Genomic DNA, 72,089 nt, shown 5'->3' on the forward strand with positions numbered 1-72,089 from the left:
TTTCTTCGGTGCTCATTATTACTATGAGACTTGTGCAATAGATTTTTTGTACTCATGAGTTCCGTTGTGTGCCGACCATGATTGAAAATAATAAGAGCGCTAGCTTTCGGCTTCACCCAGTCTGAGGTCAGAGCTCGGAGGACCCGGTCGTGACAATCGCAGAGGTGCTCCCTTTACTCCCTAGCCGAAGAATCGGGAACGTAGGGGTAAGCACAGGAGCCAGGCAACCCAGCTTGCAAATCGCTTAACTCAATATGGTGCATATTGTGGCGTAATACACGAACAAGGAACGAAGCCGTACAAGTATAATCATATGCAAGAGGAAAAGCTTCATAAAGGAAGCCCCCAAATAAACGGGGTATTTGAATTTGTGCGTCACAAACAAAGTTTGGACAAGGAAATTTTTTACAAGCAACTTTTTTCCAAAAAAGTATAATGCTTGGTCGAACCGAACACAAGTTAAAAATTTAAAACTTTGAACATGAAGGCAACTTAGCTGGTTAATGTGTTCGGTATTGATGACGCGGTCTGAGCTTGATGGGGGACAAGGTTCCATCCTCCAAGCCGGTCCCAAGGTGGCGGAGCAAAGGGCTCGGCACTCCGAAGTGGTGATATAGCACAATCAATGCAAGCTGGCAGAGTGATGCCGAAGTCCCCGGCATGGGGTAATGAAGTGTTGTCGAAGCCCCCCGTCCAGCCGAGGTGACGTGGTATGTCAGTACGTCGAGTTGACGATACTGCCCAACCCGGATCATTTTCCTGTGCACAAGAAATAGTGCAAACCGGAGATAATAGTAATGATAAAAAAATGTTGCATAATAAATAATTTATGTAAAGTGAGTAATAAAAGAAATATGGCCTGGCGCCGAAGTCAATGTCGATGCAGGGCGTCGACGTGATGCGGTAAAGGTGTGGCAAAGCCTGAATTCACAGGTCGGTCCGAGTTCCGGATGCGGCGTTCGCCGGACTATGTACAGAAATTGACCGAACCACCACGCGACCGTCGTTAGTGCGGACATCATTCGATAGACCTGTGTACAGGAACAAACCAGAGTAATAATTTCTTGGGAAACATAAACTCCAACGAGCAAAAATTACTAGGATTAATAGCACCTGATTTATTTGTTGTAGCAATCCGAAGAAAGGTGACTCCCAAAATTGGGACTCGATCCACACCCATTGCCCGATGGGCGATAAAGCGACGGCATGGTGATGCTCGCAAAGGTTGGCTTGCGGAGGCAAAGCCCTCGGTCCAGCTAACATGACGAAGCTGATCGGCTAGTGATGCTGAAGTCTCCGGAGTAGGTTGATGAAGAGATGGCGAAGCCCCCGGTCCAGCCGAGATGTCGAAGCCTCGATGTCAGACGATGAGTCGAAGTAGGTCGTCATGATGGACATCGGCTTGAAGAAGCAATAGTGCGGCCCTGCCGATGCCGGTCGTGACGTGGTCGATGCCGGCTTGATGAAGTGACCGTGCGGCGATGCCGGTGTACCCGCTCCGTGTAATCTGTGGGGCGGCGATGTTGGTGATGATTTATCCATCGCGATGCCGGACTCTTGTTCGGCTTGCCGAGATCATGATCCGAAGAAGTTGAGCTCGGCTCAACAAAGTGACGACGTGTCTAGCGCAGGTCGGCAGCCTTGGAGCAATATTGTCGGACTGGTTTGACACCAGCATGATGATAAAGATGACCTTAGAGGAGGTTTAACAATTTATGGGCACGTGTTTAAAAACAACGCGCAATACCCTAGAAGATAATTCCTCTAAAAAGGTTGTCCAATATCACGTTCATAAAGAAACATGAATTTGGGTCGCATCCGTATTCGCGCAGAAAACAGATCCGAAAATTGGTCCACTCATCGGAAGGTTTCCAGAGTTTGAACCGTCGGATCGAGCTGAAATTTGGAGGGGTGGTAGATATGGGAATGCCGTAGTAGATGAACGGTTCGATCTTCCAAAGGACCTCCGAGCTGGGATCTGGAGACCACGCCCTAAACTCGTCCAGATTCCCGTCCAGGTTTGACAGGACTCCGGTATATCGTAGATTGTCGGAGATTCCTCCATCGGAACTCGACGAAATTTTGCATGGCTGTTGTAGATGTAATTCCACACTATTACACTGAAGCAATCGTCAAATTGACGCTCGAGGAGGTGGTGATGGCGGATACGAGTTCGCTGTCCATAAAAACAGCACGGCTACCCCAGGGCAATGTTGACGTTGAGCCCTCGAGCTCCATGGATGATTCCTCTATGATCATGATAGAGATCCGAGTTGATGTTGAAGAAGGCACCCATCTGAACATGACGATCGGAGATGGAGCACGGTCCTCGGTCGAGCCAAGCTGACCTGTCGAGCCGGCGACAAAGATGCCGGTGTCGCAGTTGACCTGCGGGCGAGCCATTGATCCTTTTGCCGATCACACAGCGGAACTCTCAATGAAAGCACCAATGTCGGTGTCAAAACCGGCGGATCTCGGGTAGGGGGTCCCGAACTGTGCGTCTAGTATCGATGGTAACAGGAGACGGGGGACACAATGTTTACCCAGGTTCGGGCCCTCTCGATGGAGGTAATACCCTACGTCCTGCTTGATTGTTCTTGATGATATGAGTATTACAAGAGTTGATCTACCACGAGATCGTAGAGGCTAAACCCTAGAAGCTAGCCTATGGTATGATTGTTGTATCTATCTATCAACTAGCCTGACCCTGGTTTATATAATGCACCAAAGGCCTAGGATAACAAGAGTCCTAGCCGAATACGCCGGTGGGGGAGCAGTCCTTGTCTTGATCACCAAGTCTTGTGGAATCTTCCTTATATGCGGCAGCTGTCCGGACTGGCCCATGAGTATACGGCCATGGGGTCCTCGGCCCAATCCAACTGATCGAGAGACGACGTGATGAGTACCCCCTAGTCCAGGACACCGTCGGGTAGTATCTGTGGATTGAACTGCAGAATGCCTGAAGAGAAGGGGGAAAGCCTAGCCTATCAAAGACTATCATCTTCAAGCAGCTTCAACAATCTTGCAACATCCGAAGAGATAAGAGTAGCATAAAGTAAAGTAGTAGCAGTGTTATCAACCTCGTCCAGAGATCGTTTCTCAACTCCCTACGAGAAAGCAATCCCACAGCCATATTATCCAGTTATCACCTCAAGTATCTAGTTCTAGTTGTATCGATCGGGATATAACTCCAATTGTCCGTTACCGTAGGGCAGGCTATCGATAGATGTTTTCTTCCCTACAGGGGTGCACCAACTTACCCACCATGCTCGATTAACTCCGGTAGACACACTTTCCTGGGTCATACCCGGCCTCGGCCAAACAATACGCCGCAACCCGACCTAGGCTTAATAGAGAGGTCAGCACGCCAGACTAAAGTTATGCCCCTAGGGGTCCTGGCCATCGCCCCAGGAACTCCTGCATGTTGCATACGCGGCCGGTGAGCAAACCTAGCTACCTCCTTCAAAAAGGCAGGTGCTTACCAGTCCAACCCGGTGCGCGTCGCTCAGTCGCTAATGTCTATTTAGCGTTGGCTGATGCATACGACGGAGAATGCCCATACTATGCCCACGTGATGGTTAGTGCTATCAGGCCAGAGGCCCCTCGGATCAAATATCCAAATCATAGTGGATTAGGAACGCGTGGTAACAAGCAGAGATTCACGAAAAATGTGACCCCGCCACCCCGTCTCGAGGACCTGCTGCAAGGGCTAAGAATGCCCAGCCACGCCTCGTAAGTATCTCGCGGGCACCTTCCAGGTCAACCTGACTCCACATCACTCGCAAATAAGCTCGTGCGGGTACCCCTCAGGGTCGACCCGTCTTTAGTAACATGGTTCAGTGTAAAGTCATAGTAACCATAGTAACTGTGTGTCTAACATCAAGGGGAACCCTGAGGAACCACCCTCGGTAGATTCCACTTGATGTAATTATCAAGGTGAACATAAGAGGAACCACCCTCGAGGTTCACACTTGAGGGGTTGCACGACAGAGTCGTATCGGAAGTGGTTAAGGAGGAAATCACCCTCGATGACCACGACTGAATAGCTACACTACAGAGATCTCATCAGGAGTGATGTATGAGGTGTCACCCTCGGCATTCGATAGTAACTCTACAGAGTCATACAACCAGGGGGTGATGTGATGTGAGGTGTCAGGCTCTGGTCGTCGATCACGTTGATCGAGTCGTTGATGATGAAGCAAGGGCAAAAAGGACAAGGTGGGGGTCACTGATGGATCACTAACCAACCTATACTAAGCAGTTTAGGATAAGCAGGTAAGGTAACAATAAGCAGGTTACAAAAGCAGGCTATGCATCAGAATAGGAGCAAACAATAATGGTACCAAAAACTAATGCAAGCATGAGAGAATGGAATGGGCGACATCGGGATGATCAAAGGGGGGGCTTGCCTGGAAGCTCTGCTGAAAAGGGAGAAGTGTCGTCGGTGACGTAGTCGATCACAGGGGCATCATCGGTCTCGGGGTCTACCGGAGAGAAGAGGGAGAAGAAACAGTAAATACAGAGCAAACAAAGGTACCACTAAGAATGACATGACGAAAAGTAGAACTAGGGTCGACCTAACGTAGTACTACATGATATAGGTGAAGGGGGGATTCAACGGAGAATGTATTCCCGGTTCCGGACGTGTGTCAAACAGATGACAGAGGAGGAATGTTCCATGTTCGAATAGTTAGCAGCGTCTGACAGGTAAACGGACCGGGATTCTTATCGTCGTTCTAAGCAACTTTCATGTAGAAAACATTTTCATCCGAGTTACGGATTAATTTCTATGATTTTTCAATGTTTTAAACATATTCTGAAATGATTAAAATAACAGAAAAAGAGTTACTGCGTCAGTATGACGTCAGCAATGCGTCAGCATTCGGCTGACCTGCTAACTCGTCAAACTGACAGGTGGGGCCCACCTGTTAGCCTCTTTGGGTTAAACAGTGGGTTAAACTAATCTAACAGACTAATTAGAGGGGTGGGCCCCAAGTGTCAGTGACTAACTAACTACTAATTAAATAACATATTTTAACTAGTAGTTTTATTTATTTATAAAAATGTTTAAGCTAGTGGGGCCTGCATGTCAGTGGGTCAGAGTGCCCAGTCAGCAGTTGACCCAGTCACAGGGTCAACTGGGGCCCATGGGGCCCAACGGCAGTCTCGTAGGGAGCCAACTTGTGAGGCCATGTCGGCGACGACCGGAGACGCGACACCGGCGACCAAAATAGTGGCGGGGCTTGCCGGATTTCGCTGGAAATCGTGCACAGGGGGTCTTTTGGCGCGGGACTTGGCGTGTTCGAACAAGCGCATGAAGGCGGGTTGACTGGGGGCAGTGGCGTCGCCGGAGCGGTGCCGACGAGCGGCGAGGGCGGCGGTCGTGCTCGGGCGACGATGAGGGTGGTGCTACGGGGCACGGCACGGGATGCGGTCCAGGGCGCTGGGCTGCGAGGAGCGAGCAGAGCACGATGCCGTGTTCGGCTGAGCTCACCGGCGGGTTTGGCCACGGCGACGAGCTACGGCGACGGCGAAGGCGATGAGCTTTCTAGGGGGAAACACGCGGTGCGAGTAGAAGAATGGAGTGAGGGAGGAGCTCAACGAGCGTCTATGAAAAGCCTGCGACAGCTTAGGAGAGCAGAGGTGGCTTGAGACGACAGCGGTCACCGGCGACAGAGAAGATGGGGACGAGCTCGATCCCGACCGTGCGGTCGTCTCCAAGCTCGATGGCGAGGCGTAGTCGAGGTAGAGGTCGATGGCGCGTCTCGTGGACGTTCTGGCGAGGCGCGGGGTGGGCGGTGGCCGCGGCTACGGCACAGCCATGGCGACGGCGGCGCTCGGTTGAGGTGGGGAGCAAGAGGAAGAGCGAGGAGGGCGAGTAGGGGAGTGGGTGGAGGTAGGTGGGGGGAGGACTCGAGGATCCGGAGGGGGTGCTCTTATCCACCCGCGACATTGTCGGCGAGGTGCTCGGGCGATGACGAGCCCCTTTAGCGGCGTGCATCGGGGGAACAGGAGGGAGGGGAGAGCGACTCGGGAGGGGGCATGGGCTGGCCTGCTGGGCTAGCTGGCTCGGGTGGGCCGAAGCCCAAGTGGGGCAGGGGCTTTCTCTCCCCTCTGCTTTTCCTTTTCTCTTTTTTTGTTTTTGTTTTTCTAGCAGCTTTTGCTTTTTAGCCACAAATGACTTTGCAAAAAAATATGCCACTGGCCAGAACAATTTCAAAGAATTATTGTGCACTGCCACAAAAAGATTGTGAGGCTTTTGAAAAAGGTTGCAATTTTTATAAATTAAAAAGCCATTTAATCTATTGTTTTAGCCACTGCTTTATTTGGTTTAGGCCATTTAAACACCTTGCAAAAATGTTGGTTCACCACCAATACTAACAAATGAATATTTGCCACAAGATGAACATTTTAGTTTTCATGTCTGACAAATATGAATTTTTGACTTCAGATTGGATTTGAATTTGAATTTGAATTGTGATTTGGATCAAGTGAAAGATTAGCAACAGTAAATGTGGTGACATGGCACCATTAACAAGGGATTACTGTAGCAATGACACTGGGGGTGTTACATCCCATTCATCAAATGACAACACATGTCTATGGTCAGGAAACTTAACCATCTTTGATTAACGAGCTAGTCTAGTAGAGGCTTAGTAGGGACACGGTGTTTTGTCTATGTATACACACATGTATCAAGTTTCCGGTTAATACAATTCTAACATGAATAATAAACATTTATCATGATATAAGGAAATATAAAATAACAACTTTATTATTGCCTCTAGGGCATATTTCCTTCAAAATGGTTCGCTGCTTCGCGTGAACTGAGATAGGTGCTAGCCAAGCAACTCATTCTCCTGACGAATTTGAGCGAATCCTAATAGCAACGCCAGTGAGCATCAATGAAGAAACTGATCAAAGTTCACTAAAGACTTGTTAATCTTGAAGATTTTACATCTTCCAGACAGTTAGGTGTTTTTTCAGAGCCTTTGGCCTATGGGCTGGTTAAAGGGCAAGTCGGTGATGGTTTGAAGATCACCAGAATATCTACCCTGAGTAGTTGGGCGGCTTCTAAGTGAACCTAGCTCGAAGAGAATAGGGTAATACTTTTGTGTCTTCTGAGCTTTGGCTAAGCCCTCCAACCATACATAGAGTTGTGCCAGTAACTTGAACTGGGTCAACAAAATCATGTGTTTTTACCGAGCTGATGGGTTCTAATTTCTTCATGTCAATTTACTTCATGTGCTTTGCATGTTCCAAAGAAATCGCCCATTTCCCTTATCTGAAAACTATATTGAATACTTCTCTGTTCTGCTACTTAGCTCAACGCTTTGTTCTATATTTATTTTTGATGTACTGAAGTGTGTGTCTTTTTGTTAGACTCGTCTATCTATCTGGTATCTCTACTCCTAAAGGGGGAGTTGGTATCCTCCCCTCTACAGTTTTTTTGTCTGATTTTTTCGTCTCACCTCCCACCGTCCCTTCCCACCGGATTTTCTCCCTCTCATTAAAAAACCAAATCCCATAAAAGGGGGACATCTTGTTTCGTTCTTGCTTTAGCAGGTGCGGCTTTAATTCAATCACATAAATGATAGGTAATTAAGAATTCATAAATCACATCATACGTGTGATATCACCTTTCTAAAAGACACACATGAGATTTTTCTCGATAACCTTCCAAAATAAAATAAGATATTCCTTAATAACAAATTGCCAATCCCGCGCGTTGCTCTAGATCTCTCCCCTCATATCAGACCTCAGTCGTCGGTGGGCGATAGCGGCGAGTTGTGGTTGTGGCTCCATGGGAACTGACAGGAGATACTGCACCGGCCAAATAAGACATGGGTAATTGGTTAATGCGCAACTAATGATTTCTTGACAATTGCTTTGATGCTTTTTCCCTGTCGTGTGTACGTGTGTTTGTACTCAAATTCACCCAAGTACATGTGTTTGTACTCAATTTGATTTCCATGTATGATTAACCATTACTGATATGTATAGATAAAGTGATAGTACAAAGCAATAGCAGTAAGTCATGCGATTGTATAGATAAAATGATAGTATTTGGATGTACTATTGAACAATGACATAACCATGTGTCTACTGTAGCATATTGCTCATTAGGTGTGAGGGTCGATAGTAGTAAGGTCTTTTGTTGCCTCACGTCCTCCCTTTCCTCTAGCCTCATATCACCTCCCTTGAGTCCATTGGTTGGAGTCCACATACCAGCTTTCCCCTTCATGTGGTATGGATCCGCCGAGAACTCGCAGTGACCGAGATTATGTTATTCGAAAGAAATTCATTATATGAATGGTTGTATGGCATCTATAGTTAATTAATATTGTCCACCTTTAATTTACACACTTTCATTTGATAATGGCTATAATTGTAGGGAATAGCAAAGCATGAGCTCAAGTGAGCTGGTTAACTGAGTTTCCTCATAGACATATACGAATGTGGAGCAACAATTAGTGGGATGATGATCATTTTTTTATTTTGTGCTGATGTATGTCATGGAAGGACGGAACCACCATATTTTCAGGATTACTTTCTGTTTTGCCCTTATATTATTCCCTCCCCAACAACATATTCTATCGTATTGTGTTGTAGGAAGCTCATCACCCTGCACAACAATTCAGCTTCTCTTTTGATTAATAGATATATCATATCCAAGGAATTTATGTTTATTTTACATCCTGTTTTTATCCATTATAAGTAGTACCTATTCCCTCATTGCATTTGATTACTTGTGCTCCTCCACTGATGACGGTTGTTGTTCAGAAGACTGATTGTCTAGACTAGGTGATGCTACATTTCCACTGCTTTTAGCCTAATTTAAGGTGTTGTTATGCTACTATACAGTAGTAATGAGATTATGTTGTCGGTTACTTAAAATTAATTGTTGGCATTTTATTTTCATATGTTAGAATTTTGCAATGGGATATTCTTCATCGCAGGGTGATATTGATGAAGGAAAAAAGACAAGAGAAGCGCTTAGTTAAACCATTCAGGCTTGAAATTGGTTTTGCATCTACGGAAGTCATGGTAAAGTTAAGTTAAATCTTTCACTTTCTTACCATGTTCTTTTGGTCTGTATTACTTTCCTAACATAACAAAATGACTATTGTCAAGTTTTAGTTATCCTGTTGAGTTGATCTCAATCAATACCTCTAGATACATCACTCAGTTTAGCATTCTCATAATAGGATCATCTCTGAAGTGAGAGAGCTCTCTTTTAGTATCAGAAAATGTATGAAGGCTTAAAATGTATTTCCTTCCTGTGTGCTCTTATTTGCATTGTTGGAACACACTAACAAAGCTATCCGGTCCATTTGTTTCAGGCATAGCTTTTGGCTAATAATTTTTTCCAGTTCCAAATGCTTGTTTTTACCTATGTGTACATATTTACATATTAATGATGGCAATATCATGTTGATGGGAAAGAAAATAAATATGTGTTATGTTGTATCTTTGTTGCACTGGTTGACCCCTGGATGTAAAAGGACATATAAATAATTCCATCGCATTGGTAGGATTGCACACTTGTTTAAAATGTTATGCCAATGAAAATAACATGCACACATATGTTGCTCCTCGTCTTTTCTTCCGAGTTGATGGATAATAGTGCCAAATGAAGACACTGCCACTCCATCTTCGTCGTCAGTGGCGGAGACAGGACCCAGGCCGGGGGGGCCTGGGCCCGGGGCATGAGGATTTGTTTCTTTGGTGGACTGTAGCGATTTTGCACTGTTGAGCACTGTTGAACACTGTAGCTCTGAAGCAGGCCCGAGGCGTTGGGTTAGCCTGGCTCCGCCCCTGTTCGTCGTGGTTGCTAAATATTGGAGAATGCTATAGCTTGTTACATGGCCCTTCTTCTTCATTATCAATTCACCATCTTGGTGGGAGCCATGGACGTAAATGGAAAGGACTTGTGGACGGTGTACAAGGAGACGCGAATGGAAAAGAGATGAGTGGAGTGTGTGTTTGGAGATGTCAACGAAAAGGAAATGGAGGGTGTATAGTGGTCAAGATGGAGCCAACCCTATGTCACAAGACATGTTGAACATTTGGTTGATGTCACAAGAAAAGAAATATATTTGCTTGGTGCATTCGATTATCTCTACTACTAATGTCTGAGTTGGTAGGATTGCGCCCATGGTTTATTTTCGTCTGGTTATATTTCGTCTGGTTTATTTTCGTCCGGTTTATTTTCGTCTCACATCCCATCAGCATCTCTCCTCACGTTGATTTTTTTACCCTCAGAATAAAAACTTTCCTAATCTTTCCAAAGTTTCCTAACTAGACACGTTATAAACGGGCAGGAACTGATAGCGCGTTACCAATCAATAAAATTTAGTTTCATCACAATCAATTCCAAATCCTAATTTTTAAACTTTCCTAACTAGGCACGTCACAAACAAGCATGTAATAATATCACGTTACCAAACAATAAAACCTTATTTTCATAAAAATCAAATCAAAATCCTAACTTTCCTAACGCACCGATTGTTACCTTTCCTAATCTCTACTCTTAGTATGTCGTTCGTTCCTGCCCAACGTACCATCGATCGAAGGCATCCCCGCTATCGATTCTTTTACCGCTTCTTTGACGGTCGTCGGTTCGTCCGTGCCCGCACACCCATACATGGGCCAAGCGCTGCAAGAGAATGAGATCCAACCCACGTCTCTGTGTCAACAAAAGCACGGCACGCTAGGGTTAGCAGCTGCCAGCCACACCCGCCGCTCGATTGGCTCCTCCGCATGCGCCATCGTGCTCTCGCGCACGACGCTGGCCGCTGTCCTCAATGTCCCCTCGCACCCGCCAACACACCACCGGCCCACGTCGCTTTTGCTGCCTCTCCTTATCGATACCTCCTCGCCGATCTTCCTCTCATCCTCCGTCCTTCGTCGTCGTGCAGCACATCATTGCGATGGACTCGAACTTCTGATGCTACGGGGAAGCTGGATCCAATCCCACCCTAAGGGTTTGACCTTCTCAACCTGAGGCTGCGGTGAGTTGCAGAACTCCTCGGCGACAAGCCCAACAGCGATGTACTTCGCCCGCACAAGCACCATTGGGTCAACATCATTGCCAGCGGCTGCAGCCATGCTTTTGGAAATTCCATGGCATGATGCATATAAATTGGATCTGTAGGTGGATTAGGATAATAGGGTTCAGACGATGATTTTCTTTCTATGCTTCCCCTATGGTGGGTTCGGTTTTGCATTACTGAATTTTGCTAATCTGTTGTTTCTGCAATGTACCTTACATTTTTTAGTATACTAATTTCAAATAATTAAATCATTTTCTATTGATCAGATTCATTAAGCTCCAACCGAGCAAGAAGTTTCAGTCCACCTATACTCATGGCCTCCCCTTCTGGTTTGGTAACTCACGTGCCCATTTTGTCCTGAAGATAGCACAAACTAATCTTTTATGAGGCCACAAATGCCATGTCCTAGCACTGGCCAAAATCCTTTTTTCATGTGTGAACCATATACACAAAACTGCATGATACATGCTGAAATCTGGAGCTCACTTTTATAATAGCTGATTTTTTCACCCAGCAAGTGAACTTAGGAAAGCTGTTTTTTTTCTTTTGTAATGAATTTTTTCCAGTCCTTTGGGTTAACAACTGGATTTTTCTTTCCCCTTTAGGTTGCAGAAGTGCAACTGCAACTGTATGCGTTCACTAGCGACAACACTCATAGATAACAATACACGTCTATTACATGTTGATGCTGCCCGCTCTTGTTATACATTTATTTTGCAGCGGTCGCTCTGTTCAATCATGGTCCATGCTATGTTTAATGCACATGTCGGATCAAAATCAATATGAGGTTATTGCAGATTGTCTAACCACATTCGGACTCCAAATTTCAAGTTTTTGTCTTGCTGTCAAGTGCAACCAGGCCTTGGCAATCTGAACAAGCTTTATGCGACTGGCACTCTTGTTGATCCCTTATCACTCTTTCAAGCCGTTTTGAGCGCAAGGTCGAGATAGTTGGGGCATGTAACTGTGTTTTGGTGAGCTTCTTCCTTTCTTTGAGGGTTTCCCAATCCCTCCTCAATCCTAAGTTCTGGCTCAGGCTGTGATTATAATGCTTATTTGCCTAGATCTGATGGTGATAGTTAGGAATAATTCAACTTTTTTTCAGAGTATATTGAACTGCACACATAAGTAATATATATTAACCTATGTTAACACTAATATTTGTAATTTGTTGCACCATGATGTTTAATATCGCCAGGAGAAAGACATGCTGATAGCACATCCGGTTCCAATTATCATCACACTGTGTACTAATATATGCTCTCAATGATAATATGCCAACTTGCGTTGATGACACACATAGCATGTTCTTCTTTAGCATAATTATACACTATAAAATTATTGTATGCTTACCTTTTCTGGAATTTCAGAGTTGAAAGGACATGAAGTTCCGATGCGAGGGGAGTTAATTTTTGTTGTCCTTTGTTTCATAAAAAATGTTGGTAGCATTTAGAACTATGTTTAGTTGGTGTAACAAGAAGTAATCACTGGTTAAAATATACGAAGAGTCTCTCTATTGGAAGGGAAAAAATGTTACACACCATTTATTTTTCTGCTCGCTTATGCATGAAATGTATCATTTGGCCTTGATTTAATGTACTGCACTTTTCTTCGTTGCTCTATGTTCTTCAGTAAGTTAGAATCATATAGAACCTGATATTTCTTGGTGATGTCTTCAGAACCCATGAATGTCATTTTGCACTGAAGGCTTGTAACCACTGGGAACTATTTGCCCTGATGTATCAAGTTGCCATGGGGGTGAGGAGGTGAAAGCTAGCAAGCCATCTCCTGATATTTGTCATTTTGCACTGAAGGCTTGTAACCACTGGGAAGTGTTTGCCCTGATGTATCAAGTTGCCATGGGGGTGAGGAGGTGAAATCTAGCAAGCCATCTCCTGATATTTTTCTTACTGCTATAAGGAGGTTTGAGGTATTAGAATTATTGTTTTAGAGGTCCTTTTCTTACTAGCAAGCTTAAAGCGGAACACTTATATTTCAGTACTTGTTTTTTTAACCATGTTATTTATCTGCGGGTCTCTTCTTTGTCCAAAGTATGTGGTACTTATATTTCATTAATTGATACACCATTTGATACATCTGTTTACAAAAATAAATATGAACATCTTTGTAGTAGTTACATTAAATAGCTACCTACTTACCTTTAATTTCTTTGTGAATTACTGTAATTTTATTCCAACAAAGTTTGAGAAAAAATATAGTAGCAGTAAGTACATCTTGATCATTGCTGATAATGAATACTCCCTCTGTCCCAAAATAAATGTCTCAATTTTATACTAGCTTTAGTACAAAGTTGTACTAAGGTTGAGACACTTATTTTGGGACGGAGTGAGTATGTATGACCATGTTTTAAAGAATCTCTACTATATTCAAACGTGCCAAGTTATTTCTGGGTTATATTGAAGCTTACCTATTCTCCAATTGATATAGACATCAAATATTCTAAGCTTTCCTTTTGTTAGCAAACAACTTCTCAAACAAGTCAGCATTATCATTCACTCAGTAGGTTATTGCAAATGGAGCTGGGAGGAACCTCCTCCTACCGCTCAGAAAAACTCACCTCTCTACGACCCAAAATGGTGACAGATTCTCTATACTAAATTATTTCTTGCGAAGAACAAGTGAATACAGCGGTCAAGGCCTTTTCTAGGTTGTTAAAGATTCTCTTCATAGTTTTTTTACAATTGGTCAAGGGGTAGTTTTCTTTTCTTTGTTACCACAACAAAAAATTCGGTTATATGTAGCTTCAATGTAAATTATAACAAGATGTACCTTTCCATTAGCTTTATTTATTGAGAACTATGTATATTTCATATTCATCTCAATATAGTTCTATGAATCTACTAAAATATATTGAAATTTGATTGTTAGCTGGATGTGCCATTGAGTATGGTTGCAAGAATGTATTAGATAGGCGGAGATGGTGGGTAGAGGAAGAAGAAAAAGGGTGATGAGTTGGTAAATAAGTTGACAATACTAAAATACATGGTTGACACAATTGTTTATGCCCTATTTGCAACACACGGGCAATGACCTATTTTATTAGAATGCCTCTCCATCTCATGTTGCATCCTGTAAAGTTTTTCTTCCTATTTCTTTGTCCATATTGCGATTATGGCCAATTGGTTCTCCCTTCTTTTACTATGGGGAAAAAGTTGACACTTTAATCCCATATGCTCGAACAATTTTCATACTGTGATGATTTTAGATGAACAACAATTGTACTATACTCGGCATTTTTTTGCCATTTACTCTAACTGAGTTCAGTCCATTTATGCTTGTTATTGCAGAGAACTGTACTTGACCATGAATAGAAAATGCACGTTAGGATGAAAATCCACCTTCAATCTATAAAATTTTATTCTTACACATACTCTAGGAAAAAAACTGGAAAGAAAATGTCTCAGTAAATGTATGCGCATTACAAAGGTTAAACTATTTACTCACTCCCTTGGAGGTTATATTCCTTGTAGTTTACACAGCCGGTCCCTTTTATTAAGTTGTTGGTATTCTTATCACAGTGCCTCGCTCCACTTGAAAAGCTCACACCTCCATGCTCGAAGAACAAAAATGCTGGTACATTGTTTGATTTTTTTTTGTGTTCCACTGTTGTGTTAGAGCCCGGGATGAATGGTGGGTCCAATTTAGAACTAGGAGGTACTAGAACTAAGATAGAAAGGTGGTTGTTGTCCTTGTCCCTTGTTGTCCTACTGCGGCGTCATCGATCACTGGCTCACTAAGAACATGAGTTAGTGGATTTTTTTATAAGAGTGAGGGTTTAGAGTGAGCGGGGCGGGGGTTGGGATTGGTCTATTCAGTTATGAGCGGAATAATTTCCCTACTTTAAAAAATATGGCAAATTGCATTTCATTAGAGATGGCTTTGAAGCAAATTGCATGAGCAAGCAATTCATATATTGTTTTTGATCAAGTCATACAATTTTCTGGTTAGGATCGAAAGGTAAATGCATTGGTTTATTACTTCAAGAGTTAATAATGGACATGGTAGCATATCAGTTGCAAGCCCAATAATGGACATCATATTTTGTTTCGTGATAACGCACGACATTCAACTGTATGTTACAATGCGGCAATTTCTCAGAAGACATTGGATCTGCCTTCTTGGCTTGTGGGCGGGGGCGGCACACGCCTCGTCCTCCTTGATGATGGTGGCGGATCGACATGAACACGGGGGGAGGGGATCAGGGCAGAGAGCGGGGTGGTTGGTGGGGAGGGGGCTCTATGGTGTGAAGGAAAGAAGTGCCATGACGAAGGTGGCGTGGGCGTCATACGGTTTTAAAGGATAGGGCTCTAGCGGGAAATCGAGTGGGAAGGGAAGGGTTCGACAGGAAAAGGGAAAGTGCGTCGTGGGGTTGTGTTTTTGTTGTGGGGACCAGGTGTTTGAGATAACATGGTGAATTGTTCGGTTAACCAGTGTTGTGGGGACCAGGTGTTTGAGATAACATGGTGAATTGTTCGGTTAACCAGAACCCTCTATATGGGTTTGAATTGGGGGTACAGGCGGTTGGATTTTTGGGAGCCTACTGGACACTTATTTGGTGTTCGAACATGCTTGGACGTATGAGGAAAAAATGAGCTTCGACCTTAAAGATGACCTTAATCATTTGTTTATTTTATTTACATGCATTGTAGCCCGTAACAACACACCGACATTCTGCTAGTATATTTTATATCATGCTGGAACAATATTGTTTAGGTGCACGTTGATCATAATGAGGGCCGAATTTGTTTTTTTGAGCAGGTTCCCCCTGTACTTTCATTTTTTTAGGGGTCCCTGTACTTTCATGAGGCAATAGAATATTATCCATAACTAGGTCAAGCCCAACCCTGAATCTAACACTATTGTTGAGGAAATCGTTAACTGGTAACTGTTCGGTTGGCTGGCGAGTAGGAATTAATAGGCTAATCGGCAAGTTAATTGGTTATTTAATCAATTAATCGGACGATTTATCAGTTTATCGGCTACTCGGTGACCCTATGAGTAGGAATTAATCAACAAGTTAACTGGTTAATCGGATGAATTCTTGAACAGGGCCCAACACACACCCACACGGGCCAGCATAATATTATCCATAATTAGCTCAAGTCCATCTCCAAACCGAACACACACCCTAACCACCCACGGGCCGTATTGAACTCTAAATCGGTCGACTCTCCCGTAACCCAACCCCAGCCCACGCGCGAAGATCTCTCTTCGTCTTGCACGGCCTCGAAGGGAAACCTAGATCTATTTTTGCCCCTATATATGCTGGTCAGACCGAGAGCAAACCTCAAATCCCAGCCCTGAAACCCTAGCCGCAATCTGCCTCGACTTCTTTCCAACCTTCATCCATGGTACTTCCCTTTATCCATCTTCGTGTTTTCTTGGTGTATGATTGGGGATTGCTTGTGATGATTCAGGTCCGAGAGGATCTTAGCGGATTTCGGTGAGGCGGATTCGTCCGCCGTTGATCGATTCATGTTGTTACACACGCTGAAGCTTTCCCTCCAATTCGATTGCCGATCCCTTGTCTTCTCTGGTGATTTCTTTTCGTTTATCGAAGTAGGTTGGGTCGTGATGGTTCATCTCAAAATGTCGGTGTGGCGGATTCATCCGCCGCTGGTCGAATCATGCTCTTACACACGATGGAGGCCTTTTTATTCCGATGTTTCCGTTCTCACTTTCTCTTTTCTTCTTGGTTTTCCTGAGATGCGACGCGATGATGATTCATATAGGTTTTTCGGCAGTGGTGGCATATGTCGCCGTGAGCTTTCAAACCAAAAACGACTTCTCTTTCCACTGAGCATCGCCCTTTTAACATGGTTCTTGCCTTGTATGTTTTCGTTCGTTTCTTGAATTCATCTCGTCTCGGTGAAGAGCTCTCGACCATAGGAAGTGCCGTATGACACTGTAAACAGCAGCTGCTTCTCCGCCGATGCAAGTGTCCGTCCTCTTTATCATAACCTCTGTGGTTTGGTCTGGGATGGAAATACCCATTTGCACCAGCTTGATTCAGCTGTGTGCGTGATTTTAAACGGGTCTCTGAGGGACTTATGCAGCGCCTTCTATTCTTTCTCTTAACCTAGATCGTTTTGGTGTTTTTGATTGGGCCCGATGCCACGTCTCCGGTAGCTACAGCCTTGACCGGAGATGCTACATTGTGCCGAGAGGGAGTTCTTGGACGTTTCACATTTGATAGGAACCTGTGGCTGTGAATCAGTTGGTACACAGAGCCGTTTTTTGTGATTACACATTTTGATTGCATAACCATAATATAGTACTAGTTGCTGTAGGTGATTTGAAATTTGGGTAAATCATTGGCGATGATGATAAAATTTAGGCTTGTTTCTGAAAACATTCGCAGTTGCCGTCTAAGAGCTTTCGCCCTGCCAGGCTTGAGAGCTAATGCTGCTAATTCCTTCCTTGGATGTCTGAGCCATGTTGATTTCCCCAATTTAATATTCTTTTTTGGTGTCTGCTTTATGCTTCTGTGTAGAATATACGAATAAGGTAGCTGTGCAGAGAGCAGCTGGAGATATGAATGAATGTTAGCAAAACCATGAATTTCAGCTGTACAAACTACCATTAGATGCACAATTTGCTCATTAATTTTGCAGTTTATAACCTGGTTTTAGATACAATGAATGAAATTGTTTGATTTTTGTTGAGGACGGTGAAGATTGATATTTGGTCTCGTTCGTCGTAACTGGCATTCGTTTGCCTTGCCGACCATACTGCTATATCACCACCCATATTCTGAGTCCTCCAAATAAATGTTTCACATTTTTGGTATCTTCATTTTGTCTGATGTTTGGTGGCTGTTGTCTCATTTTTTTGAGTAGTATTTTATGTTGTTTTAAAAAATTGTTCTTCATACCTATGATGAGTTGCGAACTGTATTGCCTACATTGTTTGATACTATGAGAAGCTTATGCAACTTCTGAGGATGAACCAATACAGAAGAATAAATGGATTTTAAAAATATAACATCTTTTTTGTTTTGCAAGTATTTTAATTTTGTTTTTCAGCCAGAGGAGATTCATAGTTCAGATGGTCTAACTGTGATCAGTTGAACAAATAGTCTTCTGCTGCTATCTGATGGCTATTACAACAACTACTTTTGCTCTGCTGTATGTCTAGTGCAGTTGGAACTGAATTAGAGGGTGTTTGTTTCCAGGGACTTATTGGTTTAGGGACTTAAAAAAGTCCCAAGTCCCATCTAAACCAAACAGAGGGACTTATAGGGACTTAAATTGGGCACCTGGGACTTATGAAATAAGAATCTGAGGGACTTGTAGGGACTTATAGTTGTAATATGGTTTTTTTAGTCCATCTTAAGTCTCAGGAACCAAACAGGTAGGGATTTTTTAGGGACTTAGTTGGGACTAAAAAAACCCTAGGACTTGTGAACCAAACAGGGCCTCAATTTATTCCGGAATCTGGATTCTGCCGCAGCTTCTGCTAGACCTTCATATGTTGATGAAGTTGGTGGACTGCTGCACGCCCTAAAGCTGTCTGATCTCCATGTCCTCGACCGAGCAGTGCTTGGTTACATAATTGCTGAATTGATTTTGGCTGCTGGTCGAACTTGGTCATGCATGGCATATCAAGGGAAAGAGCTGTAATTTGTTTGTAAGTTGTGACTTTTTGGGTTTGTTATTCAGAGGTCTGTACTCATGAGAGCTTGTGACATATCAATGCACCGAAGGAGCTTCAATACAGCGCTGATTCATCCCAGCGAAGCTCTATTGCAATGCAGCACGGGCAGTGCAACCAGCAGCTTAGGCAACATCGTTTGAGTTGCAGCACCGCCCGGAGGCTGTGAGGGCCTCCAGCGATGCTCCATTGCAACCGGCAGAGCCCCCCTGGTTAGCATGTGCTGCTTGCCAGAGGCAAACACACCCCTTGCCGTTCGACTCCAGAACCGGCTCCTCTACCGTGCCTCTGGGCACGGCAGAGTGCCGTGCTTATTACGCACCACCAGCGTGCACATTGATATGGGCCAGAAAGAGAAGTGCAGCGCTGCACGCAGCGCATCCACGGCTGGTACTGCGTCGCGATTTGGACCAGCTGTGAGTGCTACTTGGCGTATAAGAGCGGCGAAAGCGAGCGCTGTGCTGCGTATTTGCTGTATTCGGTGTACCGTGCACTGACAGGGCGACTGACGCACACCTGCAGAGCACTGTGCGGGCGCAGGATGAAGGACGCAATATTACCGTTGTGATGAACACTGTAACGGAAAAACTTTACCAGCTGCATGTATGTAAGGCCCATGCACCAGCTGTGGACAGTACCAATCGTTTTGCCCGTTCTCCTTCTAACACGCACACAAGCACCTCGAGTTGCCGCGTTCCGTCGACGCCGCCGTGCCGCGATGTCCTAGAGCTCATCTTCCGCTCGTCGTCTTCGGACACCCCCGTCCCTGCTGCCATTGATCCTGTGCCCGAGGTGTGCCGGGACAAGGACTAGATGGTTTGTCTCCGGGACAGACCGGAACCCTGGCGTCCGTTTTTACAAGTGCCTGAACCAGGGAGTAAGTCTGTTTTTTGAACACCCATCCATCAGATGTTGCCGTTTTCTGCTGTTGCGTTGTGTTTTCTTGTTCATCATTCAGTTTTGGAACTGACGCAGGACGGAGGCCCGTGCGACTTTTGGTTGTGGGATGCATAATGCCGGGGCACGCGTGCTTCTGCAACCAAACACGGGTTCATAATTACAAAAACGATTTCTAGGACCTTTTTCCGCCAGGATTGATTCAGACTATATTCTCCCCCATATCACACATTCAGACTGATGCAAAAAAAGTGACCAAACTTCTACAAACGGATGTTCAGCGGCGAGAATGAAAATTTTGGACAAAGTAACTTAACCATACAAGTCAACTGGTTCCCAGTACTAGCAGTTTAATCCTTCTCTGTCAACGGAACTTAAACCATTATTTTTACTGCAGTGGCAATGATAATTTTCAGCAAACGAACGACCGGGTATGGCTTAAGGAAAACTAAGAACTTTTCAGCTAGTGATGTTTGAGCGCCAGTCTTTATCCCCAATTTGACCAAACTAATGAAACTTCTCTCATCAGCTCGTATGAATGCGATCAAGAAAATACACATTTGCCCCAGGCGACAGAAAAATTAGTATGTACCTGCGCTTCCAGCCAACGCGGATGGTGGTGTTAGCCGAAGCCGGGCCGCTGTGACGTAGGGACTGCACGGCGCAGCTCGAGACGGCGGCCGGCGTCTCGTCGCCGACTCGTGCCGACGGCAGGACCACGACCCCAGAACTGAATGTCGTGCACGAATCCGCCGCGCCACTGCGGCCGCTGGACTGGACGGAGTTGTGCGAGATGACGGCAGGGGTCGCGCACCCGGACGCCACATCTCCGCCTCCAGAGCTGAAGGTCTTGCAGGACGCCTCGGAAAACTCGCCATCGGCCAAGCCACGCCTTGATCCAACTGACCCACGCCCGGCGAGACCGGTCAGACGGCCGAATCCGACGAGCCTGCGGCCGAATCGGGCGCAGCGTCGCCGCCCCCGCCCAAAACGCACGGCGCCTCGTGCACCACTGGATCCCTAGCAGCCAAGATTGATCTGCAGCACCGGCGACCGGGGCGAGCTCGTTAGATCTAGATTTTGACCAAGAGGAAGGGATTCACTAACCCAGAGTCCAACGCCTCCGGCGTAGTCGCTCCAGGGATCGGCATGAGCAGATCCAGGCGGAACAGGAAGCAACCCGGCTGCTATTGTGGCTCAGCTTGTTCTTCGCCCAGCAAGAACGGGAAAGGGGCTCGTGCGAGACGAAGCACATGCGCTCAATCTGTGTCGCCACCAGTCCAGTCCGTACATAGCTTTAGGCCAAATCGCCGGCCCCGCGGAACAGTAAACCAATGCCCCCACATTGTACGTCTTGCACAGCACACCCACTTTTTGTGTCGGATAAGTACCACGGCCGGACCCCACGAGGTCGACGTGCTGCAGGGTATTTGCATGTATCACGCGTTGTATCTCTATTTTACTCCTTTTGCTAATCAAACTGCACGCATCACCACACCGCGCGCGACCGGCCGGATAACTGCGTGCAGCTCTTTTTTTTTTGAGACAAACTGTGTGCAGCTGCCGCTGCGTGCAGTTCGTCCACTCTCGGGCCAGAAAGGCTTACCTCCTGACCGAAAGTCTATCTTAACTAGCCCAGACGTTCAGCTGCATCACGCTTTCCTTTAAAAAAAAACTAATGCATCAAGCGGCTGGACAGGTAAAAAGAAAAATTAACTATTTTCCTAACTATTTCCCAACCCCTCAATAAACTATTGCCCCTATAAAATACTAATTTATTATTATTGTCTCAAAAGACTAATTACCTATTAATTATTTTTTGGCAGGACCTATTAATTAATTAATATACACGAGCAACATTTAAAAATGAAAAAGAACTCATATTGGCTAACATGTTTCCCCATACATGTATTAATTTGTACAACTATTTTTTCATAAAAAATGGTTTCTTAATTTATTTTAATTTTATCAGTTTTATTGGTATATTTTTATTTTGGTGGATTTGTTTTTTTTTCACGCTACTTGTGTAACTACAGCATGTCCCGCTATCGCACGCTCACAATCACAAGGTCGTCGGTCGTGCACAACTATATGTTCACCTATCTTTCATCTTTCATAGATGCCAATAAGAGCAGTGGAATTATTTTACCCGTGGGTTGAGTGCTGCTAAAACATGTTAGGGAGGGTCAGAAGATTATTTTAAAACATGTCCAACAAACATGACTGCCGCTGAGGGTCTCTCCTTGCTCCTCCCTCGCCGTCGCCAGGGGGTGCGGCCAGGCGAAGCCTGGTTGTCGCCTGCTGCTATGAGCCCTTTGTTGCTTCCTCGCGTGGGCGCTGTGGCGCGGGACGGGGTGCCCTTGCCGGGATGTGGCGCGGACGGCGGGCGCCGCGGCATTGGTGATACCCCGATCTAGACCTAGGGTGTTGGGCTCGTCACGCTTGTCCCGGAGACCTCATGGTGGCGCGTGTGACTCGGCATTGTATGGGAGCTGCCCCTCCGTCTTGTATCATTCGGCCATGTACTTTATTCGGGTGTTGCTTTATATATAAAGTGGGACGAAAGACTATTTCGAGACAAACATATTGGCTAAAAGAAATTTTTGAATAAAACCTTGAGACAAAACAATACAAATAAAACCATTTTGATAATATTAGTTCATTTTCATTTTATGCATGTTGCTCATGTATATTAACTAATAGGTAATTAGTCTTTTGAGACAATAATAGTAAATTAGTATTTTATAGGGGAAATGGTATTTTTTTAGGGGTTGAAAAATAGTTAATTAGTTTTTTAGCAAGGGAAATCATCAATTGGTTTTTTTAGTTGATGGAAATCATTTTTTATAGTCAAGGAAATCGTTAAAATATTGAACACAAGGAAATCGTTAATTAGTTGACTTTTGCAGCCACCACATCCAACAGATGAGCTAGCGAGGACGTCAAATACAAGGACCAAGAGAAGAAGCTGCCAGAAATCTACAACCACCGGACGACCGACGCTGACCGGACGTCCGACATCCTCCAGCGCCCGAATGACCGGCCATGTCCGGAAATCCGACGATGGCTTTCCCGAGCCAAAACGCCGGACGTCCGACAAGTACCGGACGAACGGACCCTTGCGAGCCACCGGACGTCCGACGTCTGTCTGTGCACAGTGTATCGGGTCGACCCCATGTATCCCTTCGCCCTCACTTACCCCTTCATGACCCTAGACTATATATACTCCTCCACCTCCACCATTTGAGGGTTAAGGATTAGCTCATATTTCGTGTGAGAGCTTTGCTCATCCACTTGTTTACCTTCTCCTCGGAGATCCGAGCCTCCTACTTAGAAGATCCCCTAAGCGGATTCAAGACCCCTTTTTAGGGAAGAACATCAAGACGTCCTCACGAAGAAGACCGTTTACCATGTATCGTTCGTTGTTGACTTTGGATCGTGTATCTTTCCCTTTGTACTTGAGGACCTAGCACATGTGTAACTTGTTTTTGTTAGTTTGAGTGTTCCTCTTGTGTTTCCCTTGTGTTTTTCCTCGTTCCCCTTGTCGTGTTCTTCGTGTTCGTCGCGGGATCCGCTCCTTTCATGAAAGATCGGCCGATTAGGGTTCTACCCTACATCATCTTGGTATCATGAGCCACGTTGATCACGATTTCGGAGCCTCCCCTTGTCGTTTTCTAGCCTAATTTTGTTGTGTTCTTCCCCAATTTCAAAAATCCCCACCAAAAATAGCCTCAATTTTTTGTGATTTGTTGGTTTGATGAAGTTTTGTTGGATTTGATCCATAGATTTGCTTGGTTTCAAGTGGATCTAGCATCTCCCCAAGTTTCCCCATCTTTCATCCATGAAATCTCATCAATTTTGACCCTAAAATCTCCATTTTCCACCCAAAATCGCATCTCGAAACTTGCATCTCGCGTTGACCCCGACCCATCGGACGACCGGCCTTTCACGGACGTTCGGAGCCCCTGAAACGACCGGACGTCCGACCTTTTCCGGACATCCGGAACCCCTAACCCGAGCCAAATTTATGGATTTTCGAGCCCGCCCGGACGTCCGACCATCTTCGGACGTCCGATACCTGTACATTCCCATTTCGGCTAATTTTTGTTTTGGCCATAACTAATTCATCCGGAGTTCGATTTTCGTGTTCTTTAGCTCGTTGAAAATCTCCTGACATCCCCCTTCCCACAAAAATACCACCAACATCTTTTGACTCCATCAAATTTTGACAATTTTGGCATCTTTGCCTAGGGCTTCCACCACATCATCCGCTACTCCACCACCGACTTCCGCAACCTAACCAATATTGATCCCCATTGCATTAGTGGTTGCTTGAGGAGTGATTTGAGTCTCCTAAGGTGTCTAGGCTACTTAGGGACGGTTGCTTCTTCATCAACCACCACCACCATAACTTCCGCATAGGCTTGCCCACCATACACTTCCGCCACCCCAACTTAACCCAATTTTGTTTGTGTTGTGAGTTGTGTCTCCTAAGGTGTTTCGGCTACTTAGGGACCGTGCTTTCAACTCCGACACTCGTGTATAGTCCACCACCATACCCTCCATTTCCGCAATCCCATTGAGCTTCCGCTACCACCATTTTGACATTTGAGATTTTGAGTTCGCGGTTTTTCTGTTTCCTAAGGTGTTTCGGCTACTTAGGGACGAGTCTCCATCATCTTGGTATCTTCATCAAGATCACCGCCACTCATCATCGACACGGACGGTAACCTCCATATCATCTTGGTATTGTGGTATCTCTCCATTGTATATTCCCTTGCCATTGCATTGATAACCCCTAGCCCATTTTGCGTCACTTGCCTATCGAGACTTGTCTTTGAGTATTGCCGGCAACATTACTTGTGCACATTAGTGATCCGCCCATACATTGCATATATACCGTATCATATTGGTATCATCATATCATCTCTTGTGCCTCAAGTTTGTTCCCGCATATATACAATTGCTATCTTGGTTTGTGCATTGTGCCAAAGTGGCCATACAAAAAAAACAAGAATAAGCTTTTGAGCAAAAGAGTGAACAAAGAGCTCGTAAGCAATAGCCATAGCATCATACCACATTGCATATAAGATCATCTTGGATCACCTTGTGAGAAACACCGGAACCATACATACATAGCATACTTGGGATAGAAAGTTATCCATTTTGCATCTTATAGGTTGTGCACAAGTGTCGTATCCGCCTATTGAGCAATCGTGCTAGCGTCTCTCTTGAGTTGTGCAACATGAGCGTTTTCTGTGGATTCCATATTTTGTGCTCATCCTTGGTTGCACGACCCCATTTATCTATCCGTGTGTGTATTTCCGTGTGCCACATATTGCTATTGGTCTACTTGTTTCACTTGCGAATTTGTGAATCTTTTTCAACATTATTGACTCTTGCTAACATTTTGCATCAAAAATTTTGTGCCACTATCCTCACCGAGCTCCACCATAAGCCTTACTTGTGTAGGTGTGAGAAACCGACAAGAATTGGTACCAATTGTGCTATTTCCTTGTCCACATTGGAGTGATCATTGATCCACTTTCAACTTCGGTCAAGGTACATTTGCTATTCGTTCTTCTCTTTCTACCACTCACATTTTTCTCTTGGAGTGATGGATAGGCAAGACATTTCATCTCCGGTCTTCCACAACAACGACGTCGTGAACAACTACATCACCAAAGCGTCAATCTTCGATCTACAACGACAAATGCAAGGCGCACAATCAAGATTGCGGGAGCGCATCGAGAACCTCTCCATCGACATTCGTCACTCCGAAGCAAGGAAAAGGGACTACATCGACAACAAGCTTTCCCCACAAAAGGAGGAGCAAGATGCAAGGATGGAGGAGATTCGGACCTTGTTGATCAACCGTTCTTCCCCTTCATCATCCTCAAGGCGGCGACGTTCAAGTCACAAGTCTTCGGAGCGCAAAAATGATGCAAGCGCAAGTCGTCCACGTCCACATCTCCATGGCGACCACCATCACGTTCGTGATCCACCTCGTCATGAAGGACAAGTCACCTCCAAGCAACATGTGCACGGCGACGACGAACGACATCTACTACGAGCTCAAGTGCGACAACGGCACCATCATCATTAAGATGCTCACCAAGCGCAAATGCACAAGTCCCAACAAGCTCTACTTCACGCCAAGCCCAAGCCTCAGGAGCACAAGAGAAGACCGCGAGACAAGCACCACCAAGAGCACGCTACGGATACTACCATCACCACTTCGGCATATTCGCCAAGTGTTCTCAAGGAATCTTCGCCTTCGGAAGCACGTCATCTTCGCCTACTTCCCATGAGTTCGCCTGCATCGACATCTTCAAGTACAAGGCGACCACCTACGAGCGAGGGCGACACTTCCATCTTCGGAAGCCCCTCAAGGAAGATGGCCGAGCATGGGAAATTCCCTTCGGTCATGGAGACGAGCTACGAGGTGCCACATCATATGGGCCTCCTACAACAAGACGGCGACAAGAAGGTCGAGCAAGGGCCATCCCCTTCGACCACGACGACGCGCACAAACCTCTTCAACAACATGAAGACAGCGCCCATATTGGACTCATACTCCGAGTCAAGTTACGAGACCGCACATAAGACCTTACCTTTGGTGATGTAGGGTAGAACCCTAATCGCCCGATCTTTCACGAAAGGAGCGGATCCCGCAATGAACATGAAGAACACGAGGAGGGAAACGAGGGAAAAATCACGAGGGGAACACAAGAGAACACTCAAACCAACAAGAATGATCAGACATGCGCTAGATTCATGAACACAAAGGAAGATACAAGATCCAAAGTCAACACAACGGACGATACAAGAGGTAACCAGTCTTCTCCGTGAGGAGGTCTTGAAGTTCTTCTCTGCAAGGAGGTCTTGAATCCAAAGGGATCTTCTCCGTAGAGGCCGCGGTCTCTCTCGTGGAGTAGATCCGATGTGGATGAGCAATGCTCTATCTCTAAACATGAGCTAAACCAATGCTAACCCTTAAATGGAGGAGGTGCATGAGTATATATAGTCTAGAGCCACGAAGGGGTAAGTGGGAGAGGGATACAAGGCCAAAGGCCTGGCTGCGCACAGGCAGGTACCGGTCGTCCGGTGGCTCAGGAGGGACCGTCCGTCCGCTAGTCGCCGGACGTCCCCTCGATCCGGTTCGGTTGAGGAGGCACCGGATTTTCGGAGGTGGCCGGTCGTCCGGTGGCGTCGGACATCTGCTGGTTTGGCTCGGGTGCGGTGTCACCGGTCGTCCGGTCCTGGCCAGACATCCGCTCGCTGTGAGAGGCTGGTCGTCCGGTGTCGTCCGGATGTCCGCTCGCTGGAGCTTCTTCGGTAGTTCTTATACTTGGTGTCCTTGCCGTCTGGTCCATGGCCTTCCTCTTTGTTCCTGGTCATTCATAGCACATATATATGAGGTAGTAGCCATGTCTCACATGTGGAAAGTGATGGTTCGAAGAGGAGTGAGTTCACCTTGCGTCCAATGGTGTATGTACGAGGTCTCGTCATATGTCCTCTTGGGGCTTGGAGAGTAGTCGGAGTGTACATGGGGATGAACGTGGGATGCTCCGCATCATCTCCCCCCTTGGGAAATATCCTACCTCGGATCGTGATCCTCTTCACTATGGAAACGGTAGTCGTGGACGGACTTGTAGTTGGACGGAGTGGAAAACATTGCGCAATCCAAGTACTCCAAGGTGTCGCCGAAGTGGTATACATGCAAAAAGAGCAAACACAAACGACACTCGGAAATACAATGGTTAGAGCACACAAAGTGTCCATCATGTAAGAATGAGTCCGTTCGGCAATATTGTTTGTGACAAAGCGCATGAAGCTTATCAAGATGATATGGAATGAGATGTAAAGCATTCATGGGAGCAAAAGCATTCATTGTGCACACAAATGTATTGTGATTATGATCAAGGCAACCACGGTGCAAAATGATGTCATAGTGAGACGGCTTATCAATAGCATGAATGTGGCAATGGATGCTCAAAATGAGCATGTGATCATGCAATTGATGATGGGCAATATGATCATGATGTATGAATATGCCATCAAGGTATATCACAACAAATTTGCTAAGGAAATGCACAAGCTCATATATCATGGATGACATGGGAATACGGGATGCAACAAGGAAATCATAATGTGAGTCAATCCATGCATAGGATGCAAATTTGTCATGTGTGTGAGATGTCTAATGAGCATGACATGTGTGAGCACAATCAACAAATATGGAGGTGTTGGTGTACCAATGCTCGATGTCGTGGCATGAGTTGATATTCGAAAGTGCATCCAATAAGTCCGAGCGCTCCTCAATGCAAAGGTCCATAGAGCCAATCTTCAATGTTGGTCCTCCATCCAATAGGTGCAACATGTAGACAAGAAGAAGGAAACAACAATGAAAGAATGACCCATCCAATATGCGTATTTGAGGATGGCTCAAAGGGAAGGAGTTCACCTTTAGGAGATTGTCGCCAAAGTTGGTGTTGCACATCGTGTATGCCTTCGCATGACCAAGTTGTGTCATGAAGGTATCGCCTTGTGAATCCTTCAACATGAAAGAACATGACAAACACTCGGAAAAACAAATGAGGTTAGCGGAGATGCAAAACCTATCATTCGTGTGGTAAAATACCCAACAAGTGTATGCATCATGCTCATCATAAGAAAGGATAAGGGAGCATTTCATAGTATGGAGGCATATGATGCGGGAACAACCAAATACAATACACTCAAGTAACAAGCATGCATCACAAGTAATATGGCCAAGTCTCCATGATCAATAAGCATAGATGCAACAATTGGAGGTAAGCGACAATGAACAAGATGTATCATGTGGGAGGCATGAACATATACGCCATCAACCCAAGAAAGCAAGTAAGAATGGAACATGGGTGATGCGACAAAGCAAGCAATCATGTGAATCAAGGCAAGCAAGCTAGTAGTGCGAATATTCAACGTACTAGAAGGAATCATGGCAATCATGTCGTGTGTGCAAATGGTGGGCATGAATAATGCACAAGACATATCACAAGCATGAAAGGAGGATATGAGCAAAATAACATCAATAGCATGAGGCACATGATAAACATGGCAATAGCAACAAGGATCTCTACCAAGCATGCAAATACACATAGGAGCATAATGATGAATCATGGGTAGATGCAAGCAAGGGTCACAATTGCATGGCAAAGGCATAGAAGCAAGCATATCATGCAAAGTGAACACGATAAAATGAGCATGAAGCGACAAGCAGTATATAGCCCATAGCCGTGTGAGAGCCAAGTGAGGGAGATGCACGTAGTCGGTACGCGAAGAGAGCGGTGGGAAGGATAGTTCACGGGATCCTAAGTCATCTTTGCTCTCAAGAGCTCGTTTCGTCAACTCTTGGGATTGAGAGGTTAACGAGTATACGTGAGTACCTACACAAAACAAAGACAAAGGAAAAATTGTGTGTGCATGGTATATGTACACATCATCCATCATGATGCGCATGTGTTTGTGTCGGTTAGCACAAAATATCCAATGCTCAAATAAATGAGATGCGTGATATAGAAACATGTCATCCATCATGATAGGTTTGTTGTTATGTATAGCACAATGGAGACTCAAATTGTGTAATGAATCATGGGATATATGTAGAGCATTGCTATTCATGGAATGCATATGGTGCAAGCAATTATGGGAATCATGCAAAGTATGGAATGCATCAAAATCTCCTAATATGTATGGGGAAACTATGGGGGTCTCCTCATGAGAATTAATGGAAACATCACATGGAGAATATTGACAACATCCAAAACAAAGCATATTTGGTTCTATGTGATCATGGCATGGCATAGTAGATGAATTGCGCAAATCATGTAAAGGAAGCATGGCAATATCATCACATGAAAAACAAAAGCCAATGACCATCATCTCGTCATCTATGCCATAAGTGCAAATGGGATTTATTTTAATGGGGCATGCATAGTCACTATGTTGAGATTGAAATGATGCAATGTGGGAGATCTCATTCATAGCATATGAAAAGTTCAAAGGATTATCAAACATGATGTGACCAATAGAATTTTCACATGATATCTTATGGAGCATAGCATCACAATAGGCAAATCAATATGCTCATAATCATATTCATCATAAATTGGCAAGTCATGACATGAAGAATTTGCACTAGCGTGAAGCATGGTAATAGGTGTGTCAACATCATGCAGGCAATCATTCGCAAAATAGTCCACTAGTGGGACAAGAGAAGCACCATCACCTATGTTACCTTTGGAGCATCGCTCATGTGTTGTAGGTGAGGTGTCGAAGACCGAGTCGTGGTCATCTTCATCTTGATGGAACCATGTGGGGGGTGCATCATCGTCCACCATGGCCATCGTTGTCTCCATTGGAGGCATGGACTCGTCGAGGATAGGCGTGTCGTCATGTAGGAGACCTAGCACCAAAGAAGAAAACACACTAGGAGTAGAGGTTAAGTCGTTAGAAATCAAAGTGGCCTCACATGCCGTGTCAACTAACTCACTTACTAAGTGTTTTGGCTCACTCACTCCCTCTTGGATGCTCTCACTCATATGGTTGGTGGAGTCACTCAAATGGCTCTCAACCTCACATAGAATGTGTGGCATGCTCTCAAGTGTGGGGCTAGTGGTGGTCACACTCATCCTCTCATAGGAAATGCTCTCCATGTCACGTATGGTGGAGTCACTCATCTCACTCATTGGGTGATGGCGCTCCTTACATGGCAATTGGGGCATCTCATGATATATGGGTGTCGTAGAGATGTAGGTGCAAATGTCTCCATGCTCAATCATGTCGTGGTCGTAGCCATAGATGAAGGCCGAAGATGGCACATCATCACTATCCTCCAAGATCAAAGATAAGGTCTCATGTGCGGTCTCGTAGCTTGACTCGGAGTATGAGTCCAATATGGGCGCTATCTTCATGTTGTTGAAGAGGTCCGCGCTCGTCTCCGTGGTCGAAGGGGATGGCCCTTGCTCGACCTTCTTGTCGCCGTCTTGTTGTAGGAGGCCCATATGATGTGGCACCTCGTAGCTCGTCTCCATGACCGAAGGGAATTTCCCGTGCTCGGCCATCTTCCTTGAGGGGCTTCCGAAGATGGAAGTGTCGCCCTCGCTTGTAGGTGGTCGCCTTGTACTTGAAGATGTCGATGTAGGCGAACTCATGTGAAGTAGGCGAAGATGCCGTACGTCCGAAGGTGAAGATGCCTTGAGAACACTTGGTGAAGATGCCGAAGTGGTGGTGGTAGTAGCCGTAGCGTGCTCTTGGTGGTGCTTGTCTCGCGGTCTTCTCGTGTGGTCATGAAGTTTGGACTTGGCGTGAAGTAGGGCTTGTTGGGACTTGTTGGTAGGCGCTTGGTGAGCATTGTCATGATGATGTTGGCGTTGTCGCACTTGAGCTCGTAGTAGATGTCGTTTGTCGTCGTCGTGCACATGTTGCTTGGAGATGACTTGCCCTTCATGACGAGGTGGATCACGTAGGTGATGGTGGTCGCCATGGAGATGTGGACGTGGACGACTTGTGCTTGTGTCGCTTGGGCGCTCCGAAGATGATCGATTTGCTCGCCGCCTCCTTGAAGATGACGAAGGGGAAGTAGACTTGATCAAGGACCGAATCTCCTCCATCCTTGCATCTTGATCCTCCTTTTGTGCGGAAAGCTTGTTGTCGATGTAGTCCCTTTTCCTCTCTTCGGAGTGGCGAATGTCAATGGAGAGGTTCTCGACGCGCTCTCTCAATCTTGATTGTGCGCCTTGCATTTGTCGTTGTAGGTCGAAGATTGACGCTTTGGTGATGTAGTTGTCCACGCCGTCATTGTTGTGGAAGACTGGAGATGAAATGCCTTGCCTATTCATCACTCCAAGAGAAAATTTTGAGTGGTAGAAGGAGAAGAACGAATACCAAATGTACCTTGACCGAAGTTGAAAGTGGATCAATGATCACTCCAATGTGGACAAGAAAATAGCACAATTAGTACCAATTCTTGTTGGGTTCTCACACCTACACAAGTAAGGCTTATGGTTGAGCTCGGTGAGGATAGTGGCACAAAAATTTGATGCAAAATGTTAGCAAGAGTCAATAATGTTGAAAGAGATTCACAAATTCACAAGTGAAACAAGTAGACCAATAGCAATATGTGGCACACGGAAACACACACAGAGATAGATAAATGGGGTCGTGCAACCAAGGAATGAGCACAAAATGTGGAATCCACGAAAAACGCTTGATAACCCACAAGTATAGGGGATTGCAACAGCTTTCGAGGGTAGAGTATTCAATCCAAATTTATTGATTCGACACAAGGGGAGCCAAAGAATATTCTCAAGTATTAGCAGCTGAGTTGTCAATTCAACCACACCTGGAAACTTAGTATCTGCAGCAAAGTGTTTAGTAGCAAAATAATATGATAGTGGTGGTAGCGGCAACAAAAGTAAAGACAACAAAAGTAATGTTTTTGGTATTTTCTAGTGATTGTAACAGTAGCAGCGGGAAAGTAAATAAGCGTAAACCAGTATATAGAAAACTCATAGGCACCGGATCAGTGATGGATAATTATGCCGGATGCGGTTCATCATGTAACAGTCATAACATAGGGTGACACAGAACTAGCTCCAATTCATCAATGTAATGTAGGCATGTATTCCGTATATAGTCATACGTGCTTATGGAAAAGAACTTGCATGGCATCTTTTGTCCTACCCTCTCGTGGCAGCGGGGTCCTATTGGAAACTAAGGGATATTAAGGCCTCCTTTTAATAGAGAACCAGAACAAAGCATTAGCACATAGTGAATACATGAACTCCTCAAACTATGGTCATCACCGGGAGTGGTCCCGATTATTGTCACTTTGGGGTTGCCGGATCATAACACATAGTAGGTGACTATAGACTTGCAAGATAGGATCAAGAACTCACATATATTCATGAAAACATAATAGGTTTAGATCTGAAATCATGGCACTCGGGCCCTAGTGACAAGCATTAAGCATAGCAAAGTCATAGCAACATCAATCTCAGAACATAATGGATACTAGGGATCAAACCCTAACAAAACTAACTCGATTACATGATAAATCTCATCCAACCCATCACCGTCCAGCAAGCCTATGATGGAATTACTCACGCACGGTGGTGAGCATCATGAAATTGGTGATGGAGGATGGTTGATGATGATGATGGCGACGAATCCCCCTCTTCGGAGCCCCGAACGGACTCCAGATCAGCCCTCCCGAGAGGTTTTAGGGCTTGGCAGCGGCTCCGTATCGTAAAATGCGATGATTTCTTCTCTCTGATTTTTCTCTCTCCGAAAGCAACTATATAGAGTTGGAGTTGGCGTCGGAGGGCATCCAGGGGGCTCACGAGGTAGGGGGGCGCGCCCTAGGGGGGGGGCGCCCCCACCCTCGTGAGAAGGGTGTGGGCCCCCTGGTCTTCATCTTTGGCGAGGATTTTTTATTATTTTTTCTAAGATGTTCCGTGGAGTTTGAGGTCATTCCGAGAATATTTGTTTTCTGCACATAAAACAACATCATGGCAATTCTGCTGAAAACAGCGTCAGTCCGGGTTAGTTCCATTCAAATGATACAAGTTCGAGTCCAAAACAAGGGCAAAAGTGTTTGGAAAAGTAGATACGACCGAGACATATCAACTCCCCCAAGCTTAAACCCCTGCTTGTCCTCAAGCAATTCAGTTGACAAACTGAAAGAAAGAAAGAAAAAAACTTTTACAAACTCTGTTTGCTCTTGTTGTTGTAACTATGTCAAGCCAGCATTCAAGTTTTCAGCATAGATCATAACTAATCACATTTGCAATAATTCTCAGGTCTCATAATTACTCATATCAATAGCATAATCAACTAGCAAGTCATAATAATAAATCTCGGATGACAACACTTTCTCAAAACAATCATAATATGATATAACAAGATGGTATCTCGCTAGCCCTTTCCAAGACCGCAAAACATAAATGCAGAGCACCTTTAAAGATCAAGGACTGACTAGACATTGTAATTCATGGTAAAGGAGATCCAATCATAGTCATACCCAATATAAATTAACAGTGATGAATGCAAATGACAGCTGTGCTCTCCAGCTAGTGCTTTTTAATAAGAGGGTGATGACTCAACATAAAAGTAAATGGATAGGCCCTTCGCAGAGGGAAGCAGGGATTTGTAGAGGTGCCAGAGCTCAGTTTTGAAATAGAGATAAATTGTATTTTGAGCGGTATACTTTCGTTGTCAACGTAACAACTAAGAGATGGCGATATCTTTCATGATAAACACATTATAGGTGGTTCCCAAACAGAATGGTAAAGTTTATACTCCCCCTCCACCGACAAGCATCAATCCATGGATTGCTCGAAACAACAAGTGCCTCCAACATACATCAGGTCCCAGGGGGAGTTTTGTTTGCAATTAATTTTGATTTAGTTTGCATAAAGCATGGGACTAGGCATCCCGGTGACCATCCATTTTCCCGTGAGTGAGGAGCGGAGTCCACTCCTCTTGAGAATAACCCGCCTAACACAGAAGATAAGGACAGCCTTGGTTGATACATGAGCTATTCGAGCATACAAAACAGAATGTTTATCTGAAGGTTTAGAGTTTGGCACATACAAATTTACTTGGAACGGCAGGTAGATACCTCATATAGGTAGGTATAGTGGACTCATCTGGAATAACTTTGGGGTTTAAGGGATTGGATGCACAAGCAGTATTCCCGCTTAGTACAAGTGAAGGCTAGCAAAAGACTGGGAAGCGACCAACTAGAGAGCGACAACAGCCATGTACATGCATTAAAATTAATAAACATTGGATGCAAGCATGAGTAGGATATAATCCACCATGAACATAAATATCGTGAAGGCTATGTTGATTTTGTTTCAATTACATGCGTGAACATGTGCCAAGTCAAGTCACTTAAATCATTCAAAGGAGGATACCACCCCATCATACCACATCATAATCATCTCAATAGCATGTTGGCACACAAGGTAAATCATTATAACTCATAGCTAATCAAGCATGTCACAAGCAACTACGATCTCTAATTGTCATTGCAAACATGTTTATTCATAATAAGCCGAATCAAGAACGAGGGACTCATCATATTTACAAAAACAAAAGAGGTCAAGTTCATACCAGCTTTTCTCATCTCAGTCAGTCCATCATATATCATCATAATTGCCTTTCACTTGCACGACCGAACGGTGTGAATAATAATAAGAGTGTACGTGCATTGGACTAAGCTAGAATCTGCGAGCATTCAATAAACAGGAGAAGACAAGGCAATATGGGCTCTGGGTTAAATCAACAATAATGCATATAAGAGCCACTTCAATAATTTAATTATGGTCTTCTCCTACTGACCCCCAAAGAAAAGAAAAGAAATAAAACTATTTACACAGGAAAGCTCCCAACAAGCAAAAGAAAAACGGGAAATATTTTTGGGTTTTCTTTTTAATTATTACTACTACAGCAGAAAAATAAACTACTACTAATTTTTTTTGGTTTTTCTTAAGGTTTAACAAACACACAAGACGAAAGCAGGAAAAAGAAAATAAACTAGCATGGATATTACAGTGAAAAAGTATGAGCACCGACATTTAGCAATGAGTGTGTGTGAACATAAATATAATGTTGGTGAGAAATACGTACTCCCCCAAGCTTAGGCTTTTGGCCTAAGTTGGTCTATGGCCACGGCTGGCCTGGCGGATATCCATAATAATAGTTGTTGGGGTCGTACTGTGATGAGGAAGAATTGTTGGGATCATACTGATGTGCAGCGGTTATCGCCTGCTGAGCTGCAGCATGGAGTCGAGCTGCCTCCGCTCTCCTCTTGTACTCTTCCGCCTCCTCTCTGGTAATAACATATCTTCTTTTTGTCTGTGAATCAAAGAAGGCAGGAGCAGGGAGAGTAATATGGAAAACACATCGTTTATCAAAAATTAAACGATATAAGAGAGGTGATTCAGGCCTCTCGACAAACTAGTGCGAAGCCATAGAGTCATAATCTAAATATGCAGGAGGCAACTCGGTATCACCCTCATGAATGTCTATCTCAATAAAATGAGCTAAGCGGGTTGCATAAATTCCTCCAAAGAAATCTCCATTATGTCTATTATGATGCAACCTACGAGCTACAATGACTCCCATATGATAAGATTGGTCTCCTGACACAGCACTTCTAAGAATGCTAAGATCAGGGACACACATGTGACATGCTTCATCCTTAGCATTTATACATCTATCGATGAAGAGAGCAAAATAATGTATAGCAGGAAAGTGAATGCTCCCTATGGTAGCCTGCGTTATATCTCTAGATTCCCCCACAGTTATACTAGCAAGAAAGTTTCTAAATTCAGATTTAGGGGGATCCCTAACACTACCCCATGATGGAAGTTTGCAAGCAGAAGTGAAATCCTCTAAGTCCATGGTATAAGATTTGTCATAGAGATCAAACATGACTGAAGGAGAATTACGCAAAGATGAATACTCAAACCTCCTCACAAAGGAACTTGTGAGATCATGATACTGCGGGAATTTGTTAGCCTCAAAATCCTCAAGACCGACATTGCGCAAATATGCTTTGAATTCTTCTTTAATTCTCGCACGTTCCATAAAATTTTCCGACGGCCATTCGCAAGGCCGTACTGGAGCGTCTCTTGATGGATCCTCGTCAGCATCGCGCATAGCAATCCTGAGTCCTTGCTTCTTAGAGGAATCACCTTGGAACATCTTCCTAAGCATATTGTTTTTCTCTGAAAAATTCTGAAATTTTTAGTAACTTCAAACAAAAGTGAACCAACTTCAATAAAACTGATAGCAACTACTCCTACAAGTGCCTAGAGCCTATATCAAGCATTAGAACTACTTGGAACCATATAAATTTGACATGCAAGCTCAAGAACATGGTCACCTATGCAACACAAATTTGCAAAGAATAAAGCACTAGAACAAAAACTAATTGGACCAATGGAGGAGTCACATACCAAGGAACAATCTCCCCAAGAAGTTTTGCGAGAGGTGCTTTGAGCAAGGAGATCGAAAATCACAGCAAAAGTGGCTGAAACTCGTGCTTGAGTTGGTTTTTCGGGTTTGTGTGAGACAGAGGAAGAAGATGGGTGCTGGGATAAGTGGAGGAGGGCCACCATGGGCCCACGAGGCAGGGGGCGCGCCCTAAGGGGGGGCGCCCACCACCCTCGTGGACAGGTGGCAGCTCCTCCCGCGGTAATTTTTGCACAGTAAATCCTCAAATATTCCCGAAAAATCATATTAAATTGGCATGTCATTCCGAGGACTTTTATTTTCGGGATATTTTTATATTGCACGGATAAGTCAGGAAACAGACAGAAAAAAAACTATTTTTACTTTATTTCTACTAATTAACAGAAAGTATAGAGAGGGTACAGAAGTTTGTGCTTCTAGTTTCATCCATCTCATGCTCATTAAAAACAATCCACTAACAAGGTTGATCAAGTCTTGTTAACAAACTCATCCCGATAATCATGAAACCGGAGAAATTTCGAATAACACTAAGTTACCTCAACGGGGATATGCACATCCCCTATAATAAGTATATCATATTTCTTTTTGACAGTAGGAAGAGGAATTTCAAAACCTCCAAATATAATCGATGGAATTTTTCCAATGGAGTTGATACTGTGAGCTTGAGGTTGTTTCCTCGGAAAGTGTACCGTATGCTCATTACCATTAACATGAAAAGTGACATTGCCTTTGTTGCAATCAATAACAGCCCCTGCAGTATTAAGAAAAGGTCTTCCAAGAATAATAGACATACTATCATCCTCGGGAATATCAAGTATAACAAAGTCCGTTAAAATAGTAACGTTTGCAACCACAACAGGCACATCCTCACAAATACCGACTGGTATAGCAGTTGATTTATCAGCCATTTGCAAAGATATTTCGGTAGGTGTCAGCTTATTCAAGTCAAGTCTACGATATAAAGAGAGAGGCATAACACTAACACCGGCTCCAAGATCACATAAAGCAGTTTTAATATAATTTCTTTTAATGGAGCAAGGTATAGTAGGCACTCCGGGATCTCCAAGTTTCTTTGGTATTCCACCCTTAAAAGTATAATTAGCAAGCATGGTGGAAATTTTAGCTTCCGGTACCTTTATTTTATTAGTAATGATATCCTTCATATATTTAGCATAAGGATTTGTTTTGAGCACATCAGTTAATCTCATACGCAAAAAGATAGGCCTAATCATTTCAGCAAAGCGCTCAAAATCCTCATCATCCTTTTTCTTGGATGGTTTCGGAGGAAAAGGCATGGGTTTCTGAACCCAAGGTTCCCTTTCTTTACCATGTTTCCTAGCAACAAAGTCTCTTTTATCATAACGTTGATTCTTTGATTGTGGGTTATCAAGATCAACAACAGGTTCAACTTCTACATCATTATCATTACTAGGTTGAGCATCATTATGAACATCATCATTAATATTTTCATTAGGTTCATGTTCATTACCAGATTGTGTTTCAGCATCAGACATAGACATATCATTTGGATTAACAGGTGGTTCAGCAATAGGTTCACTACAAGTATGCACAGTTCTATCATTTTTCTTCTTCTTCTTTTTAGAAGAACTAGGAACATCAATATTATTTCTTTGAGAATCTTGCTCGATTCTCTTAGGGTGGCCTTCAGGATACAAAGGTTCCTAAGTCATTCTACCAGTTCTAGTAGCCACTCTAACAACATAATCATTTTTCTTACTATTCATTTCATCAAGCACTTCTTTTTGAGCCTTAAGTACTTGTTCTACTTGAGTGGTAACCATAGAAGCATGTTTGCTAACAAGTTTAAGTTCACCTTTAATATTAGCCATATAATCACCCAAGCGTCTAATCATATAAGCATTTTCTTTTAATTGTCTACCAAAATAAGCATTGAAGTCATCTTGCTTAAACATAAAGTTATCAAACTCATCCAAGCACCGACTAGCAATTTTAGTAGGAGGGACTTCAGCTTTATCATATCTATAGAGAGAATTTACCTTTACTACCTGTGTCGGGATATCGGGATCAAGAGGTTCTTCAATAAATAAAGAATTGAGACCATATGTTTCTTCAACAGCGGTATATTAAGACCATGTATTTCTTCAATAGGAGGTAAATTCTTAACGTCTTCAGCTTTAATACCTTTCCTTTCATAGATTCTTTGCCTCTTGCATATCTTCGGGACTGAGAAATAGAACACCTCTCTTCTTCGGAGTTGGTTTAGGAATAGGTTTAGTAATTGGAGCAGGAGTTGGCTCAGGAGCTGGCTCAGGAGGTGCCCAATTATTTTCATTTGTCAACATATTATTCAATAGAATTTCAGCTTCATCTAGTGTTCTTTCCCTGAAAAGAGAACCAGCACAACTATCCAGGTAATCTCTGGAAGCATCGGTTAGTCCATTATAAAAGATATCCAGTATTTCAGGTTTCTTAAGAGGATGATCAGGCAAGGCATTAAGTAACTTGAGAAGCCTCCCCAAAGCTTGTTGGAGACTCTCTTCTTTAATTTGCACGAAGTTGTATATTTCCCTCAAAGTAGCTTGTTTCTTATGAGCAGGGAAATATTTAGCAGAGAAATAATAAATCCTATCCTGGGGACTACACACACAACCAGGATCAAGAGAATTAAACCATATCTTAGCATCACCCTTTAATGAGAATGGAAATATTTTGAGTATATAGAAGTAACGCGATCTCTCATCATTAGTGAACAGGGCAGCTATATCATTTAACTTAGTAAGATGTGCCACAACAGTTTTAGATTCATTGCCGTAAAATGGATCAGATTCAACCAAAGTAATTATATCAGGATCAACAGAGAATTCATAATCCTTATCAGGAACACAAATAGGTGAAGTAGCAAAAGCAGGGTCGGTTTTCATTTTATCTCTAAGTGATTCTTTGTTCCATTTAACTAATAACCTCTTAAGCTCATATCTATCTTTGCAAGCTAAAATAGCGGCAGAAGATTCCATATCAAAAAGATAACCCTCAGGAATAACAGGCGTATTTTCATCATCACTATCATCATCGTATTCAGATTCAATAATTTCTTTTTCTCTAGCCCTAGCAATTTGTTCATCAAGAAATTCACCAAGGGGCACAGTACTATCAGGCATCGAAGCAGTTTCATCATAAGTATCATGCATAGCAGAAGTGGCATCATCAATAACATGCGACATATCAGAACGAATAGCAGAAGCAGGTGTAAGTGTCGCAAACTTACTCATAACAGAAGGTGAATCAAGTGCAGAGCTAGATGGCAGTTCCTTACCTCTCCTCATAGTTGAGGGATAGATCTTGGTTTTTGGATCTCTCAAGTTCTTCATAGTGATAAGCAGATATAAATCCCAAGTGACTCAAAGAATAGAGCTATGCTCCCCGGCAACGGCGCCAGAAATTGGTCTTGATAACCCACAAGTATAGGGGATCTCAACAGCTTTTGAGGGTAGAGTATTCAACCCAAATTTATTGATTCGACACAAGGGGAGCCAAAGAATATTCTCAAGTATTAGCAGCTGAGTTGTCAATTCAACCACACCTAGAAACTTAGTATCTGCAGCAAAGTGTTTAGTAGCAAAATAATATGATAGTGGTGGTAGCGGCAACAAAAGTAAAGACAACAAAAGTAATGTTTTTGGTATTTGTAGTGATTGTAACAGTAGCAGCGGGAAAGTAAATAAGCGTAAACCAGTATATGGAAAACTCGTAGGCACCGGATCAGTGATGGATAATTATGCCGGATGCGGTTCATCATGTAATAGTCATAACATAGGGTGACACATAACTAGCTCCAATTCATCAACGTAATGTAGGCATGTATTCCGTATATAGTCATACGTGCTTATGGAAAAGAACTTGCATGACATCTTTTGTCCTACCCTCCCGTGGCAGCGGGGTCCTATTGGAAACTAAGGGATATTAAGGCCTCCTTTTAATAGAGAACTGGAACAAAGCATTAGCACATAGTGAATACATGAACTCCTCAAACTATGGTCATCACCTGGAGTGGTCCCGATTATTGTCACTTCGGGGTTGCCGGATCATAACACATAGTAGGTGACTATAGACTTGCAAGATATGATCAAGAACTCACATATATTCATGAAAACATAATAGGTTCAGATCTGAAATCATGGCACTCGGGCCCTAGTGACAAGCATTAAGCATAGCAAAGTCATAGCAACATCAATCTCAGAACATAATGGATACTAGGGATCAAACCCTAACAAAACTAACTCGATTACATGATAAATCTCATCCAACCCATCACCGTCCAGCAAGTCTACGATGGAATTACTCACGCACGGCGGTGAGCATCATGAAATTGGTGATGGAGGATGGTTGATGATGACGACGGCGATGAATCCCCCTCTCCGGGGCCCCGAACGGACTCCAGATCAGCCCTCCCGAGAGGTTTTAGGGCTTGGCGGCGGCTCCGTATCGTAAACTGCGATGATTTCTTCTCTCTAATTTTTTCTCTCCGAAAGCAAATATATAGAGTTGGAGTTGGCGTCGGAGGGCATCCAGGGGGCCCATGAGGTAGGGGGGCGCGCCCTAGGGGGGGGGGGGGGCGCCCCCCCACCCTCGTGAGAAGGGTGTGCCCCCCTGGTCTTCATCTTTGGCGAGAATTTTTTTTCTAAGATGTTCCGTGGAGTTTCAGGTCATTCCGAGAATATTTGTTTTCTGCACATAAAACAACATCATGGCAATTCTGCTGAAAACAACGTTAGTCCGGGTTAGTTCCATTCAAATCATACAAGTTAGAGTCCAAAACAAGGGCAAAAGTGTTTGGAAAAGTAGATACGACGGAGACGTATCAACGCTTGTGTTGCACAACTCAAGAGAGACTCTAGAACGATTGCTCTATAGGCGGATACGACACTTGTGCACAACCTATAAAATTCAAAATGTATGAACTTTCTATCCCAAGTATGCTATGTATGATGTTCTGGTGGTATGATCCAAGATGATCGGATATGACAATCTTATATGCAATGTGGTATGATGCTATGGCTCTTGCTTACAAGCTTCTTTGCTCTTTCTCTTTTGCTTAAAAGCTTATTCTTTTTTTTGTATGGCCACTATGCGGAATGCGCAAACCAAGATAGTGATTGCGTATATGCGGGAACAAACTTGAGGCACACGAGATGATATGATACCAATATGCCAATATGATATGGTATGTATGCAATGTATGGTGTAGATCACTAATGTGCACAAGTAACGTTGCCGGCAATACTCAAATGGCTAGTCCCGATAGGCAAGTGACGCAAAATGGGCTAGGGGTTAACAATGCAATGGCAAAGGAATATACCATGGAGGGATACCACGATACCAAGATGATATGGAGGTTAGCGTCCTTGGCGATGATGAGTAGCGGTGTTCTTGATGTAGATACCAAGATGATGGAGACTCGTCCCTAAGTAGCCGAAACACCTTAGGAAACGGAAAAACCGCGAACTCAAAATCTCAAACATCAAATGTCAAAATGGTGGTAGCGGGATGCGGTGGTGGTTGCGGAAGCTCAAAGGGATTGCAGAAATGCAATGATGGGTTGTGGAGTACGCAATGCGGAAGTGGAGGGAAGGTGGTGGACTATACACAGTGTCAGAGTTGGAAGCACGGTCCCTAAGTAGCCGAAACACCTTAGGAGACACAACTCACAACACAAACAAAATTGGGTTAAGTTGGGGTGGCGGAAGTGTATAGTGGTCAAGCCTATGCGGAAGTGGTGGTGGTTGATGAAGAAGCAACCATCCCTAAGTAGCCTAGACACCTTAGGAGACTCAAATCACTCCTCAAGCAACCACATATGCGATGGGGATCAATATGGGTTAGGTTGCGGAAGTCGGTGGTGGTGTAGCAGATGATGTGGTGGAAGCCCTAGGCAAAGATGCCAAAATTGTCAAAATTTGATGGAGTCAAAAGATGTTGGTGGTATTTTTGTGGGAAGGGGGTGTCAAGAGCTTTTCAACGAGCTAAAGAACATGAAAGTCGAACTCCGGATGAATTAGTTATGGCCAAAACAAAAATCACATAGTCACATTGAGCACCAATTGCCATATTCATGCTATTGATAAACCGTCTCACTATGACATCATTTTGCACCGAGATTGCATTGATCATATTCACGACACATTGGTGTGCACAATGATTGCATTTGCCAACATGAATGCTTTACATGTCATCTTACATCATTTGGACAAGCATCTTGTGCCTTGCTATGAACAACTTCATTGGACGACATTATGCTTACTTGATGGACACCTTTTGAGTGCTAACCATTGTATTTCCGAGTGTCGTTTGTGTTTGATCTTTTTGCATGTATACCACTCCGGCGACACCTTGGAGTACTTGGATTGCGCCATGTTTTCAACTCCGTCCAACTACAAGTTCGTCCCCGACAACCATTTCCATGGTGATGAGGATCGCGATCCGTGGTCGGATCTTTCCCAAGGGGCGGGGGAGATGATGCGGAGCATCCCATGTCCATCCCCATGTACACTCCGACTACTCTCCAAGCCCCAAGAAGACATATGGCGAGACCTCGAACATACGCCATTGGACACAAGGTGAACTCGCTCCTCTCTGAACTTTCAATTTCTACATGTGAGACATGGCTACTACCTCCAACATGTGTGCTATGCATGATCAGGTACTTAGAGGAAAGCCACGGAGCCACCACATCCAACGGACGAGCTAGCGAGGACGCCAAGTACAAGGACCAAGAGAAGAAGCTGCCAGAAATCTACAGCCACCGGACGTCCGACGCTTGGAGTCTTCACCAGCCAGTCCAAATCCCAGCCAGCGAGACCTACAGCGGTCGGACGACCGATGCTGACCGGACGTCCGACATCCTCCACCACGCGGACGACAGGCCCTGTCCGGAAATCCGACGATGGCTTTCCCGAGCCAAAATGTCGGACGTCCAACAAGTACCGGACGACCGGACCCTCGCGAGCCACCGGATGTACGGTACCCGTTGGACGTCCGACGCCTGTCTGTGCACAGTGTATCGGGCTGAACCCATGTATCCCTTCGCCCTCACTTACCCCGTCATGACCCTAGACTATATATACTCCTCCACCTCCACCATTTGAGGGTTAGCAATGGATTAGCTCATATTTCGTGTGAGAGCTTTGCTCATCCACTTGGTTACCTTCTCCTCGGAGATCCGAGCCTCCTACGGAGAAGATCCCCCAAGCGGATTCAAGACTCCTCTTTAGGGAAGAACATCAAGACCTCCTCATGGAGAAGACCAGTTACCGTGTATCGTCTGTTGTTGACTTTGGATCGTCTATCTTTCCCTTTGTACTTGAGGATCTAGCACATGTGTAACTTGTTCTTATTAGTTTGAGTGTTCCTCTTGTGTTTCCCTTGTGTTTTCCCTCGTTCCCCTCCTCGTGTTCGTCACGGGATCCGCTCCTTTCGTGAAAGATCGGCCGATTAGGGTTCTTCCCCAATTTCGAAAATCCCCAACAAAAATAGCCCCAATTTTTTTGTGATTTCTTGGTTTGACGAAGTTTTATTGGATTTTATCCATAGATTTGCTTGGTTTCAAGTGGATCTACCATCTCCCCAAGTTTCCCATCTTTCATCCACAAAATCTCATCAATTTTGACCCCAAAATCTCCATTTTCTGCCCAAAATCGCGTCCCGAAACCTGCATCTCGCGTTGACCCTGACCCATCGGACGACCGGCCTTTCACGGACGTCCGGAGCCCCTGGAAGGACCAGACGTCCGACCTTTTCCGAACATCCGAAACCCCTAACCCGAGCCAAATTTACGGATTTCCGAGCCTGCCCGGACGTCCGGCCACCGGTCGTCCGACCATCTTCGGACGTCTGATACCTGTACATTCCCATTTCGGCTGATTTCTGTTTTGGCCATAACTAATTCATCCGGAGTCCGATTTTCGCGTTCTCACGATGATGTGGAGCATCCCAAGGCCATCCCCATGAACCTAACTACATCTCCTACGACACCTCTTGGATCCATGACACGAGCACGTGCAAGAGCCCTTGAAACCGAGGTGACATCTCTCCTCTCACATTTCCACTTTGATGCACATGAGACATGGCTACTACCTCATACGGACACTTTGTGCATTCTCAGGTATCATGGAGAAGCTAAGGAGCAAGGAGAAGAGGAAGAGGAAGATGGACGTGAAGACGGAGACGAAGAATAAGAGAAGATCAAAGTCTCCAGGCTCCGGACGACCGACGAACCCCGGACGTCCGACGACCTCCAGGCTCTGGACGTCCGGACCCCTCCGGACGACCGACACTGCCACATCCGAGCCAAAACAAACGAACGTTCGACGCCACCCGGACGACCGACAACCCTCGGACGACCGACCCTGACCGGACGTCCAACTGAAGACCACCCGAGAAGAATCTACGGACGTCCGACAGGCACCGTACGTCCGGACCCTCGCGAGCCTCTGGACGACCGGTGACCCCCGGACGTCCGACGCTTGAGCACCGTTCCGAGTTGGGCCGCAGCCCATGTACCCCTTCGCCCCCCTCTTTTGCACTAGGACTATATATACTCCACCTCGTCCAACTTTCTAGGGTCAGCAAAGGATTAGCTCATATATCGTGTGAGAGCTTTGCTCATCCACTTGGTTACCTTCTCCTCGGAGATTCGAGCCTCCTACGGAGAAGATCCCCCAAGCGGATTCAAGACCCCTCTTTAGGGAAGAACATCAAGACCTCCTCACGGAGAAGATCGGCTACCGTGTATCGTCCGTTGTTGACTTTGGGTCGTGTATTTTCCCCTTTGTACTCAAGGATCTAGCACATGTGTGACTTGTTCTTGTTAGTTTGAGTGTTCCTCTTGTGTTTCCCTTTTGTTTTCCCTCGTTTCCCTCCTCGTGTTCTTTGTGTTCGTCGCGGGATCCACTCCTTTCGTGAAATATCGGCCGATTAGGGTTCTACTCTACATCATCTTGGTATCATGAGCCACGTTGATCATGATTTCGGAGCCTCCCCGTTGTGTTGCTAGCCTAGTTTTTGTTGTTTTTCGTCCTAATTCGAAAATTCCCCACAAAAATAGCCCCAATTTTTTTTGTGATTTGTTAGTGTGTTGAGATTTTGTTGGTTTGGATCCGTGGATTTGCTTTGTTTTGAGTGGATCTACCTTTCCCCCCCTTTCCCCACCCTTTCCATCCACAAAACCCCCCGGATTTGACCATTTTCGCCATCTCCACCTAGAACCCTAGCTGTTCATCCCGTGCCCGAAATTCGTCCAGGCACCGGACATCCGAGCCAGCCCGAACGTCCGACAACCGGATGACCGGCCCAGCCCAGACGTCCGACCGACCCTGACGAAACTGAATTTTTTCTAGTATAGTCACCACCACCGCCCCACATTTCTGCATACGCACTCCCACCACCAATACACCATCACCACTTCCGCATACCACCACCATTTGGACCGTTTCGCACTCCAACACGTGTTGCCACTTTGAGCTTTGAGAATCTGAGTTGCGGTTCTGTATCCTTTTGTGTTTCGGCTATCTAGGTACGGTTCGACATCGACATCACCGCCTCTCATCTTCGCCACAGACGCCTCATCAACAATGACCACCTCGACTACACCTTGGTATTCATGCCACCATTTTGACACCATACCGGAAGCAAGACCGGTAACCTCGTCTTGGTATTGGACATATGACTCTTGCCATTACATTGATAGCCATCATAGCCTTACTCCTTTGCGTTGCTTACCCATCGATACTAGCCATTGAGTATTGCCGACAACGAGACTTGTGTACATTAGTGATCATACTTCCCATAGCATACATACATCATTGTTGCATATATTGGTATCATCTCTTGTGTCACAACGTTGTCGTCGCATACACAATTGCTATCTTGGTTCGTCAATCATTGCATGAGAAAAGAGCTCCAACATCAAAGAGCCAAACAAGCTTTTAAGCAAAGAGCTTTTAAGCAAGAACCATAGCATCATACAATGTTAAGATTGTCATACTCGGTCATCTTGGATCATATCATAGAAACACCTTGCATAGAGCATACTTGGGATAGAAGTCGTTGCATTTTTGCTAAGTAGGTTGTGCACAAGTTCTTGTATCCACCTATTGTGCAATCGTGCTAGCATCTCTCTAGTGTTGTGCAACAAGAGCATTTTCGTGGATTCCACATTTTGGCTCATCCTTGGTTGCCCAATCCCACTTATCTTTTTGCGTGTGTGTTTCCGTGTACCTTATATGCTTGGTCTACTTGTTACATTGCATCTTGCAAATCTTTTCCAACATTATTGAAGCTCACTTACAATTGCATCAAATTTTGTGCCACCATCCTAACCAAGCTCCACCATAAGCTTTTACTTGTGTAGGTGTGAGAAACCGACAAGAGCTAGTACCAATTGTGCTATTTCCTTGTCATACATTGGAGTGATCATCGATCCACTTTCAACTTCAGTCAAGGTACATTTGGTATTCGTTCTTCTCTTTCTACCACTCACATTTGTCTTGGAATGATGGATAGGCCAAGTACTTCTACCAACCCACTCTTCATTGAGCACGACGACGACATGAACTCCTACGTCACCAAGGGCCACCTCTTTGGTGCACAACATGCTTTGCATCAAGAGCAACAAGCTATGAGTGAACGCATCGACAACCTCACCGCCGACTTGCGACTCTCCGAGCAACGTACAAGGGACTACTTCGACCACAAGCTCGATGATCACAAGCAAGAGAATGACACAAGGATGGACGAAATACGCTTTGTTGCTCAACCGCTCTTCTTCCACTTCATCCTCATCAAGAAGGACCCGCTCAAGTCGACACTCCGACTTCACCCTCTCCGGCTCAAGTACACCAACATTGAACACTCTACGCCATGCCGCGCGCAACGATTGTCAAGCAAGCCTCAATCCCCTACGTGACACCGACTCTCAAGAGTGCCGACAACGTCAAACTCAAGAAGCCTTTGCGCTAGCACGAGAACGACAACGACAACGCCAACATGAAGAGGAAGAGCGAGCGCGTCTACACCACGTTGCACAAGACGCTGATGCACAACGCCAAGAGGAACAACTCCGTGAAGCTCAAGCACTTGCCGCGCAACAAGCCCTCCAAGATTCAAGTAGAGTCGTATCCAACCGAGACCGACAAGCTCGAGAACAAGAAGAAGCACTTCGCGAAGAAATTCAAGAACGGAGATTACAAGCTCGCGTGCATCGTCAAGTTCCTCAAGCTCCTCCTCGAGCTCGACAAGCTCCTCCACACGCTCACCAAGAACATCAATTTCATCAAGATCATGACGACAACGGAAATCCTCCATGACAAGAGCAACATGAGGTTGACAACCCTCCTCACCAAGAGCGACACGAGCTTGACAATCATCTACAACACGGGCGTCATCATCCTCGACCCCAACACAATGAAGAGCAACACTACGGAAAGCTCAAGTTCACCATGCCCAAGTTCAATGGAAGCAACGATCCCGAAGAGTACCTTTCATGGGCACTGAAGGTCGATAAAATCTTCTGTTTGCACAACTATGAAGAAGAGAAGAAGATCGCGATGGCATCCCTTGAATTCCAGGACTATGTCCTCATTTGGTGGGAACAAGTCATAGAGCGCCGAGAGGCAAGAGGTGAACCACCCATCACTACTTGGGCGCAAATGAAGGATGTCATGAGAGCATGCTTTGTGCCCACCTACTACAATCGCGACCTCTTCAAGAAACTCCAACTACTCAAGCAAGGAACCAAGAGCGTTGAAGAGTACTACAAGGAGATGGAGATTTCCATGATAAGAGCCAATGTCACGGAAGATGATGAGCAAACAATGGCACGTTTCTTGAATGGACCCAACCATCCTATCAAGTAGATCACCGACTTCCAACCATACTCGAACCTCATCGAGCTAGTGCATCAAGCTACCAAAGCGGAACGCCAAGTGCAAGATGATTTCAAGTATGCCAAGTTCTCTTCCAAGACATACGGTTTCTCCAACAACCAAGCTTCAATGACTCCAACACCGACTACCAAGCCTTCTACTAGCAACATCGACAAGTCGAGTTCCAAGAAAGCTTCGTCAACTCCAAGTCATCCTCCTACTATGAGCAACTTCAAGCTGAGAGCTTCATCATCATCCACTCCAACCGATGATACCGTCAAGACAAGTTCCTTCAAATGCTTCACATGCGGAGGCCGAGGCACAAGTCCTATGAGTGCACCAACAAGCGGACCATGATCCTCAACGATGACGGCACTTACGACTCAATGAGTGGTGAAGAAATGGACGCCTTCGAGCAAGTCACCATGCACCGGCAAGTGAACGATAAAGAGGAACAAGTCTTTTGCGATGAAGATTCAAGTCCCGCCCTTGTTGTCTCCAAGGTCTTGACTCTCCAACATCACCAAGAAGAAGACCAAAGATGCCACATATTCCACACCAAGGCCGGCATCAATGGATGATCCATCAAGGTCATCATCGATGGAGGGAGTTGTCATAATATCGCAAGTGAAGAACTTTGCTCCAAGCTCCAATTGCCCAAGACGAAGCATCCACATCCATACAAAGTGCAATGGCTTAGCGACTCCGGCACTATCCAAGTCGAGCATCGAGTACAAGTCTCCTTCAAAATTGGCGCCTACGAAGACACCTTGGAGTGCGATGTCATTCCAATGACCGTTTGCCATCTTCTCCTTGGACGCCCATGGCAATTTGATAGAGGAGTCATCCACAATGGCCGAACGAACCACTACATCTTCAAGATGAAGGGCAAGGAGTATGTACTTCGTCCCATGTCTCCAAGCCAAGTTGTCGCCGATAAGCAAGCCACCCATCGTGGAGATCATAGTGAGAGAGCGAGCCACCAAAAAGAGAGTGAGCGCCACAAACCCAAATCGAACACCTCCATGATGAGCGACAAGAAGAACTTAGTTCTATTTGCCACCAAAAGTGAGATAAGAGGAGTGTGTGAGAACCCATCTAGTGTCCTACACTACGTTCTTGTGTGCAAGGACAATGCACCACAAACTAACACTTCTCATACTCTTCCTCTGGTGTTGTCCTCTCTTTTGCAGGAATTTCACGATGTTTTCCCCGACGAGCTACCTCCGGGACTACCTCCACTACGAGGCATTGAGCACCGCAGCGACCTCATCCTTGGAGCACCGCTTCCGAACAAAGCTCCCTACCACGTCAACCCCGAAGAAGCCAAAGAAATACAAAGGCAAGTAAAGCATCTCATGGACCATGGACATGTGCGTGTAAGTTTGAGCCCTTGTGCCGTCCTGGTCATTCTTGTGCCAAAACGAGACGGTAGCTTTCGCATGTGCTCCGATTGTAGACCTATCAATGCTATCACCATTCGCTATAGGTATCCCATTCCACACCTTGACGATATGCTTGATGAACTTAGTGGTGCAACTATCTTTTCTAAAATTGATCTTAAGAGTGGTTACTATCAAATCCGCACACAAGAGGGTGATGAATGGAAAACCACTTTCAAAACCAAGTTTGGCTTGTATGAGTGGTTAGTCATGACTATGGGTCTATCAGAAGCACCGGGTACTTTTATGCGTCTTATGAATCATGTCTTTCGCCCTTACATTAGAATATTTGTTGTGGTCTACTTTGATGATATCCTTGTTTTTAGCAAGTCTCTCAAAGAGCATGTCATCCATGTTAGAACTGTTTTGCAAACTCTTCGAAAAGAGCATCTCTATGCTAATATGGAGAAATGCCTTTTTGGCATTGACAAGCTCGTTTTCTTGGGTTTTGTTGTTTCCTCTAAGGGTGTTCATGTTGACGAGTCCAAGATCAATGCTATTAAGACTTGGCCACAACCAACTAATTTGCAACAAGTGCGTAGCTTTCTTGGCCTTACGGGTTTCTATCGTCGCTTTGTGAAGGATTTTAGCACCATTGCTTCGCCTTTGCATGCTTTGAGCAAGAAGAATGCGCCTTTTGTTTGGGGACCATCCCAAGATATCACTTTCAATGAGCATAAAAACTTGCTTACTCATGCTCCCATGCTTGCTTTACCCAACTTTGAAAAACCCTTCGAGATTCATTGCGATGCTAGTGGTAATGGCATAGGAGGCGTGTTAACGCAAGAGAAGCACCCCATAGCTTAATTTAGTGAGAAACTCTCCGGCGCACAACTCAATTACCCCATCTATGACAAAGAGCTATATGCTTTAGTCCGCGTTTCGCATGAATGGGAACACTATCTTCGCCCTCATGAGTTTGTCATTCATACTAATCATGAAATGCTCAAGTATCTTAAGGGCCAAACAAAGTTGAACAAGCGTCATGCTAAATGGAGTGAATTTATTGAATCTTTTCCTTATGTCATCAAGTACATTAAGGGTAAGGAAAACATTTTGGTGGATGCCCTTTCCCACATATGCATGCTTGTTACTCAACTTGAGCTAGATGTCATTGGCTTTGAGCATATCAAAGAATTGTATTAGCATGGTCCTACTTTTGCTACTCCTTATGGCAAGTGTTTGACACACACATCTTGGGAACGCTATTACATCAAAGATGGATATCTTATGAAAGCTAACAAACTTTGCATCCCCGAGTCTTCTCTTCATTTGTTGCTTTTGCAGGAATCTCATGGAGGAGCCTTAATGGGACATTTTGGACGCGACAAGACATTCTCTACGCTCTCGAAGAACTACTTTTGGCCAAAGATGTTTCGCCACATCAATCGCTTCACCAACCGTTGCTCTACATGTCGCAAAGCTAAGTCCAAAGCTCAATCTCATGGCCTTTATATGCCTCTACCAATTCCATATCAACCATGGGAAGACATTAGCATGGACTTTGTACTTGGTTTGCCTAGGACTAGAAATGGCAAGGATTCGGTATTTGTCGTTGTGGACCGTTTCTCAAAAATGGCACATTTCATTCCTTGCAACAAGATAGACGATGCTTCACATGTTGCTACTCTCTTTTGTAGGGAAATATTGCGTCTACATGGAGTGCCAAAGACTATCGTCTCGGACCGCGACGTCAAGTTCCTTAACTACTTTTGGAAGACCCTATGCGCCAAGCTAGGAATCAAGCTACTTTTCTCTACGGCATATCATCCACAAACCGACGGCCAAATGGAAGTTACCAACCGCACACTCTCCTCTCTACTCAGTTACTCATCAAGAAGAACATCAAGGAGTGGGAGGAGTGCCTACCTATCATCGAGTTCGCCTACAACCGAGCAAAACACTCAACAACCGGCAAGTCCCCCTTCGAGGTCGTCTATAGTTTCAACCCTTTGTCCCATTTGAACATTCTCCCTCTACCACTCCAAGAGCACACCAACTTGGACGCAGGTGCACGTGTGACACATCTCAAGAAGGTGCATGAAGATACAAGAAACACAATCGAGCGCCAAGTTCAACGCCTTGCGACCAAGCTCAACTTCAACAAGCAACCTATGGTCTTTAACATTGGTGATCTCATGTGGCTACACCTTCGCAAGGACTGCTTTCCACAAGAACGCAAGTCCAAGCTCCAACCCCGAGTGGATGGACAATTCAAGGTGCTCGCACGATACAACGACAACGCTTACAAGATCGACCTCCCGCGCGACAAGTACAACGTGAGCGACATCTTCAACGTCAAAGATCTTTCTCCCTCCCATGGTGATGAAGAATTTGATCCGAGGACGGATCTTCCCCAAGGGAGGGGAGATGATGCGGAGCATCCCAAGGCCATCCCCATGAACCCAACTACATCTCCTACGACACCTCTTGGACCCATGACACGAGCACGTGCAAGAGCCCTTGAAACCGAGGTGACATCTCTCCTCTCACATTTCCACTTTGATGCACATGAGACACGGCTACTACCTCATACGAACACTTTGTGCATTCTCAGGTATCATGGTGTAACACCCCGTATGTAACTTGCCATATTTGTATTCCAACTCTTGCCATTTCCGGCACTAAGTTATGATATTTCCTCGTTGTCGGGTTTTTGTCTTCGTGTGCTTTTGTCTTTGTCATGCATCTCATATCATGTCATCATGTGCATTGCATTTGCATACGCGTTCGTCTCATAAATCTGAGCTTTTTCCCCGTTGTCCATTTTGCATTCTGGCGCTCCTATGTCCTCCGGTGTCCCTTTCTACCTCTTTTTGTGTGCGGGTGTCCAACGTTCTCGGATTGGAACGAGACTTGTCATGCGGCCTTGGTTTACTACCGGTAGACCGCCTGTCAAGTCTCGTACCATTTGGACTTCGTTTGATACTCCAACGGTTAACCGAGGGACCGAAAAGGCCTCATGTGTGTTGCAGCCCAACACCTCTCCAAAGTAGCCCAAAACCCACCTAAACCTCCTCCATCATCTAGATCGTTCAATCACGATCGCGTGGCCGAAAACCACACCTCATTTGGAGCCTCATATCTCCCTCTACCTATAAAACTAGCCTCCCCCCGAAAATTTCGGATCTTCCTACCCTAACCCTAGTTTCCCTCGTCTCTCCGCGCGCCGGACGTGTCCGGGCGCGCCGGACATTCCTGCCGCCGCCAACCAGAGTCCGCCACCTGTCGCCACCGCGTCGTCCGCCGCCGCGGCCTGCGGAAGCCCGCGGCCGGCCCTCCTGCGCCGCCACCGGGCCGCGCCCCGCCGCGCCTCTCCTCCACCCTTGCGCCGCCCGTCCGCCTCCGCCACTTTGCCGTGCAGCTGTCGATGCCCCTCGCCGGCGATTGCCGCCCTTCGCCGCCTGGCGATGTCCGCCTCTTCCTCCAACCACCGGTGCCGCCCCGCTGCCGGCCAGATCCGGCGTCCCCACGCCCGGATCCGGCGCCCGCGCCCCTCTCCGGCGAGGATCCGGCCCTCCTTCGGCGAGCTCGGATCCGGCGACCTCGTGACGTGTGCGAACCCTAGTTCTCGAGGGTTGACTTTCTCTCCTGTCCCAGTAATTTTGTGCATTCTTCGCAGCGTCATAACTCATCATCCATGGCTCCGTTTTGGGAGTGTAGCATAATGAAATGTTCGTCTCGACGAGTACTTCATTTCATCTCATTGCATCATGTTCATTTGAGCTCATCTTGATGCCCTAAATTCTGTTGGAAGAGTGCTAGTTTCTGTTAGTTTCAGACTCATATCAGTATTTGGACATTTGTCATTTTTGCCATGATTGATGTGTGCCTCCTATGAACTTGAGCTCTACATGTGTTTTGAAGTATGCCATGCCATCTTTACAGGGGTGTATGCCATGTATTTTTGTGATCTCTGTGGTGACTAGCACAAGCATGCAAAGTAGACCTAGTAATGTTGCTGATTTCAGGGACTTAGAAATATTCTGTCATTGCCCTGTTTATATTTTTATACCATGTATTCATGTTGCTACCCAGTGATCCATGCCTATTTTGAGCATGATCAGTAAGGATGTTTTGTAGATATTGTGGTGCTCTATCCATACATGTCTTTGTTTTCAATTATTGAGCACCCTAGCTTGAGTCAATCAAGCTCTACTTTTGCTATAAAACGTTCCTGGTAGAATGTTTGCATGTTAAGCATTTTTGCCGAGCTTGTTGTAATTGATCCATACATTCTATGTTGTTGTTCTTGCCATGTCTAGCTTCTATGCCATGTCTACTTGCTGGGTGTATGCTTAGTTTTTCATGCAATGCTTTGTGGTGAGTGCATCGAGCTCGTAAACATGCCTACTTGATATCTGTTTTGCCATGTTCCAGTTTTCTACTAAGTCTGAATCTGTTAACGATAATTGCTATGTTCACATGGTTGCCATTGTATTTTCTGATCCCTTTTGGCTTAAGGTCAGTAAGGGACTTTTGTTGTATGATTTGAGTAGCTTCATGCCATGCCTTGCTTTTCCATGATATGTTCTTGTAGCATGTTGTTACCTTGCTCTAAACATTGCTTCCTGATATCAAATTCCTGACTTGTTATTCCCACTAAGTCTGTAACCTGATATCTTTTTCACTTTTGCCATGCTTGTTTGAACCTGCTATTGAGTGAATTAGCCGTAGCTCAGTGTTCATCTTTTGTCAAGCATCTTGAGTGGATCCCTTCCATGTATTTTGATGCTATGTTAGAGTGCTGTAGCATGTTGTTCTTGATGCATTTAGATGGCCTCGTGCTGTTAATCGCAGATCGGTGCCATATTTGTTTTGCTTGTCATTTGCAAACCGTGCATCCGATTCCGGTGATCTTTATATTGATTTCGACCGAAATCAACTCCTCCTTCCAGTGGCACTCTTGGTTTTCCAAGTTGAGGCCAGGTTCAATCTTTCCTTTCCAAAACATGCATATGCATCGCATATCATGTCCCGCATATCATGCCATGTTTTGCATCATGTTGTTTGTGCATTGCACGTGGTTGATTGTGTCTCCCTTTGCTTGTTGTTCTTGCTTTGGGTAGAGATGGGAGATGAATACGTGATCGAGGAGCCCATTGAGTACGCTTACGAGGATCAAGCTAACGTCAACTCGGAGAACTTTGCAGGCAAGATGACCATACCCTCGAAATCACTTCTATCTTTGCTTGCTAGATGCTCGCTCTATTGCTATGCCTATGCTACGATACCTACCACTTGCTTATCATGCCTCCCATATTGCCATGTCAAACCTCTAACCCACCTTGTCCTAGCAAACCGTTGTTTGGCTATGTTACCGCTTTGCTCAGCCCCTCTTATAGCGTTGCTAGTTGCAGGTGAAGATTGGAGTTTGTTCCTTGTTGGAACATGTTTATTGTTGGGATATCATTATTATATCTTGTCTATTTTAATGCACCTATATACTTGGTAAAGGGTGGAAGGCTCGGCCTTATGCCTGATGTTTTGTTCCACTCTTGCCGCCCTAGTTTCCGTCAGACCGGTGTTATGTTCCTTGATTTTGCGTTCCTTACATGGTTAGGTTATTATGGGAATCCCTTGACAGTTCGCCTTGAATAAAACTCCTCCAGCAAGGCCCAACCTTGTTTTTACCATTCTCCACCTAGCCTTTTTCCCTTGGGTTTCGCGGACTCAAGGGTCATCTTTATTTTAAACCCCCGGGCCAGTGCTTATCTAAGTGTTGGTCCAACCCAGAGCACCGTGCGGGGCCGTGCCTTGGCAACTTGGGTTACGTTGGCTTCCGTACGCTTAGCTTATCCGGTGTGCCCTGAGAACGAGATATGTGCAGCTCCTATCGGGATTTGTCGGCACAGCGGGTGGTCTTGCTGGACTTGTTTTACCATTGTCGAGATGTCTTGTAACCGGGATTCCGAGTCTGATCGGATTGTCTTGGGAGAAGGAATATCCTTCGTTGACCGTGAGAGCTTGTGATGGGGTAAGTTGGGACACCCCTGCAGGGATATGATCTTTCGAAAGCCGTGCCCGCGGTTATGGGTAGATGGGAATTTGTTAATGTCCGGTTGTATATAACCTGAAACTTAACTTAATTAAAATGAATCAACAGAGTGTGTGGCCGTGATGGTCTCTTTTCGGTGGAGTACGGGAAGAGAACGCGGTCTCATGTTATGCTTGAACGTAGGTTGTACTAGGATCACTTCTTGATCATAGTTTCTCGTTCGTGCCTTTGCCTTCTCTTCTCGCTCTCTTTTGCGTATGTTAGCCACCATATATGCTAGTTGCTTGCTGCAGCTCCACCTCATACCTTTTACCCTTCCTATAAGCCTAAATAGTCTTGATCGCGAGGGTGTGAGATTGCTGAGTCCCCGTGACTCACAGATTACTTCCAAAACCAGATGCAGGGACCGATGATACCGCTCTAGGTGATTCGACTAAGCTCAAGTGGGAGTTCGATGAGGACTCAGGACGATACTACGTTTCTTTTCCAGACGATCAGTAGTGGTGCCCAGTTGGGGCGATCGGGGACTTTGTCGCATTTGGGGTTGTTCTTTATTTTTGTTCCGTAGTCAGACCTTGAGTGTATCTGGATGAATGTAATGATATTTATGCTATTCTGTGACGTGGCGAGTGTAAGCCAACTATGTACTCCTTTTCCTTATTCATTACATGGGTTGTTGTGAAGATTACCTCACTTGCGACATTGCTTACAATGCGGTTATGCCTCTAAGTCGTGATTCGACACGTGGGAGATATAGCCGCATCGTGGGCGTTACACATGGAGAAGCTAAGGAGCAAGGTGAAGAGGAAGAGGAAGATGGACGTGAAGATGGAGACGAAGAAGAAGAGAAGATCAAAGTCTCCAGGCTCCGGACGTCCGACGACCTCCAGGCTCCGGATGTCCGGACCCCTCCGGACGACCAACACTGCCACATCCGAGCCAAAACAGACGGACGTCCGACGCCACCCAGACGACCGACGACCCTCGGACGACCGACCCCGACCGGACGTCCGACCGAAGACCACCCAAGAAGAATCTACGGACGTTCGACACGCACCGAACGTCCGGACCCTCGCGAGCCTCTGGACGACCGGTGACCCTCGGACGTCCGACGCCTGAGCACCGTTTCGAGTTGGGCCGCAGCCCATGTACCCCTTCGCCCCCCTCTTTTGCACTAAGACTATATATACTCCACCTCGTCCAACTTTCTAGGGTCAGCAAAGGATTAGCTCATATATCGTGTGAGAGCTTTGCTCGTCCACTTGGTTACCTTCTCCTTGGAGATTCAAGCCTCCTATGGAGAAGATCCCCCAAGCGGATTCAAGACCCCTCTTTAGGGAAGAACATCAAGACCTCCTCACGGAGAAGACCGGCTACCGTGTATCGTCCGTTGTTGACTTTGGATCGTGTATTTCCCCTTTGTACTTGAGAATCTAGCACATGTGTGACTTGTTCTTGTTAGTTTGAGTGTTCCTCTTGTGTTTCCCTTGTGTTTTCCCTCGTTTCCCTCCTCGTTTTCTTCGTGTTCATCGCGGGATTCGCTCCTTTTCTGAAAGATCGGCCGATTAGGGTTCTACCCTACATCATCATGATTCTCTCCTTGATTGAATCAGTTGCAATGTACAACATATATGGAAGGCTAGCGCTCCTAGAATTGAGGCACGCAGGCCACGAGCGCTGCCGATCCTACAAAGTAGGGGTGGACTCAGCCACTTACAACAGAAAGAATACAAAGTGTACATGTACAGTTTAACACCCCCCTCAGCCGGAACGCCGTGTGGAAGGACGTTCAGGCTAGCACGAAACTCATGAAAAACCAGTGATGGTAGCCCTTGGGTGAAGAGTTCAGTGAACTTGGAACTGGAGGGGACATGGAGCACGCGAGCTTCGCCCAAGGAACACGATCATGAACAAAGTGTAGATCAATTTCGACGTGCTTAGTCCGCTGATGCTGCACCGGATTGCAGGCGAGGTAGGAGGCACTGATGTTGTCAAAGTAGATGACGGTAGCATGCGTAGGCGGATGCTTGAGCTCATGCAAGAGTTGACGAAGCCAACAAGATTCAGCAATGCAGTTGGCAACACCACGGTATTCTGCCTTTGCACTCGAATGTGACACGGTCGGTTGACGCTTGGAATACCAAGAGATGATATTGGTGCCAAGGAAAACACAAAACCCTGAGGTGGACTTGCGGGTATTGGGACAACCCGCCCAATCAGCATCAGTATATGTGAGGAGGTACGTGGAGGAGGACCGGAAGAACTGGATGCCATAGTGCGAAGTGCCTTGGAGGTACCAAAGAATCTGTTTGATGAGCTGCATGTGGGTGTCACGGGGTTCATGCATGAAGAGACAAACTTGTTGCACCGCATAGGCTATATCTGGGCAAGTGAGAGTGAGGTATTGGAGCGCTCCAGCTAAGCTTCGGTAGTATGTGGGGTTTGGAGAGGAGGCGACCATCATGGGAAGATAGTTTGGAAGTGGTGTCGATATGAGTGGACACGGGCTTACAGTGAAGCATATTAGCTCGTTCAAGAATCTCAAGGGTGTATTGCTGTTGATGGAGAAATACACCGAAGGAGTTGGGTGTGACATTGATGCCTAGGTAGTGATGGAGGGGACCAAGGTCTGACATGGAAAACTCACGTTTGAGAGCATCAATGATGGTGGTTAAGGTTTGCGTGGTGCTGGCGGTAAGAATGATATCATCGACATACACAAGCAAGTAAGCAAGTGAAGAGCCACGATGAAGTATGAACAAGGAAGAGTCACTCTTGGCGGTAGAAAAACTGAGAGATAACAAGAATGCCTTGAAACGAAGAAACCATGTGCGGGGACACTTTTAGGTACTTTTGTAAAAAAACCTCGGGGGCTCCCGTGATCGCCCATGCGATCTGGCGACGACGGAGTTCGAGCGTGTGTAGATGGCGGCCTCGGCACCGACACCGGCGGCCCCGCCGGAAAATGGGTCTATCTCTCCTGAAGCCGGCCTCGTCGGGGGCCTCTTCAGCGAATAGTGGGAGGAGTTTCGGCGGAGATCAAGGCGAATAATCTAGTGGGCGAAGAATCCCCTATGGTGCCTCAGCAATCAAGGAGAAGAATGGAGAATTTGTTCTGCAATTTGGATGGTGAGATCCCCTCTGATCTATATGGGGTAGAACCGATCGGGACAGAAGGCGCCATAACTTCCACGGATTCGGTGGTCTGTGATTTGGAGGAAAATACGGGGATAGGGGAGGATCTGTCTTTGTTACCTAATGTTTTGGTGATTTATTCCCCTAGATTGGAAAGTAGTGAGCGAAATCAGGGGGTTCATCCATATCATTGATTCTATCTATGGAAGCTGCAAAATTATGGTGGATTTCTTGTGCGGTTTTTATTTCTTTTGTTGACAACAGAGAGATTAACGCTGCATTTGTTTGGAAACGGCAAAATTATGGTCTTTCTTATCTCATTAAGGCTAGCCATTATTCCCTATTGGACGTAAGGGCTAGACGTAGAGGGTGCTATATTTGTAGGATTTGTGGGAGACTCTGTTCGTCTCAAAGTTCTTCCAATTTATGCTCTCTACTACCTGTAGTTTTCTCGCTCTGTTGGGGCTCAGCATTGAGTGGCATGGCAAACAAGGGTGAGGATATGGGGAGGCGAGAAGCGGCAGAACTGACCAAGGAGGCGAACCCAAGCGGAGTGACGGCACCGGCTGGGGGGGGGGGGGGGTGCGCTCACCGCCATCACTCTTGGGTGCCGGAGCTTCTGTGCTTTCGGGCACTCCTGACTGTGGAGGGAAGTCGGCGTCGAGGCACCATAGAGGCGAGGGTCTCCCTCTCATCATCGACATGGAGGCGGCGCGCAAGGCCGTCAGCGGCCACCTCGTGGTCGGACGCCTCTTGTCCCTTTTCCAAGCAAATTTGCGCGCCATCGTCGATGAGCTTCGGGCGACGACATGGAAGCACCAAGGAGTGGTCATTGTACAAGAGGTGGACTCCGATGACGGAAGGTTTATCCTCAACCTTGCCAACGAGGGTGACCGACGGTTCGTGCTAAAGGTACATCCGTGGCACTATAAGCGGGACGGTGTTGTCTTTGCTAAGTTCGACGACAAGGGCGACCCAACCGAGGTTTACCTTGGAGTAATGGCCATTTGGGCCCAGGTACGTGACCTCCCTTTTGAGCGTAAGACTGAGAGCATGGGTTGGACTCTTGGGGATCAATTAGGGGAGGTGCTTGTGGTGTCACACCGCAACCATGTCATTGTTGAAAAATTCTTGCGGGTGCGGGTGGAAGTTTTATTGCATGAACCTCTAAAGAGTACAATCGAGTTTACTCCTTTGGGTAGTTCAAAGATAGTCAAATATGATGTAAGATATGAAAAATTACCTTTGTACTACGAGTGTTGTGGGATTGTAGGTCATACATCCGAGAGATTTTGTAACATCCCAAGTGATAAAAGAGTAGCTAGCTATCCTAAAAATCTTAGCGTAGAAGCCTACTGGAAAGGCCAAGGTGCAAGTAAAAGAGCTCTTATGTTTGGGAGCTCATCGCGTGGTGAGAAGGCCTCGATCACCGGCATCGACATCAACAAAGCTGCGAAGACGATGGACGTCGTCAAGGTGGCCTCGGCGGTGAGCGCTCTCACGGTCTCCGAAAAGGAGGCTGTTAATCCCGCAAAATCGGCAGCCATGGCCGTCTTCATGCTAGGCCAGGAGGGCCGGGATGCTGGGGCTCCCTCATCGGTGCTCTTAGATGTTGCTACTAGTCAGGTGAACCAGGCAAGGGCGCCCTCTGCTCCAGCCAACCTTGGCCAGGAGGGCCAGGGGCTGGCAATGCACATGGCTTTGCATGGCCAGGAGGGCCATGCAACAAAGCGGATGCACAGTACCAATGCCCCACGGGTGAATGCTGTTGCTGCTGCTGCTGGGAATCACTATGTTGTACAGAAGAATCAAGAGAAGACCTTGGTCGGCTGGCCCAAATTTTATTCTGCAGGTGCTCGGCCACTAGTGAACAACCCATCATAGCGGCTGAGTTTTAGAAAGAGCAGCTGTTGTTCCAGCCAGGCGTCCCGGAAGCTCTTTCGGGAGCTGTGGCAACCCGCCTTGCTACCTCATCCAAGGCGGACCAATCAGCTGATATTTGATTTACTTTCAATGCTGCAAAAACTAGTATGCAGGGTCACCAAAAGAGCAAGGGAAAAAAAGAAAAGAGTGTAGGAGTGGCCGTGGGAGCTGAGGAGGCCCGCAAAAAAAACCATAGGGAAAAAAGGAGACACGCAGTAGACAAACGTCGTACGAGTAGTGATATAGAATTCTCTTTTGAGAAACATATGGATAGTTATGAGCACATACTATATGGCGATATGGATGTAACAGACGTTTCCTCCAAGCGTGTGTGTACGGGTAGGGTGGAGACAGTTAAGAATGCGGAGGGTGTGATCACATATGTAGCGAAGGAGACAGATGAGAAGGAGGAGGACTTTGAGCAGAAGGAGAGGGAATCAGTTGGGGAAGAAAAGGAAAATGTTGGCGCTTCGGCGGCCTCAGAGGAGGAGGACCGCCGAGCCAAATGAAAATCATAAGTTGGACTTGCCGCGGTATCCTCTCCTCCACGACAGTTCGTGAGCTCTTGGATCTACAAGAGCGAACCAAGGCAGAGTTAATTTTTCTTTCTGAATCTCATTTGAATAAATGTAAAGCTGATGAGCTATGTCGTGTTTTAAATTTTGATTCGATGTTTGTAGTGGAGAGTGATGGTCGGGCCGGTTGCCTCCTTTTGTTTTATCATAAGATGAATAAAGTCGTTTTGAACTATGTGTTGAATAATTTTATTGATGTGCTTTTTATCAGTGAGAATGTAGTACAATGGCGATTTATAGGTTTCTATGGACATCCAAGTTGGAGTAAGCGTACACGTTCTTGGGATGATATTCGCAATTTGCACCAGAAGGGCAACCACCCATGGGTGACTTTGGGAGATTTTAAAGAGATTTTACTTTCTTCAGAAAAGGAAGGGGGTAATGCGAGGCCTAATGCTATGATGAGGGACTTTCGTAATTGTTTGGGAGAATGAGGTCTGGAAGACATGGGCTGTATTGGTGATCTGTTTACTTGGAGGAGAGGCGAAATTAGGGAAATACTTGATCGCGGGGTCTGTAATGTGGAGTGGGCAAACAAATTTCCTCGGGCTGCAATTGTAAATGAAGAACATATGCACTCTGATCATCGGCCTCTCATCCTCGATACGGAATATTACGACAGAAATATTTTTGAACAACCAAAGAGACGAATAAAACAGTTTGAAGCTCGATGGTTGAAAGAAGAGACAATTGGGGAAATAGTACGTACAGCCTGGGATAAAGCAAAGATGTTAGGTATTGGACCGTCCGTCGCTGATCGTACATGGAAAAGAGGACCGATCAACATGGAGTCTCAAGTGCGACAGAAGGAGATTCTAGTCCTTGTCGAAAATCTACTAGAGCAAGAGGAGATCTACTGGGTACAACGGGGTCGTGCAAACTGGCTATTACATGGCGATCGTAATACCTCCCTTTTTCACAATGCAGCAACGGCTAGAAAAAAGAGAAATCAGATAAAAAAATTGCTTGGTGAAAACGGTGTCTAGGTGCAAGATAAGGAGATGAAGAACCATATTATGGGATACTTCTCAAGACTCTTCACCTCGGAAGTTAATCAACCTGACCTGAGGGTCCTATCTCTTGTCAAAAGGAAAGTAACAGATAAATGAATAATGCTCTTCTAGCCCCTTACACGGCCGAGGAGGTTCAGAAGGCCCTTTTCGATATTGGAGATTTAAAAGCACCGGGTCCGGATGGGTTACATGCTATTTTTTATAAAAGATTTTGGCCCATATTAGGGGATGACCTAATAGAAGAGGTACTCCGGGCGGTGAATACTTGTACTATTTGTGATGGTTGGAATGAGACTACAATTGTAATGATCCGAAAGATTAATTCTCCCGAAAAGGTAACTCAATTTCGACCAATTAGTCTGTGTAATGTCATGTATAAGGTAATCTCAAAAATGATCGCAGCCCGTTTGAAGATAATCCTTTCAAACATTATCAGCACAACTCAGAGTGCGTTTGTGCCAGGACGAATGATTACAGATAATATATTAGTGGCATATGAATGCTTCCATACTATTAACAAAAAAAGGAATGGTAAAGAGGGTCTGTGTACTATTAAACTGGATATGCACAAAGCTTATGCCCGAGTAGAGTGGCCTTTTCTCAAGGCGATTATGCTCGGATTGGGATTTCAAGAAAACTAGGTAAACTTGATTATGCAATGTGTAACCTCAGTGGAGTACTGGGCCCGGTTTAATATAGAAGAAACTAAGAGTTTTAAACCTACTAAAGGATTAAGGCAGGGAGACCCTCTATCTCCATACTTATTCTTATTATGTACAGAGGGGCTGACCGCTCTATTAGCGAATGCAGTGGAGAATGAGAACATCTCAGGAATAAAGGTTAGCATGGATGCACCACCGATTTCAAACCTTCTCTTTGCAAATGATTTGCTGATCCTTATGAAAGCAAATGTTATGAATGCAGAGGCGTTGAAATCAGTTTTAAACTCCTATTGTGCGGCCTCGGGGCAGATGGTGGGTGTTGAGAAGTCTAGTATATTCTTCAGTCCCAATACCAAGGTAGAAGACAAGGCGCAAATCTGTACAATTTTGAATATTATGACTGAAGCACTTAACGATAAGTATTTGGGTTTGCCTGCAAATGTGGGTATGGACAAAAGTGATTGTTTCCAATTCCTTATTGATAGAATTGTTATTAAAATCAGTGGATGGAAAGAAAAATTGCTATCGACGGGTGGGAAGGAAATTTTGCTCAAATCTGTTGTACAAGCTATCCTAGCTTATGCCATGTCCATCTTTAAAATTCCTAAAAAAAACTTGTAAGGGAATCATTGACGCGATGTCACAATTTTGGTGGGGTGACGAGGACAACCAGAAGAGAATGCATTGGATGGCGTGGTGGAAGATGTGCGTCCCAAAAGACCAAGGAGGTATGGGGTTCCGAGTTATCCACTGTTTTAATCTGGCATTGTTAGCCAAACAAGCATGGCGTCTACTTGATAATTCTGGGTCTTTATGAGCTAGGATTTTGGGACCTAAATATTTTCCGGATGGTGATTTAATGAGTGAAAATCTAAAAAAGGGCCGCTCTTTTACTTGGCAAAGTATCATGGCGGGAGTGAACTGTCTGAAAAATGGTTATATCTGGCGAGTTGGAAATGGACATAATATTGATATACGGAGAGATGCATGGATTCCTAACTGTGCGAATAGGAAAATTATTACTCATAGAAGGGGACAAATACTATCAAAAGTGTGTGATCTTATTGACCCAGTCACGAATTCTTGGGATGAAGATTTGGTGAGACAAACGTTATGGCCAATTGATGCTCAAAGGGTATTAGCAATTCCACTTCCCATGGGTAATATGCCTGACTTCATTGCTTGGAGCCATACAAAAAATGATAAGTTCACTGTTCGGTCAGCTTATTTGGAAGAATGAAACCAACAACATGGAAAAAATTAGAACACGCAAACGGAATGGGTAGAACCAATGTCAACCCTATATGGGGTAAGATTTGGAGACTATCCTGCCTAGCAAAAATTAAAATTTTCATATGGCGTACACTGCGTGGTACCCTCCCATACCGAGTTGCACTTGCTAACAGACATATAAAAGTTTCACCCATTTACCCTTCATGCTCAAATGGACCGGAGGATACAAAACACGTCTTGTTTCAGTGTTAGAAGGCAAAAGAAGTTTGGGGAAAATTAGGTCTACAAGAGATGATCCATAAAGCCTGTATTGTTGACCGCGCGGGAGAGGCGGTGCTAGAATTCTTACTCCTTATGAAAGATCAGGAATTAAACATTAAGGGCATCTAGAATGCACATGAGTTAATAGCTATTACAGCTTGGTATCTATGGTGGGATAGATGTCAATTGGTCCATGAAGGAAAGTTACAGGATGCAAATCAAACTTCGATGGGGGCTCGTGCTATAACGACAAACTATGTCAGTGCATATTCCCCTAAGGCAACTCATAAAATAGGGGGATGGAGTATCCCTCCTAGGGGATTTGTGAAGCTGAATGTTGATGCCGCTTTCGATCATGATCTCCTTCAAGGTACAACTGGTGTGGTCTTGAGAGATGATAAGGGAAGGTTCATCGTTGGAGGAAACTGGAGGATTGATTGGTGTGATAATGTATTAACAGCTGAAGTTCTGGCTCTTAAATTTGGTTTATTCCTAGCACAGAAGGCGGGCTGCAATCGCCTTGTTGTAAACTCAGATAACATGGAAGTGATCGACATAATGAAAAATGTAGGACACTCGGCGGGAGCGGCAACTGCAGTTTTTGATGATTGTTACTTTTTGGCTTGTGATTTTCCTAGAGTTAAATTTGAACACTATAATAGGGAAGCAAATAGAGTGGCCCATGAAATAGCTAGGTTAGCAATTTTTTTGCCACTAGGGATTGGTTTGAGGAGCCGATGAAGGATATTGTACCTCTTCTTATGGATGATGTAACAATTATTTCTAATTAATAAAGTTCAAGTTTTATTTAAAAAAACCACATGCGGGGGGCTTGTTTCAAGCCATAGAGGGACTTACGCAGGAGACAAACGTGATCGAGATGAGAAGAATCAATAAATCTAGCTGGTTGGGAGCAGTACACCGTCTCCTTGAGGTCGCCATGGAGGAAGGCGTTTTTGACATCCAATTGGTGAATGGGCCAGGAGCTGGAGGTGGCAAGAGACAACACAACGCGAATGCTAGCTCGCTTGACCATTGGGCTAAATGTTTCATCATTGTCAATGCCCTCTTGTTGAGTGAAGCCACGGACAACCCAACGAGCTTTGTACCATGCCAAGGAGCCATCCGAATGAAACTTGTGCCGGTAGATCCACTTCCCCGTGACAATGTTCACACCTGCAGGCTTAGGCACCAAAGACCAAGTAGAATTGTTGATTAAAGCATTAAATTCCTCTTGCATTGCATGGCGCCAATTGGGGTCTCGGAGAGCAGATTGTAGGTGGGAGGTACGGGAGAAATGGCTGGTGTGGAGGAGTCAGCGAGAAAAAGCTTTTTAGGCATACAGTAACCATGTTTGGCCCTGGTGATCATCTTGTGGGAGTTACCTGGGGGCTCGGTGGGTTGTGCATGGCGAGGGAGACGTGGCGAAGGAGTACTGGCCGTGCATGCCTCGGAGGCCGAGGCAGATTCGGTGGGGCCTGGGGCTGATGGCGCAGAGGGAGCGGGCACGGAGTCCGCGGAGGCAGGGCCAGCAGAGCCGACAGGCGCGGAAGGCGAGGTGGATCGCGCTAGAGGGGTGTGGGTGGAGGCAGGCACAGGGAACGAGGGCAGGGTGCCACGGGATCCGGGCGAGGTGGTGCGCGAGACCGGTCGGGAGGAGTGGTGGGACCGAGCGGTGAGTGGAGGCCTGCGGGGGGGGGGGGGAGCGATGCGGGCGGGCATAGGTGGGTGGCGGGGCCAGTATGAGGTGGGCACTAGATCCGAGGAGGATTCGGCTGGGATGGTTGGGCGCACGGGATCAGGTGTAGCTGGGGGACTTTGTGGCCATGCAGAGGGTGGTACGGAGGGAAAGGAGGTTTCGTCAAAAATGACGTGGCGAGAAACAATGACGCGACGAGTAGCTAGATCAAAAATCTATATCTCTTATGCTCGAGAGGGTAACCCAAGAAGATGCAGCATGTGGAGCGAGGGGAGAGTTTATGTGGCATGGTGGCGGATGTGTTGGGAAAACATAGACAACCCAATACGCGAAGATGGTCATATGTGGGATGAACACCTTGGAGAAGAAAGAAGGGTGTGTGATCCACAATGGCACGAGAAGGGCGGCGGTTGAGAAGATATGTGGCTGTGTGTAGTGCTTCCACCCAAAAGGGGGAGTGAGGTTGGCTTGGAGAAGAAGAGTGCGGATGATGTCATTGGTGGTGCGGATGAGACATTCTGCCTTGACATTTTGGGGAGAGGTGTGAGGGCAAGAGAAGCGATAGACGACACCGTTGGAGGAGAAGAAGGAGCAGAGGGATGATTTGATGAATTCGCCACCATTATCACATTGCATAGCCTTAATGATAACATTGTACTGTGTGTGGACAAAGGTAAAGAACCGCTGTAGGATAGTAGAGGTGTTGGATTTTTGGCGCATGGGAAAGGTCCAAGAGTAGCGTGTGAAATCATCAAGCACAACTAAATAATATTGAAAACCGGAGAAGCTTACAGCGGGTGACGTCCACAAGTCACTATGAATCAAATCGAACGGTGCAAATGTTTTGCTAAAGGAGGATGAAAAGGGAAGGCGCGGTTGACGGCCTAACTGACAAGCATTACACGGAGAGTGTGCTGCATTCATTGTTGAGGAAATCGTTAACTGGTAGCTGCTCGGTCGGCTGGTGAGTAGGGGATTAATAGGCTAATCAGCAAGTTAATCAGCCATTTAATCAATTAATCGGATGATTTATCGGGTAATCAGCTACTCGGGGACCCTATGAGTAGGGATTAATCGGCAAGTTAACTGGTTAATCGGATGAATTCTTGAACAAGGGCTGCATTATTACAAGAGTTGAGAAAATCCTTCGCTAATGTGGACAGAGAGTGTGCGCCGGGGTGCCCAAGCCGGCGATGCCACAAGTCCGGCGTGGAGATGGTGAGGGCGGCTGGTGGAGCGCTGTTATTGCCAAGAAAGGGATAGAGGTCGCCGTTGCTAGATCAGGAGCACCTTCCGAGTGCGAAGATCCTTCACAAGAAAACCACAAGGGTAAAATTCAATGGAACAAGAGTTTTCTTTAGTAAAACGACGAACATAAATAAGACTAGTGACGATGTTGGGAGAGACAAGCACGTCGGTGAGACGAAAGTCATAGGGGGAGAGTGGTGGATCTGGTGGCTGTGACGGGGATATGATGCCCATTGCCGACAAGAATGGAAGAGCGAACATGCTTTAAAGAACCGCAATATATACACACACATAGAGGAACATCGATCGTTGCACATGCATGTGAGAGATAAAGAATGCCCGATATGATGGAGAGGGGGAGGTGTGTGTGTGTGTGTGCATGCATGAGAGACCGACCAGAACAAAAATATTGCATGCGTGTGATGGATAATGCCGACTAGTACTGTGTGTGCATGCATACTTGGTATTACCTGGATTGCCTGTCACGTGGGAGGAAGCACCACTGTCAAGGTACCACTCGGGCGTGGGGTTGGAGGGGAAGCTGCCATTGCTGTACGCGGCGTTGAGCATCACAACATGTTCCCAAGATGGCTGCTGGGCGGAGTTGTAGGTTGGTGGTGGCAGAGGACCGTGCTGGTACACGGGATATGCCTGCGCATGGGAGCCGGGACGCGGCCCGAGCACGCTGGCGGCATTGGGCGGAACCCAGCCGGAACGCGGGGGCGGCAACGCCATGCCGTAGGGGGCGAAGTAGCCGGTGAAGGGCGCTGCAGGAGGGGGCGGATTGCACCCGGAGTTGTCGCCACGGCCACGGCCACCGCGGTCACCACGACCACGACCAGCTGGTGGAGTGGGCGGATGAGGAGCGCCGCGGCCACCACGGTCACCACCGTCACGGTCGTTGGAGCGGTCGGAGGGGCGATCACCCCGATTGGTGGCGGCGCGGACGCCCGTGCTGGAACTGGCACTAGCGGATCCACCACCGGACAGAGCGAAGGCCGAGGCGCTTTCCTCGGCCGCGCGCTGTTCTTGGGACTCTTCGGCAAGGATGACCCGGGAGAGAACGGTGTCAAAGGGGAGGCCCTAATCGCCGAGGATGACGCGGATGGTGTCGAGCCGCTTGTCGAGGCCATGTAGAAATTGGGTGGTGAGATCCACCTCAGTGACGGCGTGATTGATGTTAGCCAAGCCATCACTGAGGAGCTTGATGCGGCGCACGTATTCGGAAACCAAGAGATCGCCTTGTTTGAGGTTGCGGTACTAGCGATTGAGAATCATGTAGCGTGCGGCGCGATTGGCGAGGAAGAAATCCTTGATCTTGTGCCAAAGAGCGAAGGTGGTGGCGGCGCCAACGACATGGTCACACATCGTATCAGAGAGGGTGGCGTAGATCCACAGGACGACATGGGTGTCGAGCTTGAGGTACGCGGAAGTGGCATTGGGAGGGGGCGGGTGCTCGATGAGGTAGGACATGCCGTAGCGAACAAGGACCATGAGAAAGAAATTCTTCCATTTGTGGTAATTGTGATCAGCGGGGTTAAGAAGGAATTTGATCTGATTGGTGATGTGGTCGTTGTAGATCGACAGACGTGGCGCAGGGACAGTGGGGGGAGCGAGGGCGCCGGAGTTAAAGAGGGGGGCAAACTGCGAGCCCGAGGCGCCGGAGGAGCCACTGAGAAGGGAGGGGGTGGTGCCGAAGACGAACGGCAGAGTGGAGGCAGCGGAGGAGGAGGAGTTGGTGACCACAGCAGGCGCCGTGGGGGAGGAGAAGGAGCCCGGCGAAGTGGCGGACACTACAAAAAAAATACACTTCCGTGATGATACGTGTTTGTCACAGTAGGTCGCGTTTTTTGTCATGCATGTACATCCATGACGATTTTCTGACAGAATCAATATAGTCATACCTGTGCTGTCGTAGAAGTGTTCCATGACATTACCAAAATTATCATCACGGAAGTGTGCACTTCCATGACGATAAATCGTGCGTCACAGAAGTGCTTTCGTCAAGGGTGATCGACACATGGCATCCACCGTAACGGAACGCCGTTAAGCTATCGGGTCGGGTTTTGGATCCGATAACCCATTAACAGCCCCGACCAATGGGGATTTTCCACGTGTAAAATCATCACTGGCTGGAGGAAACACATGTCGGCTCATCGTTGGGACAGATGTCATCCACTCATTGGACAGAAGGCGCCTATGATACGTCGACACGTGGCACGGCCCAACAGAGGCCCATTCCTGTGAAAAGGCCGGCCCGTTGGCTTGGTCAAAAGGTGGCGGGCCGACCCATGGAAAGCCTGTTAATGGCCTGTTCGCATATAGCCCATTTACAGCCCGCTACCAAGGCCAGTGTCGGTGTCAAAATCGGCGGATCTCGGGTAGGGGGTCCCAAACTGTGCGTCTAGGCCGGATGGTAACAGGAGGCAAGGGACACGAAGTTTTACCCAGGTTTGGGCCCTCTTGATGGAGGTAAAACCCTACGTCCTGCTTGATTAATATTGATGATATGGGTAGTACAAGAGTAGATCTACCACGAGATCAGAGAGGCTAAACCCTAGAAGCTAGCCTATGGTATGATTGTTGTGTATGAATGTGTTGTCCTACGGACTAAAACCCTCCGGTTTATATAGACACCGGATAGGGTTAGGGTTACATAGAGTCAGTTACAATGGTAGGAGATCTACATATCCGTATCGCCAAGCTTGCCTTCCACGCCAAGGAAAGTCCCTTCTGGACACGGGACGAAGTCTTCAATCTTGTATCTTCATATTCCAGGAGTTCGGCTGAAGGTATAGTCCGGCCATCCGGACACTCCCTAATCCAGGACTCCCTCAGTAGCCCCTGAACCAGGCTTCACTGACGACGAGTCCGGCGCGCAGATTGTCTTCGGCATTGCAAGGCGGGTTCCTCCTCCAAGTACTTCATAGAAGATTTTGAACACAAAGATAGTGTCCGGCTCTGCAAAATAAGTTTCCACATATTGCCATAGAGAGAATAATATTTACACAAATCTAATCTGCTGACGTATTCTGTAGTGTGACATCACACCATGGCCAAGCCTTTATTCGAATCGTTTTACTGTCCCATCTCAGCGTGTTATGCGAGGTGGTTTCCTTGGCACGTCTTGTTAAAGCAGAGATCGTGTCCCCTTATTCCGGGATTCTCATCAATACGGGCATGGGTAACCCAACCGCGCCTTTGATTACGGCGCTTGGGAGATAAGCGAGTTTTACCAGGCTGGTGGGGACGCATAGTCGCATCCACCCATATAAGGGGATAAGGATCCAACTTTTCACCTACGCCTTCTTCCGCCTTTGCCTATCCATTTTCGCGCACTCGAGCTCCAGCGCCCAAGTCCGCACTCCCCACCTCAACCTTCTCCAGCCATGTCCGGAGCGGGAGGCAAGTGGATGGTCTCCTCCGTTATGGAGGGACACATCAAAAGACTAAGGAAGGCCGGATACTTGTCCAACGACATTGCGCACCGGCTTCCCGAAGAGGGGCAGCTCATCCCTACCCCTAGGCCCCATGAGAGGGTGGTGTTCCTCCCCCATTTCCTCCGCGTACTGGGTTTCCCTCTCCACCCATTTGTCCGGGGGCTCATGTTCTACTATGGCCTGGATTTCCACGATCTGGCCCCGAACTTTGTCCTCAACATCTCGGCGTTTATTGTCGTGTGCAAGGCCTTCCTCCGCATCCGCCCCCATTTCGGCCTATGGCTCAAGACTTTTAATGTCAAGCCGAAGGTGGTGCGCGGCAACCAGGCGGCGTGCGAAGGCGCCATGGTGGGCAAGATGCCCAACATCTTATGGCTCGAGGGCTCCTTTGTGGAGACCCTGAAGGGGTGGCAATCAGGGTGGTTTTACATCACCGAGCCGCGCGACCCTAAGTGGGTCGCAGCCCCCGAGTTCCGATCTGGACCCCCAATGCGGCTCACGTCCTGGAAAGAGACGGGCCTGTCATGGGGTAAAAAAGGAGAGCTGACCGGACTCCAAACATGCGTCCAAACCCTGGTGGACAAGCAGCTCAAGCTTGTCAACGTAGTCCAGGTTATGCTCATCCGCCGGATCCTCCCGTGTCAACAACGGGCTTTCAACCTGTGGGAGTTCGACCCGGCGTGGCACCGAACTCTAAGCAGGCTCTTCGACACGACGTACGAAGATGCCTGGTAGGTGCTTTTCAAAGGCGTCGAGGCCCCCGCATCCGCTACCGAGGATCGCGGATTCAGCATGCAACATCATGCTCATGCGGTAAGCTATTTTTACCTTCTACAGGGTATCAGTTTTTTTATAGATTGACTCCATGCGGGATCTAAGCTCCCTTACCTTTGACAGGATT

At 46.0% G+C, this 72,089-nt stretch overlaps 1 protein-coding gene, 7 non-coding genes and 1 pseudogene across 8 annotated transcripts; 7 read left to right on the top strand and 2 right to left on the bottom strand.

Annotated features, from left to right (window-relative positions):
- The first annotated feature begins 16,477 nt into the window (after positions 1 to 16,477).
- On the top strand, positions 16,478 to 16,577 carry LOC125541946 (small nucleolar RNA R11/Z151). Its single transcript, XR_007297738.1, has one exon. It is a non-coding gene; the product is annotated as a small nucleolar RNA R11/Z151 (small nucleolar RNA).
- Positions 16,578 to 16,788: 211 nt separating this feature from the next.
- LOC125541947 (small nucleolar RNA Z152/R70/R12) lies at positions 16,789 to 16,883 on the top strand. The gene has a single exon (XR_007297739.1). It is a non-coding gene; the product is annotated as a small nucleolar RNA Z152/R70/R12 (small nucleolar RNA).
- A 57-nt stretch (positions 16,884 to 16,940) lies between these two features.
- LOC125541944 (small nucleolar RNA Z112) lies at positions 16,941 to 17,126 on the top strand. Its single transcript, XR_007297737.2, has one exon. It is a non-coding gene; the product is annotated as a small nucleolar RNA Z112 (small nucleolar RNA).
- A 57-nt stretch (positions 17,127 to 17,183) lies between these two features.
- LOC125541977 (small nucleolar RNA snoR2/U65) lies at positions 17,184 to 17,329 on the top strand. Its single transcript, XR_007297766.1, has one exon. It is a non-coding gene; the product is annotated as a small nucleolar RNA snoR2/U65 (small nucleolar RNA).
- A 64-nt stretch (positions 17,330 to 17,393) lies between these two features.
- On the top strand, positions 17,394 to 17,514 carry LOC125541992 (small nucleolar RNA SNORD14). The gene has a single exon (XR_007297778.1). It is a non-coding gene; the product is annotated as a small nucleolar RNA SNORD14 (small nucleolar RNA).
- Positions 17,515 to 17,743: 229 nt separating this feature from the next.
- LOC125541942 (small nucleolar RNA Z43) lies at positions 17,744 to 17,839 on the top strand. Its single transcript, XR_007297736.1, has one exon. It is a non-coding gene; the product is annotated as a small nucleolar RNA Z43 (small nucleolar RNA).
- Positions 17,840 to 17,946: 107 nt separating this feature from the next.
- LOC125541854 (small nucleolar RNA SNORD34) lies at positions 17,947 to 18,025 on the top strand. Its single transcript, XR_007297697.1, has one exon. It is a non-coding gene; the product is annotated as a small nucleolar RNA SNORD34 (small nucleolar RNA).
- A 39,763-nt stretch (positions 18,026 to 57,788) lies between these two features.
- On the bottom strand, positions 57,789 to 58,322 carry LOC147964586 (secreted RxLR effector protein 161-like). The gene has a single exon (XM_087530044.1). It carries the CDS (start codon positions 58,320 to 58,322, stop codon positions 57,789 to 57,791), a length of 534 nt encoding a protein of 177 aa, XP_087386170.1.
- Positions 58,323 to 67,650: 9,328 nt separating this feature from the next.
- On the bottom strand, positions 67,651 to 69,650 carry LOC147964587 (uncharacterized; annotated as a pseudogene).
- Between the last annotated feature and the right edge of the window lie 2,439 nt (positions 69,651 to 72,089).

This window comes from Triticum urartu, chromosome 6A (genome assembly GCF_056163025.1).
Source record: "Triticum urartu cultivar PI428250 chromosome 6A, HENAU_Tu73, whole genome shotgun sequence".
Lineage (NCBI taxonomy): Eukaryota > Viridiplantae > Streptophyta > Magnoliopsida > Poales > Poaceae > Triticum > Triticum urartu.

What these genes read in the sequence shown, in the direction of transcription:
- LOC147964586 (XM_087530044.1), bottom strand. Translation starts at nt 58,322, where the DNA reads ATGCAGCTCATCAAACAGATTCTTTGGTACCTCCAAGGCACTTCGCAC.